The 50796-nt window shown below is 37.8% G+C and overlaps 4 protein-coding genes across 5 annotated transcripts; 1 reads left to right on the top strand and 3 right to left on the bottom strand.

Moving 5' to 3' along the window:
- Positions 1-928: 928 nt before the first annotated feature.
- LOC307139223 (complement C1s-1 subcomponent-like) lies at positions 929-16697 on the bottom strand (the record flags this gene model as incomplete). Its single annotated transcript, XM_079838113.1, has 5 exons — positions 929-2098; positions 2326-2400; positions 2488-2604; positions 15878-16024; positions 16496-16697. The coding sequence occupies 5 exons, from the start codon at positions 16695-16697 to the stop codon at positions 1332-1334; spliced, it is 1308 nt and encodes a 435-aa protein (XP_079694239.1). The 3' UTR covers positions 929-1331.
- A 1500-nt stretch (positions 16698-18197) lies between these two features.
- LOC307138950 (complement C1s subcomponent-like) lies at positions 18198-25954 on the bottom strand. Its single transcript, XM_079837681.1, has 11 exons — positions 25711-25954; positions 25295-25496; positions 24925-25099; positions 23537-23671; positions 22074-22276; positions 21849-21993; positions 21618-21736; positions 21408-21486; positions 21196-21330; positions 21032-21106; positions 18198-20909 (listed from the first exon to the last, which is right to left on the bottom strand). The coding sequence occupies exons 1-11, from the start codon at positions 25743-25745 to the stop codon at positions 20143-20145; spliced, it is 2070 nt and encodes a 689-aa protein (XP_079693807.1). The 5' UTR covers positions 25746-25954; the 3' UTR covers positions 18198-20142.
- Positions 25955-26315: 361 nt separating this feature from the next.
- On the bottom strand, positions 26316-35323 carry LOC307138951 (mannan-binding lectin serine protease 2-like). 2 transcript variants are annotated; one of them, XM_079837682.1, is made up of 13 exons: positions 35232-35304; positions 34316-34421; positions 33699-33897; positions 33354-33534; positions 32290-32412; positions 31467-31660; positions 31222-31369; positions 30183-30304; positions 29812-29887; positions 27491-27616; positions 27303-27386; positions 26866-27203; positions 26323-26823 (listed from the first exon to the last, which is right to left on the bottom strand). In XM_079837682.1, the coding sequence occupies exons 2-13, from the start codon at positions 34381-34383 to the stop codon at positions 26455-26457; spliced, it is 2028 nt and encodes a 675-aa protein (XP_079693808.1). In that variant the 5' UTR covers positions 34384-34421; positions 35232-35304; the 3' UTR covers positions 26323-26454. The 2 variants fall into 2 exon arrangements, with proteins under 2 accessions (XP_079693809.1, XP_079693808.1); XM_079837683.1 differs by having other exon boundaries at positions 26316-27203; positions 35232-35323.
- Positions 35324-40347: 5024 nt separating this feature from the next.
- LOC307138794 (tumor necrosis factor receptor superfamily member 5) lies at positions 40348-50411 on the top strand. The gene is made up of 8 exons (XM_079837375.1): positions 40348-40818; positions 41967-42092; positions 42184-42339; positions 44405-44498; positions 45448-45533; positions 45715-45831; positions 48734-48835; positions 49832-50411. Exons 1-8 carry the CDS (start codon positions 40785-40787, stop codon positions 49990-49992), a joined length of 876 nt encoding a protein of 291 aa, XP_079693501.1. The 5' UTR covers positions 40348-40784; the 3' UTR covers positions 49993-50411.
- Positions 50412-50796: the final 385 nt, after the last annotated feature.

Genomic DNA, 50796 nt, shown 5'->3' on the forward strand with positions numbered 1-50796 from the left:
TGTGCAAATGTTAAGACTTCTTCATACCAAAATTTAAATAAGCCCCAGTCTGAGGTAAAAATGCAAATTCACGCATGGACAGTAGAGGGCGCAGCTCAAACAAAACTTTCAACTGTGCTGCCATTCTGGATAATGGAAGAATATGGCACAGGAGCAAAATGTTTTACCAATAAAAAAAAATCTAGCCATTTTTGCTCATGGTTTAACTGAATTATCGAAGGTTAGCAGGAAGACATTGGTCAATAAAGGTAGATTAAATGCATACAAATATTTAATTATTGGAGGTTTAGATAGAATTCTGATTTTGCATTTGACTGATTTTATTCATTTTGAGGAGTACTGCATCTTTATTGTGAGATGAATAAATGCTAATTTAGTCTAGAACTACAATAAGTATCATGTTTACACACTGCGCCTCTGCACTTACTCTCGATTTTTCTCAACATGGGGACAGGAGAGCTGTCAGTCAAATAAATGTGAAAAAGTAACTCAGATCTTTTGTTGTAAATTTTAAAAGTAATGCGTTACTTTACTAGTTACTAGAAAAAGTAATCTGATTACGTAACTCAAGTTACTTGTAATGCGTAACCCCCAACACTGCTCACTACACTTGCCTTTTTATGTGAAGTTAAAAACAAATGGCACTAAAATAGTGTCTTTGAGTCTTTAGGTGGCTGCTATAGCATTATTTTGTCACCCTTCTGTGTGTATAAAACTATTCTTATTTTTATTCATAATTTGAATGTTTTTATCTTTATATTTTCCATTTTCATTTAAAAGTTTTAGTAATTTTGTTGTGTTTTTATAATTTTTTATATAATAATTTCTCTATATTTTTTTTACTCATTTTTATTATTTGTTTGTTTTAGTAATTTTAGTTAGTACATCAAGTTAAACAAAAAATAAATTTTTATATTTTATTTTATTTCATCTAATGTTTATTTCACGAGTTCGTTTAGCCATATACTCTTTAAGCTAATGAGTTTAAGAGTATTTGGCTTGCTGTCCGCAGTGGAGGGGCTCGAGGAAGCAGCTTCAACCCGAGCTTAGATTTACCCCGCAGGGACTACTAGCGCTAAGAAGAGGAGTATGGTAAATGAGATGCCTAAATTTATGTTGGTGGAGTTGGGGAGGTGGAGGGATGCCAAAACAGCTGATGCCAGAAAAAGGTGGGTGGCTGCTTATATGCTCTGGCAGTTAATTGAAAGATTAGATGGGTTCACTCCTCCCAAAATTACATTGTGAACTTCACTTAATTATTTGATTGCATGTTTTAATCACAATAATGCAAAACTGTACTGTATAATGACTGACAGAGAGCTCATGTCATGTCAATTGTTTGCCATTGTTTTTCTGATCCAGTCCAGGTAGTTCTGAACTTTAGTGTAGAAACCTTTAGAGACTTCATTGCCACATCTTTCAGGACCCCATGACACAATGCCCCTCACCTCGTAGGCCTGCTCTTTACTTCCATAGCCCAACATGGGGAAGAACAGAGGACCTCCACTGTCACCTTTACAACTGTCAACACTTTTAACATCGTCTCCAGCACAGAACATGTTATCAGTGGTAGGCAGATTCCCTGGATCACACTTGTCAAGAGTATATTCCTGAACATGCCCATAACGTAAACGTTTACTTATTAAGCCCCGCTCAAACCCTCCAAAACCTGATATTGTACTCATCGTGCCCTCCATTACAGGTTCATGTGTTTTGTTTGGCAGACACACTGGCCTGATGTTTGGACCGAGTGGCACCTTGGCAGACATTTTGATCAGGGCAATATCATTGTCAAAGTTGGTTGGATTACCACCCAGGCCAGCCCTATGATAATTTGGGTGAATTATGATCTTCTCTGCCATCATAGTGACTGGGTTTTTGTCATCATTGTCAATTATTCCTGCAAGCCAAGTCATGGTTGTTTCTTCATATCCATCCACTACTTGAGCAGCTGTTAGAGCCCAGAAATCGCTGATCAGAGATGCACCAGCTCTGGGAGATGACCTACGGAAGAGCTGCCAGGGAATCTGCCCCAATCTGGCTGGCTTCCCACCAAAGACTCTGCCACCAGAAGAGACCTCTGTATTCATTCCACACACTAAATATATATATTTTTTTAAAAAGAACAAAACAAAGAAACAAATATATGAAAATATGTGTAATGTTAAATAGTAATACAAAAAAGTACAAAATAATATAACATTTCTCTTAATCTTTTGGCTGGCTTCCACCAAAGACTCTGCTATCAAAACTGATTTCTGTGTTTATTCATCTCTGAGATAACATTAAAAAAACCATTGTCAAGTTAAGTTTCATAACCATTACCAGGAACACAAGGAGGAATATTGTCCTTGTTGTCATCTGCTGTCCATTTCTGGTCTTTTGTGCAGGTGTATCTTACTACAAAAAAGAAAGAAAGAAAGAGAGTAAGTGAGTAACTGAACAAAAATCAACATTAATAAAAAACAGTTTTGTACAGTCTCTGACCATTAGGAGTTCCTTCAAATGTGTAGAATGGCTCATTGCAGTAATACACAATGACTGACTGATTGATAAACCGAACACCTCCATTTAGTAGGGGCTTTGGTTCTCCACAAGATGCAACTAAAAAAGAAGTAGAGATTAAAAAAGGAACAAGATAATAAACCGAATGTTTATTAACACTGAACACATTGTGTAATGTCTGTTAAATCGATGTGTTACAGTTGTGATGTGGGCAAAAATTAAAAAAATAAAACCGCATATTTGTGTGAGCAATTTGTATTTCTTGAATACAAAATAAAAATAAACATAAAACAAAACAAAACCCACGAGGGGGAAAATCAAACATAAAGACAAACTACCAGGGTCGGAACAAAGAGCATGAAAACAGGAGATATACCAACGACAACGAACCAGCCAGGACTGAAGACACAATGAGATAAAACAGGGGACAAACAAGGCAGTTGATGGGGAAGAACAGGTGGGGCAAATAAACCAATAATTAGATAGCAAAAGGGGTGGGGTCAAGACAAAAGACAGGAGCGTACATGATACAGAAAATAATAAAAACACCACATATGCTAAACAAGACAGACATGTGACATTACCCCCACCCTACGGAGCGGCTACCCGAAACAAAAAACCCCTAAGGAGGAAGGTGGGGAACAGAAGGAGCAGGTGTGACAGGCCAAGAAGTCCTAGAAGGGACCAGAGAGGGATGGGAGGGACAGACCAGGGTGGGATGGGAGGGACAGACCAGGGCGGAAAGGGAGTTACAGACCAGGGCGGGACGGGAGGGACAGACCAAGGTGGGACGGGAGGGATAGACCGGGGCGGGACACACGGTTCAGGAGGTCAGGGCGGGACACACGGTTCCGGGGGCCAGGGCAGGACACACGGTTCAGGGGGCCAGGGTGGCGCACACGGTTCAGGGGGCCAGGGCGACGCACGCGGTTCAGGGGGCCAGGGTGGCGCACACGGTTCAGGGGGCCAGGGCAGGACACACGGTTCAGGGGGCCAGGGTGGCGCACACGGTTCAGGGGGCCAGGGCGGCGCACACGGTTCAGGGGACCAGGGTGGCGCACACGGTTCAGGGGGCCAGGGCGGCGCACGCGGTTCAGGGGGCCAGGGCGGCGCACGCAGTTCAGGGGGCCAGGGCGGCGCACGCGGTTCAGGGGGCCAGGGCGGCGCATACGGTTCAGGAGGCCAGGGCTACGCACACGGTTCAGGAGGCCAGGGCGACGCATATGGTTCAGGAGGCCAGGGCAGCGCACACGGTTCAGGGGGCCAGGGCGGCGCATATGGTTCAGGAGGCCAGGGCAGCGCACACGGTTCAGGAGGCCAGGGCGGCGCACACGGTTCAGGAGGCCAGGGCGACGCACACGGTTCAGGAGGCCAGGGCGACACACAGGGTTCAGGGGGCCAGGGCGGCGCATACGGTTCAGGAGGCCAGGGCGGCGCACACGGTTCAGGAGGCCAGGGCGCCGCACACAGTTCAGGAGGCCAGGGCGACGCACACAGTTCAGGAGGCCAGGGCGACGCACACAGTTCAGGAGGCCAGGGCGGCAACCTCAGTTCAAGGGGCCACATATGAATAATACATATGTGTTATGTATTCATATAGCACATATGAATAATAAACATTATCGCATCTATAAAACACGTCAAAACTCGATGAAGCACAACGAGAACACGTATGTTCAAATATTATAAATTTTTTATTTATTTAATCTATGTTGATTATGAAAGTGAACAGGATAAGATGCGCAATGTGTCAGAAGACATGGGGGACAGAACTGATTTTGACACAACTTTTTTTTGACAAAACAAGTTTTGTTTTGTTGAAAGCCTTTCTTTTCAGTGAATTTCGTTTTAAATAAATTGTATCTTAATTTTAATCAATGTTTTATCAACCATTTGCCTGGATTTAATAAACAATAAGCAAATATAGCAGAGTAAGCCGACAATGACAGGCGCCAGCGCTGTGTGAACAACGACTTAAATGAATGAATAGGCTACTAGAATTTTTATTTTATTTTTATTTTTTAGTTGGGGGCAGTCCTAGCTATTTCAGATAGCCTATATTCGAACCAGCGCATGTCACAAAGGGCTTTCTGGGTTGAGGGTGCTGCGAGCGGAATGAGCTTCAGAAATTAAATAAATCTTCAGAAAGTCGCTCTGGAGGAAAATTACCGCTCTTTCTACGCAAACTGGGCCACAGATGGTAAGCACAATTACATTAACCCAAAACTAAATTAATTAAACTTTTTAAAATTATTAGAATAGACATTAATAGAATAAATTGTCATGCAAGTAGGCTACTTTTGAAATCAGGTACTCTTTTACTTAAGTAGGGTTGTCATTGTGGTACTTCTACTTTTACTAAAGTCAATATGTCTCTGGTTATTTGTAGCCTATTACTTCCACCACTGGTGATAGCGAACGCATTATAGCTCAACAGGCTGCAGTAAGTGTAAGTCAAGCGTCAGTAAGTGATAATGTTAATTTTACTGCTTTAATTTTTCCTAGTTGTTAATTTAAGCCGTTCGTGCTGCGCTGGCGCCTCCATGCATTGTCTGCTATATTTGCTTATTATTTATTAAATCCTCGAAATTGGTTGACAAATCGTTGATTAAAATGAAGAAACAATTTATACAAAACGAAATCATTTCTGTCCCCCATGTTTTCTCACATATAGGCCCTATCATAATAATATTTCATAATCAACGTAGGCTAAATGAAATGAAAAAAAATAACATTATAATATTTAAACATATGAAACTAAAACAAGTAAAGTAGGCTACAGTACAGAGAAATGTCATGTTGGAGCGGGATTTGAGCGCACGTCGTTTTACCAGTGAGCGGTTCATGAGCTCCTTCAGTCAAATGCTCTATAGGCTATGGTAGGCAGGTTTTTTGCGTTAATTTTCATTTCCTGTCGCTGTGCAGGCTCTTTTATTGTATATGACAGTGTAAACAGCTCAATAACTATTTTAGTTAAAGGTTTAATGTAGGCCAGTCCCTTGCATTACGATTGCTGGCGTCAGCATCGCCTTGCATCGCCCAACAAGGCTTTAGCTACAATCAGCGGATGGCGGGCGGGTGCAGCTTTGAACATTGGTCAAAAAACGTTGGGGCCGACGGATTTTGTGATAAGGTTGCGGATTAAATAAAAGCCCATCCGTGCATAGTGACGCACGGATAGTGAAAGCGTTTCGCTCACAGCCAAGCTTTAAGCACCCAGTCGTGATCATGTTCATTTTACTGCTTTAATTGTGAGGAAACCCCCCTAAAACGTCTATCATACAAAAGGAGAGAGTCCTAAGATTATATTTATAACAATACAATAATGTATTTCCTTGCAGATATAGAACACGTTATACTCGTATATAGCTCAACAGCGGCTGGCTGAACTGCGGCATGAGTCGCATTGGAGTGACGTCAACTTCTCTCTTCAATTGATTGGCTTGAGGATGAGCTGTCAATCTAAAACTAGTGGACCAATGGTGATGCTAAGACCCGCCCCTAATTTACATGAAACTTGAACTGCAACATTTGAAACCGCAAGCACAGAATGTGGAAACAAGAGCAAAGGAGAAAAGAGCACGGACATGCAAAAAATTTAAATAAGAGCAGAAAACATGCTTTTGTGAGCGATTTGGATAATTTTGAATTCATGATTCAGTTTTGAGCAATATAATTTTAAACTTGTTTAAATATTTGATTTGCGCTTATTATTTTTATTTCCGTGACTGCGTTGTTTGTGATTCTGGTTAATTTTGCATTGATTTTTCAGTTTTGTGCGTTATATTTTCACATGTGCTTTTAAAATTTTGATTCATGCTTATTATTTTTTTATGCGTGACTGCAATAAATTTGGCGGGAAACTGATCCCATAGGCCAGGGCGGCGCACACGGTTCAGGAGGCCAGGGCGCCGCACACAGTTCAGGAGGCCAGGGCGGCAACCTCAGTTCAAGGGGCCAGGGCGGCGCACACGGTTCAGGGGGCCAGGGCGGCGCATACGGTTCAGGAGGCCAGGGCGGTGCACACGGTTCAGGAGGCCAGGGCGGCGCACACGGTTCAGGAGGCCAGGGCGGTGCACACGGTTCAGGAGGCCAGGGCGGTGCACACGGTTCAGGAGGCCAGGGCGGCGCACACAGTTCAGGAGGCCAGGGTGACGCACACAGTTCAGGAGGCCAGGGCGGCAACCTCAGTTCAAGGGGCCAGGGCGGCGCACACGGTTCAGGAGGCCAGGGCGGCGCACACGGTTCAGGAGGCCAGGGCGACGCACACGGTTCAGGAGGCCAGGGCGACGCACACGGTTCAGGAGGCCAGGGCGACACACAGGGTTCAGGAGGCCAGGGCGCCGCACACAGTTCAGGAGGCCAGGGCGACGCACACAGTTCAGGAGGCCAGGGCGGCAACCTCAGTTCAAGGGCCAGGGCGGCGCATAAGGTTCAGGAGGCCAGGGCGGTGCACACGGTTCAGGAGGCCAGGGCGGCGCACACGGTTCAGGAGGCCAGAGCGACGCACACGGTTCAGGAGATTTATTACAAGAGATCTTCCAAACAGAAAAAGGAAACAAACACAACATAGAGTGATACAGAACATAGAATAATTTATTTCAAGATGCAAAACAAATTAAACTGTACAACTGGTAACTTGAAATAAAATGAAAAATAAACCTCTTCAATGTCATATAAAATCAAAATTCCTGTACACCTTCAGAAAAAATAACAGCTGGAAAATTAAACATTTTATAATCTGCAATCTGATATAAAAATACATTTCTGTAAACATTACTGAATAAAAATATACCAGTGCCAACACTGGATTACAGGGGGAAAAAATTATAATAACAATAATATAATAAAATATTTCAGTGTCAAAACTACCTCAGTACTAACTTTAAAACAGAACAGCAGTGCCAAAGATAAATGAGCCTTTAAATCTCCTTTGTAAAAGCTTATGAAGCATAAATAGGGGGTCTATCCCAGTGGTGGCTCCGCCTAGATCCCTGTTATGAACTACTGGCACCGTCCTGGCCTCCTCTGGCTCTGCCCTGGTCCCCTGAATGGCCGGCTCTGCCCTTGTCACCCAAGATGCTGGCAACACCCTGCCGGCATGACTCCGGGACGCCCACCTTCCCTCCCCGGTTGGACTATCTACGGCACGAGGACGCACCTACCGGGAGGGGGGAGTACTGTCTTCTCAGAGTACCACTCTTCTGCACTACATCTCCCATCACCCTCATTGGCTCCCACCTGCACCTCCTTCACAATCAGAGGTGGACAGTAACTAAGTACATTTACTTGAGTACTGTACTTAAGTACACTTTTTGAGTATCTGTACTTTCCTTGAGTAGTATTTTTTCTGGAAACTTATGACTTTTACTTCACTACATTTGAAAGACAAATATCTTACTTTTTACTCCATTACATTTCTATCAAGGCCCTCGAATTAGAAAGTCGTAGCCGCTTTGAAAGTCAGTGGATGATTTGTGTTTTTTTTTCAGTAATCAGTAATCACTCTTGTAGGATCACATGAAGTTCAATGATTTCCAAGTTTTTTGAACACTAATCAATTGATGGCAAAATAGAAGGCGGCAGTTCCCAGACGCAGTGCGCGCAACCATGGTCATACTTAAAAGTTAAAATTAAGAAGAGCAGACGTGGATAAGTCTGAAAAAGTGCGACAACACGAAAGTGCACACAGAAAGCTGCCAGACCACAAGTACTGAATTTTAGTTCTACTAATTCTACTAAAATCTTATTATAGACTAAAACTAAAACAATTCAGATGCCCAAAATGTTATAGTCCAAAGACTGACTAAAACTAAATCAAAATTTGCTGTCAAAATTAACATTGGTATGAAATATGGATGGTCAAATGATTTTTATAGATCTACCCGCCAAGTTGCTACATAACCTTGTGGATACATCGCTAACGCATAACGTTCGACAATGATGTTAGTTAGCATGCAAAAACGTAGTTGGGCTAATAATGTCAACTGAAGTCTGAAGTCCTTTGTTTTTTTTGTTTTTTTTATATTTTATTTAAAGCTTTTCACATTTTTACAGAACCCCCCACCCCATGCCAGCAAATAAGTAACAAGTAAATAAAGTAAATAAATAAAATAAAACATAATAAAAATAAATAAATAAAATTAAAAAATTAAAATGCCCATATATACATAAGTGCATACACACAGAAACATACAATATCCACACATACATATATACAGATACACATTGTAAAACATCTACTTACACATACATTAAAATAAAATACTTAAAATAACATGCCAATACTAATGGTTATTTGGTAAACAATTACCCAATTATGGAAAAAAAGTTATTGCACCCTGCAGAGCGCTATAATCTACAGTACCACACCTAATATAAATCCAAAATGTTACATTCAATGGTCCTCTTCCAGAAATTCTATAAAGGGCTTTCAAATCTGTAAACATTTCTTCGCTTTACCGGCAGTTTCATATCTGATCTTTTCCATATGTAGCACACTGCTAAACTCTGCCAGCCACAACTCAAATTTAGGTACAAACTCTTTGTTCCACGTCAACAAAATTGCCTTCTTCGCTATTGTCATCCCATATTGTATCATCCGGATTTGATTAAGGCTATAGGTCTCTAATAAAGGGGACCAGCCTAATACTGCAACAAGGGGATCATGAGGAAAATCATTCTTAAGTACTTTAGAATAAAAACAAAAGACCTCAGACCAAAATTTGTATATTTTTGGGTAGAACCAGAATAAATGAGCCAATGTGCCCTCATTGGACTTGCATTTAATACACAAAGGTGAGACAGAGGGATATATAGAGTGTAATTTTGTACGAGAGTAGTGTAATCTATGCACAGCTTTGTATTGTATCAGTTCTAAGTTGGAGCTGATAGAGCAATCCTTAATACCCCGGAGGGCCTCGGCCCAGGAGTCTTCTGAAATATCTATACCAAAGTCTTTTTCCAAGGACATCTTTAAATGGTGTGTAGGAACAACTCTGAAGTCATTTATGCATTCAACAAATTTAGAAATAAGACCCTTCATGTCAAGTTCAAAGTTCAAACAATAATAAAGATTTTCAGGGGGTTTATAGGTTTCAAAATTAGGTATATTACTTTTAACATAGCTTCGCACTTGTAAATACCTAAAAAAATGAGAGGGGGGTAGTCCAAACTTTTGTCTAAGCTGGACGAAAGATGCAAATACATTGTTAATGTATGAATCACCTATGGATACAATTCCTTTTTCTTTCCATAATACAAAAGTTGTATCTGTCTGCGAGGGGGGGGGGGGGGGGTGCGTGGTTATAGGCTATAGGAGTAAGAGAACATGTTTGAGGGAGTTTGAAGACCTTTCTAAGCTGATACCAAATCTTAAGAGAATTTACAACAATGGGGTTACATTTCTTAAATGTTCTAATAGGTTTGTTTTCTGCAAAGAGTAAAGCGGGAAGGGAGGAATCCTGAATATCCCGCTCAATAATGAGCCGTGCAGGAATGGTGGTATTCAATACCCCAGGGTATGCACTACGCCAATACATTAAGGCCCTTATGTTGGCTGCCCAATAGTAGTGCTGAAAACAGGGAAGTCCTAGACCTCCAACATCTTTAGATTTACAGATATGTGCTTTAGGTATACGATGGGTTTTATACCCCCAAATAAACGGCATGATCAAAGAATCAAGTGTCTTAAAGAATAATTGGGTTAGGAAGATTGGGACATTTTGAAACAAATAGAGAAACCTGGGTAAGGCAACCATTTTAATTGCGTTGACACGAGTCATTGTGATCATTGTTCATTGTTAAAGGGAGTACTCGCTCCCTTTAACAATGAACTGTTAAATCATTGTTAAAGGGAGTACTCGCCAGGTCTCTACATCACTCTTCAGCTTATCTATCATAACTTTGTAATTTGTTTCATATAAACTTTTGAAATGTCTAGGGACAGTGATACCAAGGTATTTTAATTCACTTACAGTTCTGAAGGGGAGATTATTAACAAAAACTGGATCCATATTATCGTACAATGGCATAAATTCACTTTTCTGCCAGTTAACAGTGTATCCAGAAAGGGTACCAAGCTCACTGATTAAGTCAAATAAGAAAGGCAGAGATCTCTCCGGCTCTGAGAGAAAAAGAAGAACATCATCCGCATATAATGAAATCTGATGTTTTACATCCCCCATCGTAACAGGGGATATGTGCGGATGATTTCTTATACTTATCGCTAAGGGTTCCATGGCGATAGCAAAAAGTAAAGGGCTCAGTGGGCAGCCCTGACGGGTACCACGGTGAAGAAGGAAAGAGGGTGATCGGTTATTGTTTGTGAGAACAGAAGCAAAGGGGCAAAGGTACAACATCTCAACCCACGAAGAAAAATGTTGGTGCTTAATATGTATGGCCATTCCACACTGTCAAATGCTTTATAAGCATCCAGGGCTAGAATGGCTATTTTATCATGTTTTCCTTTACTCCTATACACAATGCTCATGAGCCTACGTACATTATGAAAAGAAAATCTCCCGGGGATAAAGCCTGTTTGGTCTTCATGTATTATTGAACTGATACATTTACTTAACCTATTTGCTAGGATTTTAGTAAATATTTTTAGATCATTACCAAGAAGGGAGATGGGTCTGTAAGAGGAAGGATCTGTATTATCTTTATCTTTCTTTAAGATCAATGCAATATTTGCTGAATAAAGTGTTTCTGGTCATTTTTTGTTTTCAATAGAATTTTTAAACATTCTTAATATCAAGGGGCCAATTTGATTAGAAAAAGCTTTATAAAATTCTGTGCAGAAACCGTCTGGGCCAGCTGCTTTACCATTGGGAAAACTTCTAATAGTTGTAGAGACTTCTTCCAATGTAATGTCTGAATTTAAGTTTTCCCTTGCATCCTCGCTGATTTTAGGAGGTCCAAGGGAGCGAAGGAATTTTGTAATATCTAATGAGTCTACTTTACTTTGAGAGGAGTACAATTCCTGATAAAATTCATGAAATACATTGTTTATTTCTGCTTGTTTATTGGTCAAGGCCCCGGATTTTAACTTAATGGTTTTTATGGCTCTACTAGCTTGTATGCCCCTAAGTTGACGAGCCAGCAAGCGATTGGGTTTGTCACCTAACTCAAATTGTTTCTGTTTTCTTTTTAATAAAAGGGAGCTAACTTGTTCAGATAACCGTGTATTATATTCATATTTGAGCTTCATAATACTTGACAGAGTTAAATTGGACGATGTAAGTTTGAAATGATCCTCTAGCACTGGCAGCTCTATTTCTATTTCTGAAAGTCTTTTGCCCCTCTGCTTTTTTAGTTCTGCTTGAAAAGCTATAATCTGGCCTCTAATGACAGCTTCAAGAGCTTCACATAAAGTTGAATCAGACATGTCCCTCTTATCATTCAGAGTAAGAAATTCGGTGATATGGGTGGTAAAAGGTTCTTTAAAACCGTCCTCATTTAACAGAGTGGGATTAAAACGCCATGAATAGGGGGAGGATTCCATCCCAAAGTCTACTGTTATAGAAACAGGGGAGTGATCAGATATTAGAATATTATGGTATTTAGAAGTTAAGATTTTGGAGGTTAATTGAAAATAAGTTAAAAAGTAGTCAATCCTTGTATACGAGTTATGGACATTAGAAAAAAAAGAATAGTCTTTGTCAGTAGGGTGTTGAAGTCTCCAAATATCAAGTATATTCAGAGAATGAATTAGATTATTAAGAACAGTAGCAGAATTAGAAGATTTAGGAGGGTTGGGGAGTGCCTATCCATAAAAGGGTCCAAGATGCAATTAAAGTCCCCTCCAACAATGAGATGAATGGAGTCAACATCAGGTATCATATTTAAAACAGATCTGAAAAAATGTGGATCATCGAAATTAGGAGCGTATAAATTCACAAATGTAACATGTTTTTCTGAAATAGTGCCAGTCACAATAAGATAACGACCATTGGTATCCTGTTTAGTGGTCAAATGTTGAAAGGGAACATTCTTGCGAATTAATATAGACACTCCACGGGCCTTTGAAGAGAAAGTAGAGTGGTACATTTGGCCTATCCATCTACATCTAAGTCTATGAGCACAGGAATGCTTAATATGAGTCTCTTGTAGAAACAGTATATCTGCGTGTAAATAATTCAAATGCGCGAAGACTTTAGATCGTTTAACAACATCATTTAAACCACGCACATTCCAGCTCAGAATATTCAAATGTTTCTTAAGGGAGCTCATCAAAGTGCAGTGTGAGGTAAACCATAGGGTAAAATAAGTGACAATTAAGTACAAGTACAGGCATTGTTAGATGCACAAAACAGAGAAAAGAACAAATAAACATTCCCAATGCAAAGCTGGCATACTTTTAACCCAATAAACTCGCTTTTCGAACCCCAGTGAAAATCAAAATACCCCATTTAAACGTGAGACAGCTGAACGGAACACAAAGAGGAGTGGAAAAAGATAAAGCGAAAAAGAAAAGAAAAAAATTAGACCTGAGACCTAACTGTTCTTCAAAGCAACATACAACTCTGTCTCCACAAGAAATAGTCATTAGAAAAACTTCTCATATGAATGAATGAACATTCTGTGTATGCATAAACAAAAAAACACAAAAGCATACACATACGAGCAACCTTCAGACATTACTGACCTGCTCAATTTCAAGTCCTTAGTGATAAAATATAAGGGTGGCCCGACTGATCCGTCAAGACAAGAGTCATATGTCTAAACATATAAAGAGTCACGCTCAGCAAGACCATGAGTTGAGCAGGCCACTAGCAGCTTGGAATGGTGTCTTACCATGATGTACCGCGGTTACTTCGCGTTCAGTCACTACAAGAGACTGTCAATGTATGATTCGGCCTCTTGCGGGGACGAAATATTTTCTTTCTAGACGGGCAGGATACAGCAGACCGTATTTTATTCCTTTAGCGCTAAGCTTTTCCCGTGCTCCGTCAAACTGCTTGCGTTGGGAAGATACCTCTGCTGGAAAGTCTGGGAAAATACTGATACGGCCCCCGTCGAAAGAGAGCGGGCTTTGGTTTCGGGCAAGCCGCAGTACTTCGGTCTTAACAGCGTCATGATGAATCCTGGGGCCAGTTGCATAAACTAAGCCATTATGTTAAGACAGTGTCTTAAGATCTAGTATGAGCCACTAGTAGTTAAGCAAGTTGCATTCAGTCTTACTTTTCATATCAAATTAGGCCAGTCTATGTTTTTATGTAACTGATTAAAAAAAATTATGAACAGTCTTAAAGAAAAAAAATGTATGTCTAACTTGTAAGACTAGTCTTAACGGTTTATGCAACCGGCCCCTGGCAATCATAACTCGCGGTCTGTTGTTCACGACGGGGCCAATGCGGTGAGCTCGTTCAACCTTTTTCACCACGAGGAAAATTAGCTTCGCCCAGTAGCTTATGGTAACAGGCCAGATACAAACTGTGTGGGGTTGCCCCTCTCGACGTTCTCAGGGAGACCTGCAATCTTGATATTTTGTCTGCGGGATCTGGCCTCTAAATCCGTTACCTTTGACTTCATATACGTATTCTCCTGTGATAAATTGGAACAAAGCTGCTCCAAATGAGAGATTTGACGCTCATAATCAGTGCTAGCCCCCTCCAGGTCAACGATGCGAGATGTGTTGGCCGCTAGTAATGACTTCACTCCTGAGTCCTGACTGGGAAACCTCCAAGTCGTTAAATCTGGCATTCATGGAACAGTCCATCTTTCTAATGGCCGACAGAATATCTCTAGGTGAAGGCACTTCTTCACTCTCCAAAGGTTGAAAAACATTGGTGGCTGTGGTCTCATCAAAGGGTTAGTTCACCCAAAAATGAAAATTCTGTCATGAATTACTCACCCTCATGTTGTTCGACACCCGTAAGACCTCCGTTCATATTCAGAACACAAATTAAGATATTTTTGTTGAAAGCTGATGGCTTAGAAAGGCTTCAGATAGGCCTCCATTGGCATTCAGTACATTTACACTCCCACGACCCATAAAAGGCACTTAAAACGTTACAAAGTCCATCTCACCACAGTGACTCTACAGTAATTTTACGATGTGATGACAATAGTTTTTGTGCACAAAAAAAATCAAAATAACACCTTTATCCAACTTATTCTTGTCTTCCGTGTGTGCCTCCACGACGCATGCGCGAGCATATGACACAGATCCAGCGTTCGGACACATGACCCAGAAGCGATTAGTTTACAAGCAGAGGAAGACGCGCGTATCTAAGCTGTTGGATTCTACATTGATCGTGCTTTAGGTCTCGGCGTAGTTCTCAAAATGGGGTTAAAGTGTGCATTTCATGGATTCCCGAACCCCGGCGCTACGTCATATTCTCGCGCATGCGCCGTGGAGGCCTACACGGAAGACAAGAACAAGTTGGATAGAGGTGTTTTTTTTATTTATTTTTTGCGCACAAAAACTATTGTCGTCGCATCATAAAATTATTGTCGAGTCACTGTGATGAGATGGACTTTGTAACGACATTTTAAGTGCCTTTTATGGGTCTTGGGAGTGTAAATGTACTGAATGCCAATGGAGGCCTATGTGAAGCCTTTCTCAGCCATCAGCTGAGAGATCTTACGGGTGTCAAACGACATGAGGGTGAGTAATTAATGACAGATTTTTCATTTTTGGGTGAACTAACCCTTTAACAGAATTGACTTGACCGCAGGCGTTTGCATCGGCCAACGTCGGACTTGTTGGATTGCCTTCCACCGTATCGGCAGCCAGAGACGGAGCCTTTTTGACAGTCTTTTTAGATTTATTCATCATCGCCGTGTTAGTTATGCTAAATTATCAAATTTAGCAGGAGTAACGAAGTTTTAGATTATTTATTTCCTCAAGTGTGACGGAGCTGAGCGAAAACGCGTCCTACTCCATGTGCTGCTCTCTAGCGCCCCAACTGAAGTCCTTTCAGAAATGTTTTTTACATAATCCTATCAAATAAACACAATGTAGAAACCTTTCTTTTCTAGTATGATTTTGACTTTGATAAGAGCTTTGTAACTTTTAAACAAGTATTTAAATGAGTTCAAGATATGCTAGCATGTCGGATGGAGCATGACTGGCTTAAACCACCATGATGGAACAGCATGCATTCATACAACAATGCAACGATAATAAAATAATGCGTTTACTTTTACTTTTGATACTTAAGTACTTTTAAAAGCAAGTACTTCTGTACTTTTACTTAAGTAAAAATCTATCTTTACAACTTTCACTTGTAATGGAGTAATATTTAACCAAGAGTACTTTTACTTTTACTCAAGTAATGGAGTTGTGTACTTTGTCCACCTCTGTTCACAATGACCCGCACCTGTCAGCGATCTCCCTCATCAACAGCACTATATCCTCACTCACCTCGTCTTCCCTCATTGTCCAGTCTCGTTAAACTTTTGTGTGTTGAACTTGGTGGACCCTTCCCTTGCGATACTTTTTCCAGCGTTCTACTCCGTTGATATTCCCCAGCAAAGATCTCCGGCGTTTGTCTCCTGTGTTCTCCTCTGCCTTATGTTCACCTGATGTCTGTTTATGTGCTCACTGCTGATAATAAACACCCTGACACCCATAACTCTGTTCATAAGTGTTATGCAATCACCCTGGTATCCTGAACGGGGTTCATAACACTTATGAACCACTGATAACTTCTAAATAACTGGTTTGTAAATGATGTAATATTTGATAATACTTGAAATGATAAATTGATCATTAATAAAGTATTTACACATTATAGATATGCTTATAAATCAAGAAAAAGCATGTAAATCTGTGTTTATAAACTGCTTATTAATGTCTATTAATGCTTTATAAATGCTTAATTAACTATTTACTAATTCTTAACTAATGATTTATAGCATGCAGTTATTATAAAGTGTTACCATAGTAATACCTACTTATAAATAAGTATAAATGGAGCTATAATTCATTCATATAATCCATTAAGCATGGCCTTCATAGAAAGTTTTACCAAAATTTTACTGTGATTAGATTTGACGTTATTTTGAAGTGACGTAACACTTACTTTGAGAGAATCATAGCAACAGTTTGGAGAGGGCTCAATGTCCAGGTGATTGAAAGTTAGCTGGATCTGATACCCCAGCGGCACCTCCAGGTCCCACTGTTCCAAGATATCTGCTGGATATGGTTGAGGGTACTGTGGAGAAGACACCTCTCCAAACATGGCCGGCTCACATTCACACACATTCACACATGCCCACAGCAGGCTGGATCAGTGTGTTTTGGTAGGACAAGGATACAGACAGAGATCCAAGAAGTTCTTAAACATGTTCTGAGATGGTTTAAAACATTACTCTCCATCGAGGATTAATAAAATAATAATGTGGATGAACATAAATTCAGATGAAACATGATAAAAAGAGAACTTACCAAATTATTAATACTTTCCCAGCCATGACAGACATGCAGATGTCAATAGCACCTTCACTAAAATTATAAAGCAGTTCTTTTTTTCTCTGCAGTTTTTATGTGGCTACAATTGCAATGCCTCTTTCGTGGCAGAGAAAGGGTATAACAATCATGATAATATAAACATTTATTTGATTTGGCAGTGCAACAAAATCCATGACCCACGATGTACTTTTTAGCCTGTTTACAAAATGGACAAGGGTTAAAGTCTGCAGAGATGTTTTTGAGCACTACTATTGCGTAGGCCTAATTTGTGGTTTGTTTACAGTATGTTGTGTCCTCTCATTAATTTTCTTTTGCAAATGGACATTAAGAGGTTCATTTTTCAAGAATCCCTAGGGGACAATTTCTGCATATTGTATATTTTAATAGTAAGATTCTAGTTTCAGTAGGTCTTGCAATTATATGAGAAAGAGTTTATCTGACATGTATAGTATGTATAAGATTCACCTGCATTTTGTTTCATTTTCCATGATCACATGTATCTATGATGGTTTAAGAGGAACATTTGAGCTCCTCTTTGAGGATGGTTGCATAACCAGTTTAGACTTTGCGTCAAAACGCTACAGCAACACTTTACAATAATAATATGGACTAATATGCATTAACTAATGCACAGATAATCACATGTTAATGTATGAAGAACTAAACAATCAATTAATGATTACTGCATCAGCAACTAATACAGAGTCAATAGATTAAGTATTAATCATGTATTAATTCCTTAATAACATATAGTATTAACTAATAGTGTAAATTACCACAATTGGCTATGTACTTCAACTTACAGTTGCCTGCTTTAATTAATCATTAACTAATGATTTGGAAATGTGTCATTATATGACTTTACTTGTTGAGGCACATGATTATTAAATATGTCATGATGATTATGGGTTTTGACATTCCCTCTAAAGGTCTGTGAGACAGTTTTACATGCAGTGAATGCAATGTCAGAAAATGTGTTTAAAGGATGGGTAAGTTGGTATGCACACAAATATCAACACACCAGAATCTGAACTACTGACCGCTGTTACGTGTTTAAACTGGCCGCGACCATTATCACATCATGCCTCAACAGTTGCCAACACTGGACATGACAGACCATTGCAAGTCAGTTTGTCCTTCATAACGAATAGCACAAGAGCAAGAGAATAAAATGTTAATGTGTGTGAAGTGCTTAAAATGAATAATTAAACTATTTTATTCACAACATTTGTAAATGCAAAAAAAAACTGCATTGGGTAATCAATTATTTGAAGTTTAAAGACGTTTATTAGCATTCTATTTAAATTACATAATAATTAACGGATCATTTAAACATTAACAAGCATATTATCTCATAGATATTTAAATATTTATTTACTAATGATCCGTTAAGCATTACATAATGTTTCTTAATTATTTATTAATGAAGCTTTTAATCAATGTAAACCATCTGTCAAAATATGGTCTGTCAAAAACCATCTGCATTTGTAAATGAAAAAAAAAGTGCTTCATCATATGGATTGAAAGTTTAATGACATTTGTAAGCATTTCAATTTCCATTAAAAGGCTCATGAACTGCGTTTTTTTATTGTTTTATGATGTTTCCTGGGGTGCACTTATAATGTTAGAATGCTTTTTACATCAAAAACTGTCATAATTGATAATGAAAGGCATATTTCCTACCCTGATTTAAGCCCTCTGCTCTGAACGCTCTGTTTTAAACGCCACTGATAAACTCTCTGTTTGATTGACAGCTGCAGCACGCCCTGCTCAAACGATTGCAAAGGGAGCTTTCTTTGATCGCTTTCTTTATAGAATTGAATCACTGTTAAATAACAGATTATTTTCATCCTACTAAGAGAAACAACGCAAGCTTATGTTTAGTCACTGGTCTGATTTACTGACACACAGACAAAGAACATCTGATTACATGAATGATTACATTTCAGATCAGGCATTAGAATGAACACAGTCCCGGCACAATATTTTGTAATCCCCAAAGGCATGTTTATTGCTTTGTAGCTCGAAGGTTTAACACTAGGCCTATGTTACATCAAGCGGCAACCTCCCGCAGTTTCTCTTGAAGCCAATACGGAAGTGACTTAAACTGCATTTCATCGACTGGCCACTAGAGACAGGCTCCAGAAGGGAGCAGAATCTCATTGAGCACCATGTTAAAATGACCAACTTTACAGCAGAATAAAACATGTCTACAGCCTGGTGCAAATTGTGATTTTGGTCTATACAGCTAATTTTGCTGTGAGGGGGAGGGGGTCAATTTTTTTATAATCATTTATTTACATTATATAAAGCATTAAAGTGGCCACTTTGAGTGACAGGTGGATAGCCATTTATCTGCTGTCTGTTAGTCATCGCGTCACTTCAGCTCCGCCCACGTCCCACCATTTTGCCCATTTTCTGTTACCTGGGATGGCGACGGCCAGCTCGACCCTACTTTACGCTTCAAAACTGCTCATCAGAATCCTATGGGTGACGTCACGGACACTACGTCCATATTTTTTTACAGTCTATGTGTTACATGCGCGAATCGGTGGGCGGGGCTAAACAGGCAGTAATGAAGTAGGCATTGATATTCTTCTGCTGAGGCGGTGCTTGCCTCCCTTTGACGTCATAGATCCCCACTTTGAAAAACCTGTCGTTTGCTGGGCCTGGTGTCTATAAAAGATTTTCTTTGACTAACAAGGAAGTTTTCATCTCTGATATTCTTATATTAACATGACCGTTTATTTATCAAAAACTCAAGGGAAAGTTGATTTCTCAATTCATCACCCCTTTAAGTAATTATCTGCTGATAACTATGTAATGTTTGTTAATGATTTATTAATGAAAGTTATTATTATAGTGCGTTACCAATTAATGGTTTAGTTCTTCATGAGGCATACATTAACACTGTGCATTAGTTAAGCATGCATTAATGCATATTAGTGCCCCTGTATTGTAAAGTGTTACCAACTTTATTTTTACCCAGAAGGGGGAGATAAAGTTATAAAATAATCATCTTTGCTATAGTTCGACAAATTGGAAAAGACAGTAATAGGCTCCAATTTTATTTAACTGAATTATTGCCTGCCTGAAATACAAAACTTTTTTTCATTATAAAATCGTTTTATTCTAAATCTTTTTGACCATTATGCACACAATGGAACATCAGGTGTCATTAAACACTGATATTGTCTCGACTTGCACAGCGTATACTAATTATTTGCCATTGTTTCTCTGATCCAGTCCAGGTAGTTCTGCACTTTTGTGTAGAAACCTTTAGAGACTTCATTGCCACATCTTTCAGGACCCCATGACACAATGCCCCTCACCTCGTAGGCCTGCTCTTTACTTCCATAGCCCAACATGGGGAAGAACAGAGGACCTCCACTGTCACCTTTACAACTGTCAACACTTTTAACATCGTCTCCAGCACAGAACATGTTATCAGTGGCGGGCAGATTCCCTGGATCACACTTGTCAAGAGTATATTCCTGAACATGCCCATAACGTAAACGTTTACTTATTAAGCGCTCCTCAAACCCTCCAAAACCTGATATTGTACCCATCGTGCCCTCCATTACAGGTTCATGTGTTTTGTTTGGCAGACACACTGGCCTGATGTCTGGACCGAGTGGCACCTTGGCAGACATTTTGATCAGGGCAATATCATTGTCAAAATTGGTTGGATTACCACCCAGACCAACCCTATGATAATTTGGGTGAATTATGATCTTCTCTGCCATCATAGTGACTGGGTTTTTGTCATCATTGTCAATTATTCCTCCAAGCCAAGTCATGTTTTTATTTTCATATCCATCCACTACATGAGCAGCTGTTAGAGCCCAGTAATCACTGATCAAAGATGCACCACCTCTGGTATATGTTTTATGGAAGAGCTGCCAGGGAATCTGCCCCAGACTGGCTGGCTTCCCACCAAAGACTCTGCCACCAGAAGAGACCTCTGTATTCATTCCACACACTAAAATATATAAAATAAAATACAAATTATAAAAAATTATATATATATATATATATATTTGCACAAGTACAAAACATGTATATAAATATCTTTTTATCGGTCTGTCAAGCCATAATTATTACCAGGATAACAAGGAGGAATAACATCAATGTTGTTGTCTTCTGTCCATTTCCGGTTTACTGAACACCCGTATCTTACTACACAGGAGAAGGAAAGAAAGAAAATTAGCTTTCAAAGTCTGGATTTGTCACTCACAAGAATGAAACTGGATTTTGTACAGTCTGACCTTTAGGAGCATCCTTAAAACTGTAGTAAGGCTCATTGCAGTGATACTCTATGACAGAGAGAAATTCGTTGTTTTCTCCACTGATAAACTGAAAGGCTCCATTTGGCAGTGGCTTTGGATCTCCACAGTCAATAACTGCAATGACACATAGGAACAACATGATGAATGGATGAAATGTAGAATGCAAAATCAGGTGATGTGTATTTACTCACTCTTGCACTCTGGCAGTGTCAAATGCCATTGTCCATTACTCTGACATATGGACTTAAAACTTGCAATCTCTTTCTCTCCCTGAGAAAAATTAATTCATGTCACATGTTGCTAAGGCCATCATCAACAGATTTCCTAGTTTACTATACAAACCACATTCTTAGTTTTACCATCAGTATGATTTTTACATGCATTTTTTACATTAATCTCACCATCATGAGCTTGTATCCTGGGTTACAGTGCACTTGAATGTAGTCTCTGTACAAGTACTGGCTAAAATATGGTCTAACTCTTCCATTGCTGATGCTGCCCGGATGTGGACACTCCACCCCTTTAAAAGAGATGTGAGGACATCAGAGTAATAAACGTAAACAGAGATTTTTGTAGATTTATAGTGATTCGTCAGTGTTCTGATATCATAATCCTATTTTTCACTCTCTCACTCTGTGTGGTGTAACGTAAGCTCCACCCCTGGCTTTGTCCGTATCTGTCGGTGTGATACTCCAGCTGGACGGAGTGAGTGCTCGTGTTCAGGACGCCAGGGCTTATTCCTCCGCAGTACTTCTGATCTTTTCCTAGGGCAGACACCTGAGAAAAAATGAAAAGCAAAAATAATCCTAAAACATGTATTCATCTGAAGATAGGCAGACATTTATAGCAAAACATACTTGCAACCAGTGGAAGAGGCAGGTTGGTCCTTGATTGTAGACCTGCTCTATATGGAAGGTCTGGCTAAAGTTGAGGGTGATAATGAAACCTGGCTGCACAGAGATGCTGTAGACACAGTCCAGATTCTGCGGGGACATGTCTGGGTAACCAGGACTGGAGATGGTCCCCTCTAGTTCACTGTGCACCCCACCTCCACAGTCCACTAGCACAGGGAGGAAACACACACCACTTGCTATAGACCTTTTGCAGCAGAGAAACAAGCGACCAGCCATCTTTAGAATTTGTCTTTGAATGTCCGTTTTTGCGGTAGCTCTGTATATTTCTATGGCATCGCTGTTGAAGTGTAATGTTATAACAAATGTCAGTAGATCAGGAAGATTTTAAAATGAGTGGTTCTTTCATAAATCCGTATCTTACCTTCATCCTGTGGAAATACAAACAAAATACAAAAGAAAGAACACAACGAGCGCAGCACTGAAAAGTACAAGGTCTATAAGCTTATATAAGGTCTATAGTTTTTGGTTGTTTTTTTCCAGCTGGATCTAAAGTTAGACTATGGTTTATAGTGTCAGTGCTATTTTGGTATTGTTTACATACTATGATAGTTTTTATTAATATTTTGAATTAGCTTTTTTCCATTTTAATTTTAATTTTAGTTGCATTTTTAGTAAGTTTAGTAAGTATGTTATGTGCTTAAGTCCTTTTTATTATTTTAATCATTTTTTAAAATCAATTTATATATATATATATCAACACATTATTATAACTATATTTTAGCTTTAGGCAACATTTATTATTTTCATTTAGTTTAAGTTTATCATCTAAATTATATTTTGTTTCAGCTTTATTTTAAATAACAAAAATGTTTTTATTAGTTTTATATTTGATTATCAATGAACAATCATATCCTTGGTTTTTATATTGTTTTTACACTCAAAAAAAAAAAGGTTCTATATGGCACCAAAAATGGTTCTTGTCTCGTAATCCTAGGGGAACATTTTTTAGTGCTATATAGCACCAATTTTGGTGCTTCAGTGGTTCTTCAGCGGTTCTTCAGAGGTGCTATAAAGCACCTTAGTCAAAGAAACGGTGAAGAACTGGTGAAGAACCACTGAAGCACCAAAATTGGTGCTATATAGCACTAAAAAAGGTTCCCCGATTACGAGCCAAGAACCATTTTTGGTGCCATATAGAACCTTTTTTTTTTTAGAGTGATATATTACATTAATCATATGACTGAATTGTTTTATTATGCTGTTGTTTTGATGACTTTACATTAGAATGCAATGGTTAAATGCAGAAATCTATATAAAAATTGTAGATAAACCATTTAAAATCACGACAAAAATGTAACACCTTTTAGAAAACTAAAAACGATCACCAACCTCCATAATCAATATAAAAAGCATGGTGAAAATGTAAAGATCATGGCGCCTGGACTGTTATTATTGAACACACTCACAGGCACAGGTGCGATGGTCAGTCCTTAGCGTGTAACCATGGTGACAAGCACACAGGTAGGAGCCAAGAGTGTTGAGGCATATCTGTGAACATGGTGGATCTTTTACCACACTGGAAGACGAACACTCATCTATGTCTTAGGGAACAAGTAAGGATATAAAGCGTTAAAAGATGTACACAAAAGATTATAGTGTTAATACAGCACTGATATTGTAGCATATTTCATTAAATAACAACATACGACACGAGCAACAGTGCTGTTGTGAAACTGGTGCAATGTATCAATAATAAAAATGGGAGTTGCAACTGGTTAAGCCACTGTGGTTCTTATATAATAAATGACCTGCGCCTCAGATGCCTGATGTTTGGAAAAACAATTAATTCGGTAGGGCTAAATGTGTTTCCATCTTAGTTTAATGCACAAATCTTCTTATTTTATTACAAAATATATCTGTGTTAATTTAGCACACACATTTTTTAATTGCATTTTAAAATTGTATGCACATCGTGGTGTTTCCATCCAGCATTGTATTTATTTATTGCAATATCTCACAATTCAAAAATATGTTGATGGAAAATGTCCAACTGACAGTCTGTATTGAACACACAAACACAAGCTGTGTCTCATTTTGAAAGGCTGCGTCCTCCAGAGGTCACATTCGAAGGCTGCATGCGTCATCAAGGCTGTCTCATTTCAGAAAAGTAAGTAGGACACTCCGAATGCGACCTTCAAATGTGCCCTTCTTTTCAGGTATTCGGAATGTGCATGATGTGTATCCTTCACTGCTGCAGATAACCCACAATTCTTTGCGTCGCCATTAACAACCATCATGTTTTTTTTAAATATTATTTGAAAAAATGGTGACGCCGGCAGATATACATGCAAGCGAAGATGTGGTGTTTAAACGTATAGTTTCCAGCTTGTTTTTGTTTTTAAGCTGTATTACCTCAAATCGATAGTTGTGGTAAACAGTTTAGTGATTTTTAAACATTTAGAACTACTTTGCTGTCAAGGCAAGAAGCATTGCATAGTCATTTTCAAGTTATACATAATTTTCATTCATATAACTGGTGTGAGTGCGCAGCCACTGTGAAAGTGTTGGAATATCAACGTGATACTTCCTGCCTGTGTGTCCTACGAAGAACGTCTCGTTTAATTCTGATTAAGAACACTCCGTAAACCGCATCCTTCACAGGATGTGTCCTCCGGAGGACGCAGCCTTCAAAATGAAATGAAATGAGACACAGCTACAGACGTGGAGTGATACAAACAGCTAAAAGCCAATCAAATTCAAGGACAGAGCTGTTGACATCCTGATAGAACATGTTTAGTAGAAAACATATGTACACAACACTAAATTGTTTGTAATATGCTTCAATATAACTCACCAACAGCCTGGTAGAATGCAGTGAATCCCAAGTGTGACTCGTGATTTGAGTCGTCTGTTAGAAAAACCAGCTGGAGACGGTTACCTGGAGCCAAGATGGGCTTTTCACCAGGGTGAAACCTGTCTGTGGAATTCTGGCCACAGAACTTACCCAGAACCTTCTCATCAGACACAACCTGAACATAAAAGAACCACATGTGCTGAGGTATAACAAATAAATGACTTACTAAAGCCAAAGCGACAGTGGTCACAATCATGACATTTTCAGACCTAATTCACATCTAGTGCATAGAGCATGACTTTCTTTGGAGACGTTCCCCCACAACACAGTATCAAGTATGGATTGCGCAACATCTATAAGCGTCACTAACCGAGACAGAATCGTAATAACAGTTTGGAGAGGGCTCAATGTCCAGGTGATTGAACGTCAGCTGGATCTGGTAGCCTTGAGGCACTTCCAAGTCCCACTGTTCTTGGAGGTTCGCTGGATATGATTGAGGGTACTGTGGAGAAGACACTTCTCCAAACATGGCCGGCTCACATTCACACACATTTGCACATGCCCACAGCAGGCTGGATCAGTGTTTGAGTAATAAAAAAAACAAAACAGAAAAAGATCATAATTGTGTCATGCTGGAAGAAATCAGTAAATAGACACAGGATATTCTGAGATGGTTAAGAATTGTCAATGTCCACCAATAATTTGTTATTTAAATGGATCACACAATTGAATTATTTATATTGTAATACACAAAAATGTTAAGAATTAAACCTAAAAACAACGTACCAAATTAGTAGATGTATTCCATCCATAACAGACATGCAGATGTCAGTAGCTGTTTCAATTTACTGCTAATGCAGTCATGAGGTTTTCTTGTGATAAAGTTTATGTGGTTAATAATCACAAATGAGAGAACAAGAGTCTAAAAGTCATCAAAAAAGGTAAACTTGTTTGATTTGGCTATGGCAGAAAAGAGAGAGAGATGACAAATTTTCCCGTAAACCCTCAAACATTAAAGGCTAAAGTCTACAGAGATAATTTTCATGGATCTTTTCTTTACAGATCATGTTTCCACCTTTGTCAGTTACAAAGAAAGTGTTTTTTTCTATAATTTGCTGTTTAAGCATCGCAAGTGGGCATCGAGTTTAAAAGTCACAATAAAAAGGTTTATTTGATTTGGCTGAAGAGGAAAACAAATCTAGAAAGGCAAAAGTACGAGGCATGGAAAAGAAAAAAGAGAGATGTGGCAGGCTGAGGAAACATGTGAGCTGTTATCATGCTGGTTTACTCATGAAATAAATCTTAATTTATATATAAAAAATAAGAATAAAAAAGTATTTATATTAGGCAAAAAAGAGTGAACATTTGTGACAAGTACAAAAGAGACTGAATGTCTTTATATGTGAAAATGGTTTTATTGGGGACTTGAATCATTTATATATAGCAGATTAGATATAGTAGACAGAGACTTTTCTGATGTGCATTTTAATAACAACTGGTGTAGGTAAATATCATTTTAGTGTGCTGATGTTAGTTTTTTTCAATGGTTTCTTTGATCCAATCCAGGTAGTTTTGGACTTTAGTATAGTAGCCCTTAAAGCTTTCATTTCCACAATCAGAAGGACCCCATGATACAATGCCTGTAAGACGGTAAGGCTTGTCTGGAGACCCATAGCCCAAACTGGGGAAAAACAAAGGACTCCCACTGTCACCTTTACAACTGTCTACACTGCTTCCTCCAGCACAGAACATGTTATGGGTGACAGGAAGACCTCCTGAAACACACATTTCAAGTGGATATGTCTGAACAAGTCCATAAAGCAGATGTCTACTCATTTTACCTCCTTTAACTCCACCAAAACCTGAGATTGTGCCCTCTGCCACAGGTTCATCTGTTTTCTTTGGCAGACACACCGGCCTGATGTTTGGACCGAGTGTCACCCTGGCAGACATTTTGATGAGTGCAATGTCATTATCAAAGTTGTTTGGCTTTCCTTTACCAACTCTTTTATAATTTGGGTGAATTATGATCTTCTCTGTCTCCATAGTGACTGCGTTTGTGTCTTGACCATCAATTAGTCCCCCTAACCAATTCATGGTTGTTTCTTCATATCCATCCACTACATGAGCAGCTGTTAGAGCCCAGTAATCACTGATCAGAGATGCACCACCTCTGGGAGATGACTTATGGAAGAGCTGCCAGGGAATCTGCCCCAGACTGGCTGGCTTCCCACCAAAGACTCTGCCACCAAAAGAGACATCTGTATTCATTCCACACACTAAAAGAGAGAGATAGAAATAGGAAATATATGAAAAAGAGATATGAAAGATAACCAAGTAAATTTGGGTTTATAGGTGTATTTAGGATGACTGAGTACCTGGTTCACATTTAGGCAAATCTTCTGTTAATGTTTGACCACTCTCAGACACCCAATTACCTTCAGCATTACAGATAAAATTACCTGAGGAAAGGGAAGACAGACAAAGTCAGACAAAGATGTGGAACCAATTACTCTTTTATCAAGAATTACACCAATAATGTTCACATAAACCATACACATCTCACCAGTTTTATCCAGTTGATAATATTGAGATTTACACTTGAAACTGATTTGTTTCAGATACGTTGTTGGAGGATCTTTTTCTGATAGCTCCACTAATTCAGGAAGCTCTGGACTGCCACAATCCACGGCTGTGGAGGAAAACAAGAAGAGGTTTTTTTTTTTATAATTTTTTTTAAATGACACTAACAAATTTCAGCTTCATGCTAAAAAAGCATTTTGGATGTGTCTACAAACCTAATGAACTGCCTAGACATCTACGATATACAGTTATACAATAGATTGTGAATGATAATGAACCTATACAGTATTGTTATTGTGGGCACTCCAAAATATTGTGAATAATTATTTAGCACAAATGCATTTTAAGAATACTTTTCCATCAACCGGTTTAAATGTGCAACACTGCATGCGTGCTGTGTCAAAAAGAGGCATGTGCATGAGAAGCACTAAAAGAAAATGCACTCTCACTTTCTGACAGTAAATGGCACTGATGGAACAGCAGAAATGCAGGCGTTAACCCCAAAGCAGCTGCTATACTTTGTTTCTGAAGAGCATTTAAATGTTTAAAACAGCCATTCAGATTTTTGTATTTGCAATGGTGTTCATCATAGCACCAAATACTTAATAGGCTATTTAATTTTTACATTTGAATCTGGACTAAAACATGTCCTAGATATTGATTGAAAATTTTCTGATTCTTTATTATTGTTCAGTAACACTTACAATAAGGCTCCATTAGTTAACATTTGTTCATTCATTATTTAACATAAGCTGACAATGAAAAATACTTCTAAAGCATGTATTAATCTTAGCTAATGTTAATTCCAACATTTACCAATACATTATTAAAATCAAAAGTTGTAACTATATTATTTAATGCACCTGAGCTAACATGAACTTACAATTATCAGTTGTATTTTTTTAAACTAATGTGATAACTTCAGTAACAAATGTAATTATTGCTCATTTTTACTATTAGTTAATGAATTAATTAATGCAACCTTATTGTAAAGTGTTACCTATTGCTCTTTATAATTCTTTTACACTTTAATCTGTTTGAAACATTTGTTGTGTATTGTATTGTTTTATAGTATTTAAAGGGTTAGTTCACCCAAAAATGAAAATTCTGTCATTAATGACTTACCCTCATGTCGTTTGACACCCGTAAGACCTCCGTTCATCTTCGGAACACAAATGAAGATATTTTAGTTGAAATCCGATGGCTCAGAAAGGCCTCTCTTGGCACAATGCACTGTACACTCTCAAGACCCATAAAAGGTACTAAAGATGTCATTACAAAGTCCATCTCACTACAATGGTTCTATATGATAACTTTATGAAGCGACGAGAATAGTTTTTGTGCGAAAAAAACCCTAAATAACGACTTGTATAGTGATGACCGATTTCAAAACACTGCAATCATGAAGCTTCGAAGCGTTATGAATCATTGAGTCGATTCAGCGGTTTGGATCGCCAAAGTCACGTGATTTCAGCAGTTTGGCGGTTTGACACGCGATCCGAATCATGTTTCAACTTGCTGATTCATAATGCTTCAAAGCTTCATGATGCAGTGTTTTGAAATCGGTCATCACTATACAAGTCGTTATTTAGGGATTTTTTGCGCACAAAAACTATTCTCGTCGATTCATAAAATTATTGTTGTAGAACCGCTGTAGTGACATGGACTTTGTAACGACGTCTTTAGTACCTTTTTTGGATCTTGAGAGTGTAAAGTGCATTGTGCCAATGGCCTTTCTGAGCCATCGGATTTCAACTAAAATATCTTCATTTGTGTTCCGAAGATGAACGGAGGTCTTACCGGTGTCGAACGACATGAGGGTAAGTCATTAATGACAGAATTTTCCTTTTTGGGTGAACTAACCCTTTAAATGTTCAGAGTTCTTTTTGTTATAAGAAAAAAAAAAGTTAAAAAGTTAAACCTGTTGATATCACCTTTTTTGCAACTTATTTCAATATTGTGATAATACCATATACCGTAATAAAAGCTTCAGCAATTATCGTGACATCAAAATTTGATACCGTCACATGCCTAGAGCAGCCAAACATTTTCTGGGCATTGGTGTGCCCACCACATGAAAGCTGTTTCAAATGGCTACTTAGCAAATTTGTGCTAGGCAGCTGTTTTGTGAGCTTGTAACATCACATCACATTAACTCATTAACTGTATATAGGGAGAACGGTAGTGAAGACAACCCATTTAATTCTAAGGATCAAAGAGAGGGTGGACAATTATCAGGTCAAAATATAAGATGTCTTCCCAGAAAGCAAGAAAAGAAGACATTATAAGGCGGCATTTTCTCACGTTCACAGGGGATAACAGGACTCCACTCTCCATTCTTCTGGCATGTGGTTTCATACTCGACCTCAGCTGATTCCTTCTGTGATACAAAGATTGACTCATAAACTACCGTATGTGCTGACTGCTATCATCTAACTGCAAAAGCATACTACCCAAATTTAAGGTAATTCAATTTCAATGTATTAATTATTAAATTATGCATAACTTTTTTTCTAAATAAATTATTTATTTATACATTTCTATTAATTATACAATTCATCTAAATCTAATCATCTTGGTTTTAATCTATATTTAAAAATACATTTTATAAAATGTTTCTCAACAAACCCATAACATTAATCTGCAGTTAAAACCAATCAGCCTGAAATACTTACCAATTTTAATACATATCCATTGTCACACTTCACTTTAACCTTGTGGCCCGTGGGATATTTGGAATCAGAATGCTGTGAAATCAGACTAGATGTTGGCGTCACAGGTCCAGCACAATTCATCTCTGAGAGAAAGAAAATAAACAACAATTCAACATGTAAATAAACAATTCACAGCAATTTTCAATCAATATTCATATCAGTGGTATATCAACGATGCAGGGTAGTAACTGATTATATGTAATCCTGGATTACGTAATCAGATTCCTGAAATTACATACTTGTAATTGGATTATATTACATTTTATAATACTTGTAATCAGACTACAGTTACTTTTTTATTGATTACATGATTACTTAATATTCACAAAATGGCATGATTCTCCCTAATTCTCCTAATTTGTTCTTTTAAATTTTCCTTTCTAAAAAATAATTTAGCGTAATTATATGTTCAGAAATTCTTCCAGTTTTGTGGGATTGCGCACACAAGATTGGCCGCGTAGTTAGGCAGCTATGGAAACTGAGAGGCCACATAGCAGAAACATTTGATTTAAAAAAAAATTTAAGATAAAATGAATTATAAGCTTTTCATCACTTTACTAACTCCCTGCAGCTCCTACACAAACGCCAGCATGAGAAAGCCTGACATGTTTAACACACTTCACATTGTTGATAACAAAGACTGGAATAACTTTTCTCTCTCTTCGCATTTTTAAATCAATATGTTACAAGATTATTCCATTCGAATCAATGTGATAAACGAGTTAGGTCAAAAGTAATCTAAAAAGTAATCAATTTATATAACCTCCCTAAATGTGTAATGTAGGCTAATAGATTATGTTACTAACTACAATCTTCATCATGGAATATGTATTCAGTAATGGATTACAGTTTGTAAGTAATCTACCCAGCACTGTCCATCAAAATGGGTTTTTCAATGGCAGATTCTCAGATTGTTACATTTGGTTCCATGAACTTCCACCAATCCTGAATATGCAGTTTATCCTTGCGTAATTTTAAAGATAGGGGGCAACAACCACACCTCTCACTCTGTAGCTGAGGCTAAATCCTCGGTTTGCTCCTTGATGGTCTGTCCTGAAGATAATCTCAACATGTTGAGACCTTGTGAGGAAGAACGGAGGAAGATCCCTTCCACAAAATGTCCTAGCATCACCAGAGAGAGGTTTTATCTAAGAGGAATGGGTATAGAAAGACAGAAAAGGTCAATGAGGAGAAATACAAAGAAAAAGAGACTATGTTTAAATATTGTATAAAAAAAAAACATACAGTTAATGAGTCGGTACACTGTCCATTCTCTTTCATTTCCACATCAAACACGCCTGTGAACGTCAGCTCAAACTGCAGACCTTCTTCTACAGCCAGAGTGTAAGAACACATAGCGTTTTCAGGGTACGGCTCGGGCCAGCCAGGTGATATCAGCACACCTTCTCGAGAGCCTTTGCGATCTTCATTACAGCTAACTAACAGACAGACAGAAAGAAAACAAGATGTGTCACTACCTGCTATATAACTAATCAAATTAATCACAACTAATCACATATATAAATATTTGTTGAGAAAAGCCCCCATTAGCAGATTAGGTATAGTAAATTACACATTTTAAAGTAAATTGTTGAATAGACATTAGAAAATGGTTTTAGAAGTCAATATAATGTTTTATTATATATCATCGAAGCCTATCATTGACTTGAACAATACATTTTTTGATCAAGAGATAAAGACACCTCTTTACCATCTTCAAGAACACCTGTTCTAATTGGCCTTCAATGTTTTAATCATTCATCAGCTGGAAATAAATGTCTGAAAGGGATTCCAAAAATATTGTTCCTCTGTGTCCCTATTCTGTTATAGAATTACAATGATTATTAATATATATATAGATATTATTATAGATATATATAGTTATAGTGTATGGTGATGATTGTTTAGCACTTAGAGAAAACTTTAAGAAAATATACAAATGAGATTTTCTTTTGTTCAAATTAAAATCAATATTTCATGTCCATGTATTTATTTATGTTAAGTAGTCAAGTAATTTACAGGATAATAAAAATAATGGATTTTACATTCGACCACAACCATTCATTACCTTGGCAGGTGTGCTTATCGGGGTCAAGGATGTAACCTGGTCTGCAGAAACAGCGATAACCTCCAATGTAGTTATTGCAGAGTTGGGTGCATTCATTATCAGGGTCCTTACACTCATCAAAATCTAAAAGTCAACAGGATTTGATGTTACATAACACACAAAGTTTATGCCAATCTCATGTTAATATTGAGTATCTATAGAGTAGTATTGCATCCTTCATATCTCCCAAAGAGTCTTTAGTTTTATTATATTTATTAAAAGCCAGATACTCTGTACTGATTGTTTCCGGAAAACAGCCGAGTTCGTGGAGGAGTGCAGTAGGCGTAGCTAAAGAGTCAGGAGCGCACACACAATACATCATGGCATTATCCCTGGATAACTTTCGATCACTATAGGTTTGTGTGATTTACATTATATGCACTTACACGTCAATTGCTAACAAAACACAGACATTTGATGCAGTTTAACTCACCACCTGCGGTTTCGAATCATGACCGTGAAAAAACAAACACACGTGCAGAACTCTGTTGCTGCTCCGGAAAAATAAACTGCATCCACTGTTTCCTTAACGCTGGGTTATTTGGGAAGCTGAACATGGTTATCTTTCCCTCACAACCAGAAACACACTTCTTTAGTGACATTGTTCGTGGTCTAAAAACAAAATGACAGCGCTGCTGACCGCTTCCGTAACCAGAACGGAGCTCGTTGCTCTTGCTCTCGCTCTGGTTGATGTGCGCACACGCTCATCCGGGAGAAGTGACTATACAAGAATTTCCGCCCTTTATGATATCATACAGGGCCGTACTCTGAAAAAAACTTTACGAAACTTATTTGAATCCTGAAGGAGTGTATTTGGCACAGAAATACTCCGTCATACATCCAACTTGTTTTTTGAGTTTCATGAGAATCCAACTCTTTAACAGTGTAAATAATTCAGAATGCATTAAATAGCATTAGAACCCCCCTCCTCCTTTAAAGCAATGGCTAACAACATTCTCAATGACCCACAATCTCATATCCTTTCTGCCCTGCAGACAGTGTATTACTCATAATCTGTTACTCACCCTGAATGGCATAAAAGCCTCGAAATCCAGTATGTCTCTCAGGATTCGAGTAGTCTGCGAGAAATGAAACAGAAAGACAACCGCCAGGGAAGGAGTGAAGGAAAGGGTTGATAGATGCCTGCAGCTCCTTCATGGACTTTCGTCCACACAGATTGAAAAGCAGCTCATCATCTGCAAATACCTGGACAAAAATTGTTGTTACTTACAAAGACACAAATTATAAATAACTGATGTAAAATATACACTGCAGAACATTGTATTTTTCACACAAAGACCTTTAACATAAAACTGCACTTCTATGTGCGCACAGATACAGTATAAGTTTTGGGAAAAAAACACACACACCTTCAAGGAATCGTCCTCACACTCAAGGCTTTCTTCCAGGTCCAAATGTATGAGAGTGAGAGTGATTTTGTGTCCGGTCGGAGCACACTCTTTCCAAGTCAGGCTGGAATCAGGGTCATACCCTCGTGGGTGTCCAGGAGACTGCACCCATCCAGCCAACGGCACTGACCCACACACGGGAAGGAGAAGGACAATAACACTGGACAGGGAGGGGGAAAGTCAGAAATAAACAAATTCATAATGGAGAATGAGGCAGAAAATAGTTGAGTAGAAATGAAGCAGAAAAGACAATAAAAACAAATTCAGAGCATAGCATGTAGCGATTAGATTAGATTAAGATGATAGACAGATAGATAGATAGATAGATAGATAGATAGATAGATAGATAGATAGATAGATAGATAGATAGATAGATAGATAGATAGATAGATAGATAGATAGATAGATAGATAGATAGATAGATAGATAGATAGATAGATAGATAGATAGATAGATAGATAGATAGATAGATAGATAGATAGATAGATAGATAGATGTGAACATCACAGATAATTATGTTAACATCATTGGATAGATGCAATATTTGGAAAAATGACTACATGTAGAGCAATACATACCAGAAAACAATCATGATGAGAAGTGTTAAAACTCGCTCTCTCTCTTGTTTCTGCACTTTCACTTTCATGCTCTGTTTGCATCATCATGTCCCAGCCCACTTTTCCCCTAAAAACAGTCAACATACTTGAGTGTACGAGTGTTTCTCAACATCTGTCAGTGGGCGTTCACCCTGGACTGAGATGAACTGTAGTGAAGATGTAGTGGCTGTTCCGGACAGAACATTGTTGTGGGCAGATACAAGCCTCATTTACATTATTTATAAGTTATGCAGTTATTCAATTATATAAGATTTGTATGTAATTGTTTATGTACAGTGGCCCCCAAAATGTATATGGAAACTTTTGAACACTTAACAAGATATCAACCCCCACATGAAAAAATACTATAGTATATTATAGTAAAATTACTGTAGTAAATACTATAGTGTTTTTGAACTGTACTATAGTAAATACTACAGTAAATTAACAAAGTGTAGTAAATACTTGATATACTAGAATATACTACAATTTACTGTAGTATCTTTACTATAGTATGGTTAAAAAACCCTATAGTATTTACTAGAGTAATTTTACTGGTATTTTACTATAATATACTATAGTATTTTTTCATGTGGGCCCAGGTAAACAAACGAAAGGTCTTGTCCCTTTTAAAAAAATAGCCTTTTTATCATTAATTTTATCTATTTGCTAATCTTCACTACCTTTTATATACCGGATAAAGAATACTGTCAAACGATACAATGATACATTAGCCTACATTAAACAATGCAATTATATATATAAATTTTTTTTTTTCATATTCTATAAAAATACATTTATTCTTCTTAATGTGTATTTTAGTGTTAATTGAGTTCAATTATTTTCACTCTAAAAGTCAACATATTTACTAAAATAAACAGTATTTCAGTTAACTTACAAATTGTGCTTGTCCGCAGATTGTTTATAACAGAAATGTGCAGCCAGAAATACATGGGCTAGCCTCCAATGCTAAAATCCATGCATGCACTTTGACCTGAGAGTTAGTACGCCCTCTGGTGTTAGAAATGAGGAAGAGAGGAAAGTGAGGGGTGGAGACATACAAAGAGGAAGAGACAGAACAGATAAATGGGAAATGGAAAGAAAGAAAGAAAGAGAGAGAGAGAGAGAGAGAGAGAGAGAGAGAGAGAGAGAGAGAGAGAGAGAGAGAGAGAGAGAGAGAGAGAGAGAGAGAGAGAGAGAGAGAGAGAGAGAGGGGAGGTATAGAGGGGAAAGAGAGAGATGGGGCACAGAGGAAGAAGAGGTTATCTGCACTGTATTGTTTGAATTTCTTTTCTAACAACCATTTACCGTAACAACCACACATAAAAGGTCAAATGGTGTCAAACATGTTGATTGAATTATGATATGTCGTTTAACAGGGGGGGTGTACTACTGTAGGCTACTATGTGAAATGTTAGTGGTGTATAGGGCTGTTTAGTTATTTGTTTTTATGTCGTGTCGTTACCTTTCTTCAATGCAACAGTACATTTAACAACTACATTACATGGCCAATGTTAATATTCTCCACAAATTGTTTAACATTACCAATTACTCAGTCTCACATATTTATACATTCGAAAGAGCTAAGCAAGCTTAAGACACCAATCAAAGGAAGTAAAAGTGTTTTAGCTTTAACACAAAAACAAGGAAGTAAAATGGTTCACTATTTACAGAGAGAAGTTTAGCGCAAGCCTTGAATCCCACTTCTGTTGTTGTTGTAAAGATCTTCAAGTTTTAACTGGGGTCAGGGGCGCAACAAAGTGTGCTAGGGGCTCTGAGTGAGGAAAAGTTTGTGTGAAAAAAATATTTAAAGGTGCAGTGTGTGAATTTTAGTGGCATCTAGCGGTGAGGTTGTGAATTGCAATAACCCACTTTCGACGCACATAGAAAAGCTACGGGGGCCAACCCAGGACAAAAATGAGAGAGCAGAGAGTGACTAGCACTCTGTAGAGCATTTTGTCTGTTTAGGGCTAGGCTACTGTAAAAACATGACGGCGCAAAATAGCGATTTCACTGTAAAGGGACCCGCGGCGTATGTAGAAATTGCTCATTCTAAGGTAATATTTTGAGGTCCACGGCATCAAAAAGTTTCAAAACAGAATGCAATATACCTCAGATAACACCATATAAAACAAGCCTGTTCTGCAGGGTTGCCAACTTTCACGCATTTGGCGTGACACGCTTTCAGACTCTGTCTCACGCTCTCACGCTGCCCAACTTAATCTCACGCCAAACTGCCAAACCTGCTTTTGATATTAAACAAAGTCTAAGCTTTTAGATTTGTTTAAGTTTTAATGCGAAATTCAAACAATAAATAGCGTTTTGGCGCTAATATGGCATAACAGTTAAAGCCAGAGTGTTGAAAAACGGAGATGTGACATGCTCTCTCATCTCGCGGGTGCGCGCGCGGTCACGTGCTCCACGGAGCTCTCAATACTTCTAGCGCTGTGTCAATGCATTTGAATGGCTTGATACACAACATCTCCACTTCAGGTGTTTGCAGCAAGTTTTGGTAAACAGTACAGCATAGTGTGCATTGATTATTACGTCAACCATACAGGATCGTTTTATTATAGAGAGTGATGGAGATGCAACATTGTTAACATTAATGTTAATGTTTTTCCTGTATTTAGCCCTCATACACTCATACACATTGATGGTCAAATGTGACCATACACCTTAACTATTTTTCAATTGAATAAATGTTCTATATTTTAGTTCAAAAATATGAATTGAATATTTTGAGATATTTTGGTAATAAATACTATCTGTGCAATAATTATGGTCCTGACCACTTAAAATATTTTTCTTCTAATATTTTTCTTATTTATATTACAATTAGTATTAAGGTTGAATTAGAGAATTCTTATTCAAAGAGGCAAATTAGAGTCATTTTGTGGCTTGAAAAATAATAATTTCCATTTGTAATGCCATTACCCACTGGTGCCTTTATGGCTCTTTAATCAATATACATGTATCTAATCTAGTTGCTCAAAAAAGTATTGCAGTTTTGCATTTTAAAGGGGTCATAGAATGACATTTTTGTGCAAGTTAATATGATTCTTTAGTGTCTAAATGAAAAGTTTGTAATATACTTTAATTAAAAATTCTCATTAGTATTGTAAGAAAACACTCAATTTACCTGGTCAAAACCAGCTCAGTTTTTAGCAAGTCATTTCAGTGTATGTGACTTTAAATGATAATGAGCTTTGCTCACCCCGCCCCCTCTGCTCTGTGGGGCGTTCGGTTCGACCCGACACAACACCACAACACATGTGGAGGGTTGCCTTGACAACATTTGAGGGTATATTTTCGAGAAATAATGGCAACGGGAGTCTCTGAAGACACATCTAAGCAACCTTATCATTTTGAACCGGAGTCGGACCAGGAACAGATGACGAACCCATCGAAGTTCGAACAGGACGTTTCTGAATGGTTGGTTAACGTCATGTCACTTTGATCTATCTTTGTACTGCCAGAGTAGTGTAGTTGCTATGTGTTTACTGATGTTAGTTAATTGACAGATTGATGTTATGTTATAAGATTTTTTTTTTTTACATTACTTCTTAATCAGTAACAGACACCGTTATAAACCATGTACAAAAGTAAGCTTAGTGTAGTGTTACCACGTTAACTTTATCACCCGAGTACACAGTTTGTAATAACAAACATAACGCGTTGTTCATTATAAACGTGGGATTATGAATTATATTGAGAACGTCATAAACAGAAAGCATGCCGTAATGTAACTTACCCTGTAAACATTAGCCTCATTCATCGTGAAGCGTGCAAGCGATTTACAAAGATTAATATAAAGGTTGATAAAACGTTACACTCACATCTTCGATCTTCCTGAGGTGCAGCAGGAACACGATCCTTTTTTCAAGAGCAGCTTATTAGCAAAACCTGCTTTATACTGACGCTCGTTTATAAAGCAGTCTGCTGAGAAATGATTGCGCAAACATTGACGTTGATCGGGGGGAATACTCCCTTCTAAAACAAAACTCAGCAGCCACTGGGTCTTCAGCGGTTCGGATTTAGGAACATCAAAACGACTGCTGTGTTCGTTATTACACCCAACAACACAACACCAAAATCGCTTAGACGCCATTCTGCTCCAGAGTATCAACAATGGCGGACTGATGACAGCTTGCTCAGGGCGGGTCTGTGTTGAAACGCTGCTGTCAATCAACAATCTTAGGAGGGGCGTACACCGTGTAACGTCACACGGTCAGACGGCTCGATTTGAGACAGGGGAAAATATATAAGGAGATTAAAAAAAAACACTGGATGTATTTTTATCAATATAGGATGGTTGTGTACAGGCACTGCCAACACACATTTCCGTATAATCAACTTGTAAAAGTGCATGTACCATTCTATGACCCCTTTAATAAATATTTTGATATGATCAAACACTAGATTTCTTTAAATGGGAAATTTTAAAATGTTAATAACGTACATATCCTTATTTCCTTATATGTAGGCCTACAGCAGGCTTTGAATTGATACTGAAATCGATATACGATATAATCTTAGGCTATATGTAGGCCTACAGCAGGCTATGAATTGATACTGAAATCGATATAATCGATATACGATATAATCTTATATGTAGGCCTACAGCAGGCTATGAATTGATACTGAAATCGATATAATCGTACGGTAATTGGTTAAGTACCCCCCCCCCCCCCCCCAAAAAAAGAAAAGAAAATCTCACTCCAACCTGATCTCAAAAGTTGGCAACCCTGCTGTTCTGTTCTTGATTTATTTGCTACCAATTATATGCAATTATTTTATAGAAATTTCTGTATACGGATTGTCCGTGAAAGTTTTTCCATTTTAGAGTTGAAGGAAATGTCCGTAACTATAACGGGAAATGTACCGGTAATTTTCTGCCAGTACATTATCCGTGTTTTTTTTTTTTTGTGTGTTCTTTTTACAGTGTAGGCCTATAGTTATGATATTTGTGGCTGCACCGGGGGTCCGTAATTACTAGGTTAAAGTTACTCCACTGAGGCTAATCATGAGCGGTCCATGAACGTCTATAAATAGGCCTATCTCTTCGATGTACTTGGGGGGCGGGGTTAAGGGGGCCGTACACATTTCTGGTGTTATTTTTGTGGTTGTGTGGGGCATTCTACAGCCCTTCATCAAACCTTTCAACACAGAGCCCACCTTAGATTGTTTTAATCAATCATAAAAAACAGATGAACGCAATCAGTTAATTAATTCTGATTGGGTGAGCAAGGCAAATGTTTGGGTGGGCTCAGCCCACCCCTGCCCATGCCTAGAACCGGCCTGATATAAAATCTGTGTGATGCCAACTGATGAGTTTGTTCACATCACTTGGTTCATTAAAACACCTAAACATGTAATTTTTAAGACAGCACATTTTGTCTCAACAACACGTTGGAGATTAGATAAATCATGCGAGGAAAGACCTTTTCCTACTAAAATATTAGATATTGGTATTTAGAAGGTCCTTGGTGCAACGGCATGGCAGCACTCAAATTAGAGAGTACAGTAATGATATGAAACTACACTGTTAACAGTTCTGACCAAATGAGGAAAAGAGTAGGAACACACACACACACACACACACACACACACACACACACACACACACACACACACACACACACACACACACACACACACAGTGTCTTCCACGAAAGTGTCTGTGGGTTTTCATGTCAGACCTCAATTTTTCTGACATTTAGATCACACAAATGTGTGATTTTCAGAGCAGATAACAACAAATACATTCATATTTTGCAAATAAAATACATAATGGATGTAGGTTTTTTTTTTGTTGGTGTAAATCCTAGCTGAGTAGAAACTTCTCTCAAACTTTTGACACCTCAATCATGCTAGTATTAAAAGTACTCATGATGATTTACTTTGGATGTCCTCAATAATGTTGACTGCTTTACTTAATACTATTTCAGAAAAATTTCAATCACACAATAAATTCAGGTCTTGTAATGTTGACATTATCTCTGTCAGCGCGCATGAACAGGAAGGAAGGCGAGAGAACGCGAGCACAAGAGCAGAGGGTGGATAGAGGTAGTGGGGCTTTCCATTGCATTGGGTAGAAAAAAAGAGTAACAGAGGGGTTAAGAGTGGGTGACGTAAAAAAAAAAAGCCACAAAGGAAAGAGAAAAAAGTACTCCTCTGCCTGCATCTGCCTGCAGCCGATAAACGGAGACACCACACAAAAAGTAAGCAAGTAAGTGTGACAGACAGACAGAAGAGAAAAGAGAAGAAGAAAACTGACACAATAGCATTACCAAATAATCATACATTTCTTGGTAACGTCAAGACATTTAGAATCACTTCAAGTTTCCATAATTGGTGTTAAGTGGTGTAAGCCAACAGGCTTCATATGACTGCACAAAACTATTCACACTGAAACGACCAAACCGAGACAACAGTGAAAGTAGCCGAGATGGGAGAAGTGAAATGCAATAAATGTCCGAAAGGTAAGATTTTCATATCATTACGCTACAAACTAGGCTGTATTTAATATTATAATATATTAAAGTCTGTTTTAATCATTGTTGGTCAAAATTTAGGTTCTATTTAAACTTTAAGCAACATTATGAAAGCAGTTCACAAATCAACATGTGAAAAAGACTGAACTTTTCTTTACTGTGATGTTTTACAGCGACATTATTTAAGTTAATTTATTTTCAATTTGTTTTGAGTTCGGTGCTAATTTAGTGACATAACTTCCCATACAATTGATTGTAAGGCACATCGTATTATTTTTTCTTATCATATTGTTTCATCAAGGTGAAACCAGCCCACTAGAGCCTCTGTTATATGCAGGACATCCTGTACTGTACTGCTAACAATCTACGCATTAACATTACACAGGATATTCTGTATTCATTTGAAATAATGATATATTAAATGGAATTTTTAAAAAAAAGTATGTATGCACCACATTATATAACAAAACCGCATTTAATTTAATGACAGATAGCGCAAGCACACTTCTCAAGCAAAATATTTCACAATAATAAGCTTTAGTAAGATGTTTTAAATGATAAAACTATATATCATTCAAAATGTCGTATTTGAACACTTTTTTGGTTATCAAAATATAGTGGATGATGTTCATAGTTAATGTGATGAACTACATCTCTGAACTTGAGGAGAATGAACTTCATACATTAATGAACACTTTTGGTTATAATTGCAAATGTGATTTTTTTTTTTTTGGGAGAAAAGCTCTAGCATCTTTGCATATTCCACTTTTATTTTATTGTATATGCTGCAATGGAATCTGTACAATTTAAAATTAAATAACAACATTCTGTCATCACTTACACAACAGAACACAAAAGATGATATTTTGAAGAATTTCTCATTGTGTTTTTGTCAATGAAAGTCAAAGGGGTCCAATACTATTATTTTGGACCCCATTGACTTTCAATAATGGGCGAACAAACATTGAGACATATTTCCAAATACTTATTAAAGTCTTTAAATCTTTTCAGGTCATATGCAAGCAACGTCAACAAATTACTGCATTATTGGCTTTTACATGCATAGATTATAAATGATAGACTTCTCTTGTGATTGTGGAGTCTTGTGCAAAAACTGAGCTTTCTTTCTATTTCAGGTAAATATGAGGTTACCAAATGTAATGCCACATCGCGTTCAGTGTGTGAAACTTGCCCACATCGTACATTCAGTGATCAGGAAAACAACTTGAATCAGTGTCGAGCCTGCAAGGAGTGCTTCAGCAGTAATTTCACATTCCTTTACTCTTGTCTTTTGTACTAATAATGCTACATGTCTTTTTTTAGGGAGTAATGTTTTTTGTATGTGTGTGACAGGCCATAACTTGGTGATGGTAAATGAGTGTAAGGTGGACAAAAACACTGAATGCAGGTGTAAGGTGGGATACTACTGTACACAGCCAAACGATTCTTCCTGCGATCACTGCAGTCCTGCTTCCACGTGTCCACGGGGAACAGGGGTCAAAATTCGCCGTAAGTATCTACCTTTGCGTATCAGTGTGATTACTCTGAAAACTAGTTGAAAGACTCTGAGAAGGGAAAGTAAACCTGAATTAAACCAATCATGAGCTGTGTGAAAAGAACACTATGCTTTGCCACAATATCCACAATGACTCATATATTGCCAGGTCAAAATAGCAGTCAGTTGAGTTTGCATTAAAGCATGAGTTTTGTGGCTATACCTGTCGGAAGATCTGCTGAACCGCTTCCATGGAGTGTTCGGACTGGAATACAGTCAAACCAAAATTTATTCAGACACCTTCAACATTTTCTCACATTTTCTCACATTATCAGAGTTTATTCGCTATAGTTTGGAAAATGGAAATAAAATATGACAAGAACTCAGAGTAAAACTGTGTCAGAACAAATTCATCTTGATAATGTCAGATAACTTTGATAGAAAGGTATGTAATGGATTACAATCAACCAATCAGCTGTCAGCTGTTTAATGCAAGTACATGATTAGATAATACAAATTTAGGTCAACCAATTACCAAGCAATGCTTCATTTTGTTCAGTCTGTGGTGTAAAAGGTTGCATTAACAATTAAAGAAAAAACACTTAAAGGGATAGTTCACCCAAATATGAAAATTCTATTATTAATCCCCCTCATGTTGTTCCAAACCCGTATAAGACCTTCGTTCATCTTCAGAACACAAATTAAGATATTTTTGATGAAATCCGAGAGCTCTCTGACCAGTGGCGTTACTTTGCTTTGAAAAGTGGTGGGGACACCGCACAACTCGTTTTGCTATGTGTTTATTTAATAACCGAATTTACTTGGGGACTGAGTTCAGAGTTGGAAATGCACTTAATTTTCACTTTGATGTACACATGCATCACATTCACAGATTATTCTATAAACATCCAATAAGCAAAACGTAACATTCATAACACATCTAGGGTAACGTTAGCCTAATATCAATCAAAATACGCAAGATAAATTTGGCAATCTGCCATTAGCTCATTACCCTTCCAAATGCGCAAATTGAAATTGCGAATTGAAAATACGCCCAATGGAAAAGCGTCAATTTCGCAAAAACTCCCATATGTCGCAAAAATGTTTTTACGCTCGCATGAGGTGGTTTTTCAGGCAATTCGAAAAAGGAAATTTTGGCAAAACTGCAATGGAAACAGGTCACCTGGTACGGTGACACATTGCTGCCACATGGGCCCTACATATTATTTTTTTCCATTCAAGTATGTCGTAATAACGAGATGTTAATATGTTGTTTTAACAACATATTTTCTCATAATAACAAGGTCTAATCTATCGATTTAATATTCATCGTTGAGGACGTTGAAAAGCTTCTGACCGGCGGAAAAATTTGTTAAATTAATGAATTAGATTATGAAGAATGACGATTTGTAGATTTGTGCTTTTGCTTTAATACACACATTCCGCAATCTATTTTTCAATTACTTTTAAATTGTGTTGGGGACATGTCCCACCCGTAAATTACACCCATGTCTCTGACCCCTCCATAGATCTGTTGCGTAAGCGTAGGAGACTGACACAGACTGTCATTATTTTTGCGCACAAAAAGTATTCCCGTCGCTTCATAAAATTAAGGTTGAACCACTGGAGTCACATGGACTATTTTAACAATTTTCTGGGCCTTGAAAGTGTTAATTAAATTGCTGTCTATGGAGAGCTCTTGGATTTCATCAAAAATATCTTAATTTGTGTTCCGAGATGAACGAAGGTCTTGAGGGTTTTGAACGGCATGAGGGCGAGTAATTAATAACAGAATTTACATTTTTGGGCGAACTACCATTTAAAGCAAAACATGGTCAGGTCAAAGTGTCTGAATAATTTTGGTCCCAAATTTTTATACATTTTGCTGATAGTCCACTGTATGAAGAATTTTTGGGCATAAAATGTCAGTGTTTAATTTATTTTGCTATCCTCACTTACATAAATGAACTAAAGTGTCCTGCACCCACTAGTAAAAAATTGATATCTGGTGTCTGAATAATTTTTGGTTTGACTGTATGTGGCAGGTGGGCTGTTGAATAACTGAAGTTGTGTTTGCAGACACGTTCCAGACAGACACTGTGTGCACACCCTGCCCAGAGGGAACCTACAGTGACGTGGAGGACTTTGTTTCCGGCTGCAAAAATCATACAAGGTGAGAGTCAGTGTTACATACAATCATAAGGTGCTGTTTATAAACATTTGCAAACTAATTTTTCCTCGCATGATTTAATATGGAGACTCAAATTTAGACATTTTGGTTGAGCAGACTGGCAGAGAAACACAACACTTCTCATAAATTCACAACGACCCCGCCCCACCCACACACACACAGTGTGTATGACTACAGAGTTATTTAAATTGAAATGATCTCTTGTGAAACTATTGCTGGAATCACAAGCTTCTGACTCACATTAATGATCATTTCCAAGTCTTATGCTTTTTTTTCCGTAACACTTTACAGTAAGGTCTCTTTTGTTAACACTAGGTAATGCATTAACAAATAAGCAATATATTTTCGTATGTTAACATATACAACATATACAACTTTAGATCTTAAAAATGTATTGGTAAATGTTGAGATTAACATAAGCTATAAATGCTGTAGTGTTGTTCATTGTTAGGTCATGTTAAGTATCTTAACAAATGAAAAAGTTGTTTTCTGTTAGCAATTTTTCACCTATAATGGTCCTTTCTTTTCCACCTCTATCTGATATAAAGAAAAGTCAGTGGAGGAATGCATAGCTTTTATGTAGCTTATTAACCATTACCGGTTTTACGTAAACGTGTCTTGTGCAATTCTCCTACACAAAATCAAACCACATTAATTTGCTTCCATTCAAAAAAAAAGTGTAGACGTACACTTTGTAGGTGGGTGGGTGGGTATCGCTTCCTTTCTTAAACTCTCTCTGACATATTCATACACACAAATATTTCTTTCCCTTTTTTTCTACACGTAGGCCTACACAAAGTAGGCCCTACAAACAAAACATAAATATATCATTAAACTCAAACATAATTATTTTCCTTAGCTCAATTGCTAGGCTGTACAAATTTAATAAAGTTTCCCATCTGAAATCTTTGCCTCCTCTGTCATTTTACAGTTGTGATGATTTTAATCGAATTCTGAAGATTCCTGGGAACAGCGAATCAGATGTTAAGTGTGGAGATTTTAAAAGATGCTCTACATGTGAGTCTCTCTAAGCTACCTCTACTGGGAAATCTCTTACTTTAATATTGGAAATGTCGCCATGTTCAATGTATTTTTTGAATCAACCAATCAATCAGTCAGTCAGTCAATCAATCAAATAAATTCATTTATTCATGTAAAAAAGACTAACTCTTAGCTCATTATTTATTCTTTATTTCAGCTTGTTCTTGGTTGTTACCTGCTAGCCTGTGGACAGGGATCGTGGTTACTGTATTAATTGTATTTCTGGTCCTGTTTATAATGTATTGGAGAAACAAACGTCGTTCAAAAAGATCAGGTAAGAGTAATACATTATTAGGTCTCTTTCGCTAAACGTGCAAGGATGCATACGCATGTATTTTCAGGAAGATATGTTGATTTATGAATAGGTTCACGTTAATATTCACAATTTACAATCAATTTTGACAGAGAGAGAGCGCACGAAAGTGCAAGAAATAGAGGTGACATTATATTGAATACTATAATATGGAGTATATTTTCTGGTGTTTACCTTGAAAGTCTTAATCAACTTTTTAGAATGTTGCAAAACACACAGCAAAAACCCCAGTGTTAAATTAACACTCTTCAGAGTTTATTTGACTCCACACTCAAGAGTGTTAAAAGTAATTCTCAAAAAGTGTTAAAGTTAATGAGATAATTAAGAGATTATTTAAGTGATGATTGACAGTCAAGTTTTGTCAAAACATAACCAAAAACATCTGGTCACATTTTCTCTGGACTTGTCTGGCTGCTATAAAGGAAGCCATCCAAAAATGTATGTTAAAATGTCAAGGGTCAAGAGCCCAACTAAAGCAAACACTGATCACCATACTGGTGACTTAAAAATGGCATTCAGTGATTCTGCTTGTTATCATCAGGTGTCTTCACTAATGGTCAATCATCAATTAATTAATCTCTTAATTATCTCATTAACTTTAACACTTCTTCAGAGTTAATTTTAACACTCTTGAGTGTGGAGTCAAATAAACTCTGAAGAGTGTTAATTTAACACTGGAGATTTAGCTGTGTAGAAGCATTTCTGATATTGAAGGGAAGCACATTCCATAACTTGGGGGCTTTAAATAAAAAAAAACTCTTTCCCCCATGGTCTTAAGTGTACATGAAGGCTGAGGAAGTAAAGTCTGAGTGTTGGCAGAACAAAGAGAACGTTAAGGAGTGTGTGAACTAATAAGATCACAAAGATATGTGGGTGCTGTCCCATGTAATGCTTTTTTAAAACCAATTCTAGCATTACTGGTAAGCCAGTGCAACTGTGAAAGCACCGGTGTAATGTGTGAGAGGTATGAGTTAGCATACGAGAGGCAGAATCTTGAATATACTGTAGCCTGCTTAAAGATTTAACTGGAAGGCCAGAGAACAAGGCATTACAGTAATCTAACCAAGACGTTATAAAAGCCTGTGAGCCTTTCTGCATCAGCAAAAGAGAGTAATGCTCAAAGTCGTGTCATGTTGATAGAAGGCAGTTTTTGAGATGTGCATCAAATGATAGCGGAGGATCAAAATTGACACCAAGATTCTGCACCTGTGATGTGGGAAGTACCATAGAGTCAACAACCAAGTTGATATTATTGGCCTCACGAGTAGCCGCCATTGTACCAATAAGCATCAGCTCAGTCTGCATAGCAGTGATACCCAAGGCCATGCTTCCTGATAATCTGCCCAAGTGGAAGCATATATAATACACTAAATAAAGTTGGGCCCAACACTGAACCCCGAGGAACTCCTTGCCGAACAGGCACAGTATCAGATTTGTGATTTCCCAGGCTAACAACTGAGCATGATTAGTTAAGTAAGACTGAAACCAATTGAATACTGTCCCAGAGAGACCCAGCCAATGCAGCCTGTCCAACAAAACAAAATGGCATATGGTGTCAAAAGCAGCACTGAGTTCTAACAAGACCAAGATACTGCATACACCAGAGTCAGCTGCAATAAGATATACCCTTTTCTGAAACCAGATTGAAAAGTTTTAAGGAGATTGTTCAGTGCCAAGCAATTATTTAACTGAGTAGCAACAGCACACTCCAGAACCTAAAACAGGAGGTTTGAAGTAGGCCTATAGTTGGACAAATCAGAAACATCACAACCAGGCTTCTTAAGGACTGGTGTAATATCAGCTATTTTTTAGCTTATCATCCGTATAAGAATACGTGGAACAACAAATGCAGAAAAAAAATGTGTGTAAGGAAGGACTATATATATACATTTAAAATACATGTATAATATGTATAGGCCCAATGTATAATTACATATTTTATTTTTTAATATTAAACAAGAAATAGAACGCAAAAGCACTGACAAATAATTTTTCCTCCCATCTCATTTTTTCCCCTTCACCATGTCCCTTTAGGGGCTCTGTAGATATAAGATACAAGACAAGTTCACAGAGACAAACATTTCTGCTGAGTGGTCAATAAAGTCAAGCTGACTTCATTTCAGATCTGTAGGTTGTTGATCTAGGTTGACTATAACTGTCCTTGATGATGGGCGAGCAGAATTTTTCATTGACGTACATAAAAGGGTAATTTACTGTCGCAGTAACAGCAGATTTGATCGATAGGAAACCCCAAACTTTGTCTCTAATGCTACAGGATGAATATACATACGTATACTAAACATGCAAATGCTTTGCATTTTAAGCCTTTCCTAAAATAATATGCATACTGTAAAACATTTGTACAAAAATGAGTTTGAGATAAAACAATAGATCTTCCTGAGGGATGAATAAACTTGCTCTAAAATCTTACGTACATCTGCTGCCATCACTGATTTCCAACATCAGGGTGGATGTACAGTCAAGCTTCTGTTGTGTGCTCTGTCAGTTGCTTTCAGCTTAGTGCACAAGATGCCTATGATTAAACTGATGCTGGTAAACCACATCCTACCAGTTCTACATGCATGCTCACAGACTTAAATCAATGTGATGTAAACAGAACAACCTCTCTTAAAAATATCAGACACATCTGATGATTGGTTGCTGGAAGTAAAATACATAATACAAATGACATCCAACTCTCTCACACAAACAATTCTGCCATTTTATGCATTAAGAACATATCAATATAATCAAAATGTGTTAAATGCACATCTAAACATTAACAATACATATTAATGTAAAGGACGTGTATTTTTTATATATATTGTGAGCCATTACTGATGTTTTGCATGTGTGTTCTCAGAGATTTCTTTAAGCACCATCTCGCCAGTGCTTCCTCCAGACATCCTGAAATATCCTGCAGACTTTGACATGGAGAAGTGTGCAAAATGTGATAAACATAAAGGTAAAACTCACCTTTGTTATCCTCATGTTTCTCTCTGATAATCACACACATGTTCCTCCTTTTACATAGACAAAATATTCCATTATCTGTTCATACACACCTCTCTGTAAAATATCTATTTACATCAGGGGTCTTCAACAGGAAAATCTATTGTTTGATCTCAAACTCAAAAGTGTTTTACAGTAAGCTTATTATTGTAGGAAAGGCTTGGAATGCAAACATTTAAACATAAACGAGAGGACCGAATGCTTCGGAAAGCATTTGTATATTCACCATCAGCTGTGACCTGGAAATCTGTCATATAATATTCACATGGCTCTCTAGAATCTTACCGAACATCCCTACATTATGCAATAAACACAGCCAGGATAGTTTCGAAATGAGCAATACCAAATTTTGTGATGACTTCAAATATGGCTTTGCGTCACTGTTAAAACAGTTCGACATTTCCTTTGAACTCGTCTGATCTTATCGACTCGCAGACGACAGGATCCAAACCACATAGGCCTCGTCTTACACAGCATGTCAAATAGGCCTATTCTGGTAGGGTTGAGCTGTTCTGGCCTCCCACGACTCCTACACTTTCCTCCTGCACTTAATTTGGTGGGGGCGGTAAAGTATTTGATGTCTCTGCTAAACACAAGGGTCTGACTCACATGCTGTTATAAAACCAAAACACATCATATTGTGACAGCAGTTACGGAGTTTCCGGTTTCTACAGTAAGCAGCTTTTCTGGTCTGATCTCATAAGGTCAAATTTACGAGAAACTGATTACACTTGATCTGGACATTTTTCAGTGTCGCATGTTGAAACAGCTATGCTAAAACAGACCACTGTGGTTAAAAGAATATCTGAATATACGTAAATGTAATCCAAGTAATTAAAAAGCCTGTAAATAGAGTTTACAATACTTATCAGTTCAAAGAAAACACAAATTATTCGATATTGGCTAATCACTGATCAATAATTTTCTTTCTTTTTTTTTTTTTCCCCAGCTGAAAATTACACAGACATGGACAGTAGCATACAGTGTGATGGAGTTATGCCAATGATGTCAGAAAATTACAGCCAATTACCTGCCGCAAACGGATATACAGACAGCACGTGTCACTCCCTTTATCAGTCGCAGCCACAGGAGTCTGAATGGAACGATTAACTTTGATGCATTAACTCCCTATTAGTGCAGAATTGTTTGTATTATCAAATATCTTAAGTGTGGTTTTATCTATCACTGTATAAGCTTTACTTCTGTTCTGGTAGAATGTGTGTGTAAATAACTAGTATTTTATTTTTCACAGTAAAAATACATTTAATATACAATAATCAAGATGAATGAACAACTTAACACTGTCTTTAGTTAAGATGCTTGCTGGTCTTGTTTTTCAGATGTTTCATTACATTTCAATAAAATGTTGTTTTGTTTATTTAGATAATCCCACAAATATGTGCAAAGCAAAGGGATGAAGAGTGTCATACCTTTTTTTATCACAAGATGGCGCAATATACTTTAAGCATGTCCTTTAAACTTCTGTCAGCAAGTTATTTTCCCAATTAAATTTCATAGGCGAACCTATCAGTCAGTCAGTCAAAAGCACGTACTTCACTACAAAGCAATATGTGGCGTCGGGACAGGCAATTACAATAGTCTTATCCTATGGTCTTATCTCATTTTGCTTCCCCCTTTGTTTTGAAATAGCAAATATTCCTTTTCCAAGTCTATTGTCGCACCCTAGAGGCTAAATGAAGAACTGCAAGGTGGAAGGCATTTCATTTTTCACTGGCTGGTTGAATACGGAAGCCCTAAAAGGCCATCGCTGCGTCCGCATACTAACCGTACTAAATACTAGTATTCGAAACAAAGAATTAGTAAGTCCCAAATCGTAGTATGTTGAAAAGAGTATTCCAAAGATTTCCAGATGGTAGCCTGACGTCGTCATACTCAATTCTAGTCAGAATATGA

This window comes from Gobio gobio (genome assembly GCF_949357685.1).
Source record: "Gobio gobio genome assembly, chromosome: 15".
NCBI classification, from domain to species: Eukaryota; Metazoa; Chordata; class Actinopteri; order Cypriniformes; family Gobionidae; genus Gobio; species Gobio gobio.

Coding starts and splice junctions, on each gene's coding strand:
- LOC307138951 (XM_079837683.1), bottom strand. CDS start 34,383: ATGAAAGTGAAAGTGCAGAAACAAGAGAGAGAGCGAGTTTTAACACTT. Junction 33,898..34,315: donor CTCATCATGATTGTTTTCTG/GTATGTATTGCT, acceptor CTCCCTGTCCAG/TGTTATTGTCCTTCTCCTTC. Junction 27,387..27,490: donor TTATCAACTGGATAAAACTG/GTGAGATGTGTA, acceptor CCCTTTCCTCAG/GTAATTTTATCTGTAATGCT.
- LOC307138950 (XM_079837681.1), bottom strand. CDS start 25,745: ATGTCTGTTATGGATGGAATACATCTACTAATTTG. Junction 25,497..25,710: donor GGAATACATCTACTAATTTG/GTACGTTGTTTT, acceptor ACACTGATCCAG/CCTGCTGTGGGCATGTGCAA. Junction 21,107..21,195: donor TTTTAAGGATGCTCCTAAAG/GTCAGACTGTAC, acceptor TCTCCTGTGTAG/TAAGATACGGGTGTTCAGTA.
- LOC307138794 (XM_079837375.1), top strand. CDS start 40,785: ATGGGAGAAGTGAAATGCAATAAATGTCCGAAAG. Junction 40,819..41,966: donor ATGCAATAAATGTCCGAAAG/GTAAGATTTTCA, acceptor TTTCTATTTCAG/GTAAATATGAGGTTACCAAA. Junction 48,836..49,831: donor AAAATGTGATAAACATAAAG/GTAAAACTCACC, acceptor TTTTTTCCCCAG/CTGAAAATTACACAGACATG.